This window comes from Hemibagrus wyckioides, linkage group LG02, assembly GCF_019097595.1.
Source record: "Hemibagrus wyckioides isolate EC202008001 linkage group LG02, SWU_Hwy_1.0, whole genome shotgun sequence".
NCBI classification, from domain to species: domain Eukaryota; kingdom Metazoa; phylum Chordata; class Actinopteri; order Siluriformes; family Bagridae; genus Hemibagrus; species Hemibagrus wyckioides.
Window position 1 is genome coordinate 13,010,962 of NC_080711.1, and position 54,620 is coordinate 13,065,581.

At 40.4% G+C, this 54,620-nt stretch overlaps 2 protein-coding genes across 3 annotated transcripts; both read left to right on the top strand.

Annotated features, from left to right (window-relative positions):
- The first annotated feature begins 3,919 nt into the window (after positions 1-3,919).
- kpna2 (karyopherin alpha 2 (RAG cohort 1, importin alpha 1)) lies at positions 3,920-9,168 on the top strand. Its single transcript, XM_058376626.1, has 11 exons — positions 3,920-3,965; positions 4,153-4,261; positions 4,401-4,541; positions 6,010-6,095; positions 6,181-6,449; positions 6,532-6,626; positions 7,027-7,290; positions 7,783-8,016; positions 8,180-8,362; positions 8,447-8,596; positions 8,940-9,168. Exons 2-11 carry the CDS (start codon positions 4,196-4,198, stop codon positions 9,027-9,029), a joined length of 1,578 nt encoding a protein of 525 aa, XP_058232609.1. The 5' UTR covers positions 3,920-3,965; positions 4,153-4,195; the 3' UTR covers positions 9,030-9,168.
- A 274-nt stretch (positions 9,169-9,442) lies between these two features.
- Positions 9,443-52,839, top strand: smurf2 (SMAD specific E3 ubiquitin protein ligase 2). 2 transcript variants are annotated; one of them, XM_058413090.1, is made up of 20 exons: positions 9,443-9,908; positions 29,146-29,184; positions 30,947-31,055; positions 34,179-34,312; positions 35,978-36,043; positions 36,895-36,979; positions 37,132-37,215; positions 38,084-38,286; positions 39,224-39,308; positions 39,970-40,128; positions 42,248-42,292; positions 45,064-45,262; positions 46,542-46,645; positions 47,007-47,121; positions 47,589-47,767; positions 48,664-48,801; positions 48,934-49,054; positions 49,201-49,402; positions 50,129-50,204; positions 50,336-52,839. In XM_058413090.1, the coding sequence occupies exons 1-20, from the start codon at positions 9,857-9,859 to the stop codon at positions 50,433-50,435; spliced, it is 2,295 nt and encodes a 764-aa protein (XP_058269073.1). In that variant the 5' UTR covers positions 9,443-9,856; the 3' UTR covers positions 50,436-52,839. The 2 variants fall into 2 exon arrangements, with proteins under 2 accessions (XP_058269073.1, XP_058269080.1); XM_058413097.1 differs by lacking the exons at positions 9,443-9,908; positions 29,146-29,184; positions 30,947-31,055; positions 34,179-34,312 and adding an exon at positions 35,715-35,781.
- Positions 52,840-54,620: the final 1,781 nt, after the last annotated feature.

Genomic DNA, 54,620 nt, shown 5'->3' on the forward strand with positions numbered 1-54,620 from the left:
TTTTGATAGATACTGACCACTGCAGACCGGGAACACTCCACAAGAGCTGCAGGTATGGACATGCGAAATCCCCGACAAATGCCCGAAATCGGAGCTCGTGCACGCGAGTGACAATCGCGCAGTGTAAATGACCAAGGACGCGACCTGAGAGAATCCCCGATGACATCTGGACCTGTCGGCGACTCAAACTCGTGCAGTGTGAAAGGAGTTCGAACTGAAAAATACCTCGGCGATGGACCTACAGCCAGTGAGAGAGTGGGATACAGGGCAGGGGTCAGTTCGCGGAGGAGTTATAGACCACAATATCAGCAGGCATGGCTTTGGTTGGAGCACAATATTATAGTTTAATAGAGTGTATAGGTTTTTATCAGGAAAAAATGTATTAAATATAGTTGAGAATAAATAAGCTTTACAATTGCATCAAACAGAAATAAAGCAGAAACATTTGCTTGATCAGCAGCATCACAAGGCAAAATTATTCACGTGTTCAGTTCTACAGAACACACAGTCCTTGTTTCCCCGCACTGACCATTTGGATCACAAACCTTTTGCGGGGGTCCATTTCCAGTCTCGCGCGACAACTCTCGTGATCTCACGTGTGATCTTTTGTTATTTCCTTATTATATCTCGCATAGGTTCGGTTGTGAAACGCAGTTTGTGGACCAGACAAAGTTGTCGGTGATTCTTCCTATTGTGAAGTCATGCAGTGTGAAAGCTCCTGTCACCGATCCATCGTGCAGTGTGAACACAACAGATACTGAATGCTCCCCTAGATACTCGTGCAGTGTGAAATTAACCGTGATCTGACCACTTTGATAATCCTGCAGCGTGGCATAAATCCAACTCGGCATAAAATGAGCCCTTCTATCAATCCCACCCCGGGCCGCAGAAAAATTGGTCTGGTATCACTATCAAACCGGTCCATGGTACAAAAAAGGTTGGGTTGGGTAAATATTAAATAAATGATTGTTTTATTGTTCAAACTTGTTTCAGCACACAAAGGGAAAACTATTCATGGGGAAATGTCCACTCTAGTACATTTCAGCACGAGCAGAGGCGACCTGGAAATACAAGTAGGTGGAGTAGTCTGGTTTTAGATGTGTACTCTGAAACCTTATTGTGTTGCCATAAAATATCAGATAAATATGGGATCAACATGTGTAGAAATAATAATAATAATAATAATAATAATAATAATGATAAGTAGCACATGGACAACGCTACTTATTCATCAGCCGTCACTCCCTTGTTAGTTTAAAAACTAAATAAATAATTAAATAATAAACAGTGACCCAAATCAGCCCCAATATTCATCTGAAATGATGAAAATGAAACAAATTAGAAACCGGATGTACGTGTATGGGATTTTATCGTGATGTGTCGTTCATGAACGATTCGTTCATTTTAAACGAATCCTTAATATGACTCATGAACCACGAGTCGTTTCAGAGAGCGAGTCGTTTAGTTTGTATTGACCGCGCATGCGCAACATCCTTCAGGTTCTTTACGGGAAACGTAAGATGAATTAAGTTGATGATTAAGTTAATCTCTCGAGTCGTTCGTTCGTCACGTGACAGCCTCGTAGGCTTAAAGGAGAAGTTCATTTTCAGAACAAAAATGTACAAATAATTGACTCACCCCCTTGTCATCCAGCATGTTCATGTCTTTCTTTCTTCAGTCGTAAAGAAATGATGTTTTTTGAGGAAAACGTTTTAGGATTTTTCTCCATGTAGTGGACTCCATTGGTGCCCGCGAGTTTGAACTTCCAAAAAGCAATTTAAATGCAGCTTCAAATGGCTCTAAACGATCCCAGACGAAGACGAAGGGTCTTATTTAGTGAAACCATCAGTCATTTTCTTAGAAAAATAAAAAATTGTATACTTTTTAACCACAAAAGCTCCTCTAGCACTAGCTCTGGGATGCACGTCCGCAACTCTATGTACTACGTGATCACGTCGAAAGGTCACGCATGACGTAGTGTTCACAAAGCGAACGTGCAAAGACCAAGGAAGTGCGAATAAGTCAAACGCTCTTTACTAACAAAAAGGTACAACGAGAATGTATGGGTGTGTTCATATCCAAGTGCAGAGCGAGCAACCACAGCTTCAATCGCTTAGGATTTTTAAAGGACATTTTTGAACAGTCACGTTATTTCCAAGTGGACGTAATCTTTTGCTTAAATGTTTAAGGTCCGATATAAAGTAGGGTCTACAATGCAGGCAGGTTACTCCTTTAAGCTATGCAGTCTGTGGCGGAAACAGAAACGATTAGCTCATCTCTCAAGTCTTCGGGTCCGAGTCGTTCGTTCGTTCGTTCGTTCATTCATCACGTGATCACTTCAAAAGACATGTGCTATGAATATTTTCTGAAATGTTCTGTTCTAGTTCCTGTCTGCTGGGGGGTACAATGTACAACATGCATCGGTGAACAGTTAAGTATGAACAGTGCTCCTATCTTTAAGATTGTCCAGATTAGGCAAGAAATGGAGGAGAATGAGATTTCTGATCTGTTAAAATGAGTCTCTTGTTCATAGCGAGCATCAAAAATTTCTGTAAGGCTTTAGGTAGATGCAGGGTTTATTCTCAACAACCAAAGATTGCTAATTCAGCATGTGGACTAATATCTCTCTTGCCATATGCTTTGGAAAACTAAGGAAACACGTAACACTACAATTATATTATGCTAAAAATGAACGAAATGCCTCTGGTCATCAATATTTGGAGACTTAAATTGGCATAAGGCTTGGAGAATGGTTGATAAATTCTTTGTTAATAATAAAGTAAAGGAAATTTCGTAGAAAATTTTTTGATCCAGTGAAACATGTATTCTGTAGTAATGAAAAATTATTCATTTATAAAAAAAAAATTTATTTATTTTTCCCATTGCATTTATACAAAGATATTTTGGGTTGATGTCGAGAATTTCATTACACAAGAAAACTTAATACAGTTGTTAAACTGGGTGGGTCTGATATAATGATATATGTTAATGATTATGGGATAGAAAAGAATAAACCGTATATTATTCAATTACTAGTTGTAATGGGGAAGTTTCATATACACTTGGTTGGGGAAGAGGTTGGGGGGTAAACCAAATTTCTTTCAAATTGCAATATAAAATGTAAATGTAAAGTAAAAAAAAAAGCTTTCGGGACTTAGAACTTTAGCATAAAAATGACCTAAATGTGAACGGCAAACCATGATAGTTGAATAACAGATATTCTCCTTTCAGAAATAGACAAGTAAACTGTAGTCTTTGTAACTGTTTATTTGTAATCTTGTCTACTGATGGCATTTCTATGAAACATTGTATTTAGTATCTCTATTTAGTATTTTTGTTATATTTATTTTATTATAGGTTATTTGTTACATTTTTTTGTTATATTTTTTGTTAGATTTGAATTCGGGTATTTAGTATATTTTGTTTTATTCCTATTTTATTTTATTTATTACCTTTGCTTGTGGATACTGCTGGAAGCTGTAAATTTCCCACTAATTTTCCCAATAATCTATCTATCTATCTATCTATCTATCTATCTATCTATCTATCTATCTATCTATCTATCTATCTATCTATCTATCTATCTATCTATCGCTCTTGTTGTTATATATGTGTTCATATGCAAATAAAAAATAATAATAAATAAAAAAAATGAACGAAATGACTCGGGAAAAAGAAGAAAGAAGATGAGTTGATTTTTCTGAACGAGAGATTCACAGATCCGAGTAAAAAAAATCCCAACTTCCCATCACTTAACGTGCAAGTCTGTTCAGTCAAACTCGGCGACATCTCGCGATAATAAACGTGAGTTGCTCTAACGCACCGCTCCTGCGCGACCTGTGATTTTTCAAACCAGTCCAATCGCGAGCTGCTTTTGCTCAAACTGACCAATCAGAGCGTCCAGCCCGGCAATTTAAAGGTCTGTACTGCTATTCGCCATAGCACATTTCCTCAGAAAGGCGACGGTAAGGACTGCTAATGCTTTAACTATAGTTAGTTATTATTATAAGTAATGTTTTAGTATTTTTTTTTTTTTTTAATATATAAATATATATATATATTTTAAATTAAACACTGGCCATTTTTTCCTCATAACCATAGCGTGTTTATTTCTTTTAAAAGTGCTAACTTTGTTTTATTTTTTCTCCACAGGTTTAAATCTTTCCTCGGTTATTTTGCGAAATTACAACTCAACATGTCTGCTGCTAACGAGAACAGCGCCCGTCTGAATCAGTTCAAGAATAAAGGGAAAGATGTGGCTGTAAGTTGAACTTGAAGATCTGACTGTATGTCTCAGTGTCGCGCTTTAAGATGACGCAATTCTTTTGTGCCACTTACCGGTTGGAATTATTGCTATTATTAACGTTAATATTTATTGTTATTCAATTCTTCACGATTAGGAATTGAGGCGAAGGAGAATTGAAGTGAACGTGGAGCTCCGGAAAGCTAAGAAAGATGATCAGATATTGAAGAGGAGGAATGTGAGCACACTGCCGGATGAAGCCACCTCTCCTCTTCAGGAGAAAAGTCAGAACTGCCAGGTGAAAAATATATATATTTCTACTTTTTAAATACATAGCCCGATTAAAAAATTAATTTTTAAAATGTTTAATTTTAATAAAAGGACGCGCTTCATTTGCTACTAATTTGCTAAGTCTCCCATGATGCTTTGCTGCTTTTCTCTTTTATGAGGGTTTGTCTACTCAGCGTTTTGAGTAAACTGAAGTAAATTCTTTCTCTTTTTTTTGGGAGGTTCTAATTGATTTAAAATCATTTTACTATTTAAAACTCCCTTTTTAAAAGCTACTTTTTAATGTAAACTGTTAAAATATATTACTAACCAAGAGACTGAAAACATAACGACTTCACATTTAACACAGTAGCTATAAGACACAGCCCAAGAATTACATTATTAAACCATTGTACATGTACATAAATGCATATAAATAAATAAAGGACCTGCCTGGAGGGTACAATAAATGTACAAATGATCAGTTAAGTATGAACAGTGCTCCTATCTTTGAGATTGTCCAGATTAGGCAAGAAATGGACCCCAAATATTGGGCGTGGGTGGGGGATCCATCAGGATAACAGACACCATTTCCAAAATCCACCTTTTGAAAAGATTTCCGATCTGTTAAAATGAGTCTCTTGGCAGTGTTCATAGCGAGAATCAAAGATTTCTGTAAGGTTTTAGGAAGATGCAGGGTTTATTCTCAACAACCAAAGCATGTGGACTAATCTCTTGCCATATGCTTTGGAAAACTAAGGAAACACGTAACACTACAATTATATTATGCTAAAAATGAACGAAATGCCTCTGGTCCTCAATATTTGGAGACTTAAATTGGCATAAGGCTTGGAGAATGGTTGATAAATTCTTTAATTCTTTGTTTGCTTTGGAAAACTAAGAAAAAATGTCCGGTATCCTGCAAGTGCATGACGATGCCAGAATGTGTGACGAGGTACCCTTTGAAATTTTACACCCGTCATAATTGAGCTAAAATGGATTGATAAATCTTGTGCAGTTTGGATTTGGAGTAGTGAAGACTGACATAAAAACTGAATCAAATGGTGTCTCTAGTTAATGGAACTAGAATGTATTCTGGCTATGATTTTAGTCCACAAGGGTTCAGACAGGTCAATGCCCAACTCGCTACTCCAGGCCTTTCGTAGATGATCAGTAGATATTTTAACTTGCAAAAGCATTTTAACAGGGAACTAAATGTTTTGTTTTTTTCCTCCAAGTCAGGGATTTCTTTTACTGTTTAAAATTCATGTTACTTTCCCAAGAACTAATACATAAACCAATAAGCTTTGATAATGGTAGAGTGAAATTTCCAGCATTGTAAGGAAATGCTTCACAGATCCCCCACTTCCCAAAATGCTTTTTAATCAGTGATCAAGTCAGCAGTAAGGTGACTGTCCAATCATGTAGTGTGACACTGTTTAAAACCTCAAATTAACAGCCATGGAGAGTTCTGTAATCTGATGCGTTTCTCATGACAGACTCAGCACTGGACGGTGGAGGAGATTGTTAATGGGGTTAACAGCAACAGCCTTGAAACTCAAGTGCAAGCAACCCAAGCTGCAAGGTGAACTAGCTTGTAATTTATGGAAATGGAGTCTCTCTCTCTCTCTCCTTTTCTGTCTCTGACTTGTATCTTTTCGTACATTTAGGAAGCTGCTGTCTAGGGAGAGGCATCCACCCATTGATCGAATCATTAGTGCAGGCCTGATCCCCAAGTTTGTAAGCTTCCTGGGCATGTCTCATTCCCCACCTATTCAGTTTGAGGCAGCCTGGGCCCTGACTAACATCGCATCTGGGACATCTGACCAGACCACAGCTGTGGTGGAAGGAGGGGCCATTCCAGCTTTTATTGGTCTCATCACATCCCCTCATTCTCATATTAGTGAACAGGCTGTCTGGGCCCTGGGGAATATTGCTGGTGAGTGAGGAATTGCAGATTTTTTTTTTTTTTCTCCCCCCAGCAGACTTGATGTGTCTAAATCTTTGTCTTCTCCATTAAGGTGATGGCTCTGGATATAGAGATAAGGTCATCAAGCATGGTGCCATTGCCCCACTTTTGAGTCTGCTTGCTGTGCCTGACCTTTCTGTGTTTGCTGTAAGTTAAATAATAAATGACCTTGCTGACCATTTGAAGTAGATGGAATGTTCAGTGTTGCTTGCCATTTTTAGTAGTGCTGGAATACCTAGACGATTATAAAGTTTTCTACATGGCTGCATGTTGTATCTACATTTTATGATCGAGTTTGGACTGAATAGTAATGGAATTTGTTTCTTGGTTATGAAGCCCCCTCTTGTATTGAATATTCAGTGCCTTAATTTACATGTTTAGTGCACTGAAGAAAGGGAGATTTAGTTCAGTAATGTGACTCCTCCCCACAGCCACAACTGTAGTGAAGGCTTCCAACCACTAGGTGGTGTTAATAGTTCAGTAATAGTTATCTAACTTTTTTTTTTTTTTTTTTTTTTTCTTCCTCCATTCTCTCCTCTCATTGCAGTCTGGATACCTGAGGAACGTCACCTGGACTTTATCTAACCTGTGTCGCAATAAGAATCCCGCACCACCCCTCGAGGCTGTCAAGCAGATCCTGCCCACCCTCATCCGCCTGCTACACTTTAATGATAAGGAGGTGCTGGCAGACACATGCTGGGCCATTTCATACCTGACAGACGGTCCTAATGAAAGGATTGAAGTGGTGGTCCAGACTGGCCTGGTTCCTCAACTGGTGCAGCTGCTTGCTTCTGGAGAGCTTTCTATTGTGGTAGGTGAACAGTTATTTAGTTTGCATTAGCTGCTCTGTAGTCCAGTGAGGAATGTGCTCGTTTCTGGTATACAGTTAAAAATCTTTCTACCCCTGTAGTTTAGAGGTTTTTTAACATGTTTTGCACTACAACTGCTGTTGAATTCTCTGTTCTTGTGCAGATAATGGTACTAGAGTAAGTGAAAGAGTATCTTAAGTTATTAGTGGGTCTAATAACCATAATCAGTAATATTTACTTGTATGGCCAGTGCTCCTTAGGTAAGGCTAATCATAAAGTGATTTTTTTTTTCAAAGGTCTATCTACTTCAGGTCAGCCCACATCCCACCTTTCTTCATCGATTATTTTCTATACATATTGACAGCCTTATTTGTATTGCAGATCAAAGGTGTTAGAATTTAACTGATAGACTACTGTAATGTGAGATGCATCCCAATCAGTTTCACCAGAAGTTAGTACAAAGGCTAATCCAAGTGCTTTCTCTCTGTCCACAGACTCCAGCCTTGCGCTCCATTGGTAACATTGTAACTGGCACAGATGAGCAGACCCAGGCTGTGCTGAACGCTGGGGCCCTGCCTTTGTTTGGAGACCTTTTGCGGCACCACAAGAACAACATTCAGAAAGAAACCGCCTGGACTCTGTCTAATATCACCGCCGGCAAGGACACCCAGATCCAGGAGGTCATCAACGCTGGCCTGGTCCCGTGCCTGGTGGACGTGCTCAGAAAGGTATGTTAAAGTGGTGAGCAAAAGTTTGACAAATTAGCAAAATGTCAGTTATGCTCTCTGTCTGAAGGATTATTTAGAATGTCAGGCAAAAAAAAAAAAACCTGAACCTTTTAAAGAAAAATTATTTACATTTTATTTGTAATGTTCATCTTGCCTTATGTAGGGAGACTACAAGACCCAGAAGGAGGCAGTTTGGGCTGTGACCAACTACACCAGTGGAGGCACCATAGAGCAAGTTATCTACCTTGTTCAGGCTAATATCCTTGAGCCACTGCTCAATTTACTTGCTGCCAAGGACAGCAAGACTATTCTGGTCATTTTGGATGCACTCAGCAACATCTTCCTGGTATGTCACTTTTTGAGCGCGAGTGTTTCATATGATTGGATTTGCGTGTGCATGCGTACACTAACCGCTCGCTCTAACCACTAGGCAGCCGAGAAGATTGGCGAGACCGATAAGCTATGTCTGATGATTGAAGAATGTGGTGGTTTGGATAAAATTGAAGCCCTGCAGACGCATGAGAATGAAATGGTGTACAAGGCTTCACTAAATATTATTGAGAAATACTTCTCTGGTGAGGTGAGTCCGTTAAAGTTGTCCGAGTCTTGGGTAGCCTTTTTGATCTCATTAAAGGAGAAGTCCATGTTGGAACTCAATGAATGTTTATGTATGCATATTGTGATGTCTGGTGATTCTGAGGCTGAATTTTGTTTGGGGAAGATGGTGGGTTGTGTGCAGTACTGTTAATTAGTGGCAGAATATAAGTGGCATTTAATAGATGAAACTCAAACCTTAAGGGATGCACTAAACCGCTGCTGCATTGGGGGGGGGGGTTCTCTCTCTGGCACAGAAATAGTATGTCTAATCTTTAATGAGACTTCAAACCAACATGCTCATGTGTTTATTTATTTAACTTTTCTAGGAGGAAGAAGATGAGTGTGTGGCCCCAGAAGCCACTGCTGATGGCTATGCATTCCAGATAAATGAAAACCAAGGCACTTTCAACTTCTAGATTTTTCTACTATTTTTTTTTTTCTTCCTGCACTACTGTTCTGTGTTCTGTCTTTTTTCCCAATCCAGTCTGTTCTATGAAACTGTACATATGGAACTGTCTGAATTTTATTACTTTGTAAATAAAGGAAGTGAAACCATTTTTAGAGTTTGTGCTGGATTCTTGGGGAGTGGGGGGTTGTGCTGGATTCGTGGGGAGTGTGTGGGGGTGTGTGTGCTGGATTCGTGGGGAGTGTGTGGGGGGGGGGTGTGCTGGATTCGTGGGGGGGGGGTTGTGCTGGATTCGTGGGGATTAATGGAGTGTGGAGTTTGTGTTTAAATTCTTGTGCTTGTGGGGAGACGTTGGGGAAGGACTACGCGCGCGCGCACACCAGATGGGAGGGGCCTGGTGACGTCACGGCGGAGCGGAACATCTGCCAGCTAAGAGGACGAGCTCCATCAAAGCAGTGCAACTTTCCACACGCTCGCTCACTCCTGCACTGCGGAAGAGAGAGACCGCGGCGTGACTCTTCATTCACAGACTCTCTTTAGAGCAAAACGGCTTTCCTCTGTGTGCTGTAGATTTTTTATTTATTTTTTTAAGAAGAAACGGAATGCACGCTGGAGGCGAAACGCGTTGAGGAATTATCGTTAGGAGAGCTCGCGACTGTGGACATGGCAGATCTGCGCACATCCGGGCCACTGCGTCGGGACTCCATTATTCTCAATTAACTGTGAAAGTAACTGGCTAGCATAGCATCACAGAAAGAGGGACAGGGGGGTTTAAAAACTGGCACGGCTTTTCTTTTTACACGGAAATTCTGCACCCAAGCTGGAAAGCTAAAGGAGATGTCTAATCAAGGAGGAAGGAGAAATGGACCCGTTAAGTTGCGTTTAACAGGTAAGACGGTACTTTTTGGTCAGTACAAACACCGTAGCTAAGCTGGTTAGCATGCTAACCCAAACACTAAGACTTGACTACCTCCCCGTGGCGTTTCTTTTTTTTTTTAAATAACCATACGACTCCATATATGGTGTAGTTTATTATTTATTTTTAAGCCCAATATCCAGTTTGCATGCTTTGTCAGTTCAGTCGGTGAACTGCGGCTTGTGTGCAGTAATGAGCTAGCTCGCTCATCTGAGCTAGCCTACAAGAACTAGCTAGCTGTTTCAGAAGATGGACACAGTTCTAGTAAACATTCATGTTTCCGTAACGAATTCGACCGCAAGATATAGTTTTCTTTTATTTAAAATAATAATTGTATACAATTCGGTACACTTTAAGTTGGACTAACTTTAAGTGAGACTAAAAACTCTGCACCGTTTGCTTAGCTAACATGGTGTAGGGCTTAGCTTTTCTTTTAACAGTCGGCTACTTTGTTAAATAATCTGGAAATGGTTTTTATAATTCGATAACTTGAACCTCGTACACAGTTTGAGTCAATGCTGAAGAGAGCCTGTTGAAGTAATAGCTTGTAATCGTGGACATTTCCTCTCCTAAGCTTTTCAGATAACAGGACAAGCCTTTGGCTTTAAACAGATCTAATAGCCATGGTTATATACTGAAATCTTATCCATTCACAAGTGTTTTCGTAGTTTACAGTATATTGTTTGTATGACTTTTCCTTTAAAATTTCTTGTATCCAGTCAGATCTTGATTCTCTGAGCTCATTTCTCTCATCCCAGTCAAAACACTGGTTTCTCAGAGGACACAACCTGGGGTTTGCTTTTGCTTCGGTTTCCTTGTGTCCTCTGAGAGCCTGGTGTTTTGACTAGGAAAGGGAGACGAGAGCCGGCTGTGTTTGATATAATATCTCCACCATCAACTTTTCCCCTTCTCACACGCCCAAAGCAGCCGAATGAAATATTTAAGCTCGTGATGTTATTGATGAAACCAAGTAGAGGACAGGGGGTGGCTTGTTCTGAAGACACAAGTAAGCAAGCCTGAATTATGCTGAATGTATTCATTCACCTTAAATATTTCAGTTCAACTCGATTTTTTATTTGTGTAACGCTTTTAACAATGGATATTGTCTCAAAGCAGCTTTACAGCACTTAAGAAACATGGTACAAATGTCCTAGGTTAATGTTAGACAAAAAAATCATCCCTAGTGAGCAAGCCTGAGGTGACCATGGCAAGGGAAGAAAAACTCCCTGAGATAGTATGAGGAAGAAACCTTGAGCGGAACCAGACTCAAAAGGGAACCTCATCCTCATTTGGGTGACACCGGAGAGTGTGATTATAAATTATTATAAACACCGGAGAGTGTGATTATGAACAATGTCCTTTCTACAGTCATGTATGGTCAGTTGGAGTTTTGTGATGCAGATATGTAGAATGTTCTTGTGTGTATTATTTAGAAGGTTGTTGTCATCCTCAAAGTCCACATAGGGTTGGCATCTTCGCTTTGAATACCTGAAATCTTCACAAAACAGAAGTATTGGAATATTTAACTATTAGTTTATTCAGTGGACTCAAAGCCTATCCCTGGAACACTGGGTGTAAGGCAGGGATGGGACAACAGTCCATTACAGCAAATCACACACACACTTGTTCATGAGCAATGTAGCCAGGCGACATACATGCCTTTTTTTTTTTGTTGAGGAGAAACCCACAAGGATCCGAGGATGAAATCTGAAACTCGGTGCAGTCTGTAACCCAAACTCAGGATCAAACCCTGATCCTGGAGCTATAAGTCAGTGCTGCGCTGCGCTAACACAAATAATGAACCAAAATGCTGCTATTTGTTTTTAAATAAGATGCAAGACATTGATCAGAAACCGGATGAAACACGGTGAAAAATGTTTCAACTGAATTGATACTTTTATTCAGATCTTGTCTTGACTCTTGTTTGTGTCCTACATCCGGTCCTCTGATTGTGAGGATGTGTGATCAGTGCCGCATGAGAAAAAAGCGCGAGGTTTAACATGACCTATGTGCATGACCTTGAAATTGATTAATTGTAATAAAAAAAAAAACAAGGTTTTTCCTTAAGTTTGTACATTAGCCGTCTTTATTCCCTCACTCACTCTCTCTTATATTATACATGTGCATGTTTGTATCACCTTCGATAATGTGCCTTGGAGCACAGAGATCAGCGTGTGATCCTGCACAAAGAGTGAACATGAAGAAAAAACGCTGCCTACTAAATTTATCTCGGACACATTCATTCATCAGAGTTGTGTTGCAAATCTCAGCTCTTATGTAACATGACTCATTTCTAAGAATGGGGACATGACCTTTTTTTCCCCCTTTCCTGTGTAAAAATTAGGGATATGAAGAATAATCATGCTGAAACATTTTTCTATAAACTATTTTTTTTTATTTTTTGAAATTGGGTCGTCATCTATTCTTGCTTTTTTTTTATTTTGTTGTTGTTGAATGGATGGTTTACTGACATGTCATCAGTTTTTTTTCTGTGAACAGTTATCCTCTGTATTTAGACCAGTCCATAGATCATTGATTTCATGTTTAATGCACCAAAAACATAATTCTAACATACCAAGTAACCACCGAGGTGTTCGGCCCGCCTAGTTTCTTATGTAGAGTTTGAGTCTTTTTTTAAAGGAATATCAGATCACCGTTTTGCTAATGGCGTTCAAGTATGGAAGTGATTTTGGCCATGTCGGTGTTGACACAGTACGTGTAGTAAAAACACCCATTAACTGTGTTGAGCTGACTTGGCTGCCAAATTTCACAAGTGCATTTGACCAAACAGTTCCACGTTCTGTTTAAACAGCAGCGAAAGCAAAAAAAATGAAGCATGCAGAGAGAGGAAAAAGCACCATAATTGCACATCATTTGTAAACGTTTTTCTTTTCCAACCGAGGGCTCTTAAATGATTGAAATGGTTCCACAAATGAATGTAGTGAGACTGGATTTCCTGTTGGTTCAGCTGCTCTATGGGGAGGACAAAGGGCAAGACGCTTGCTTTCGAATTTCTGTGACGCGCCGTGAGGGCCAGATGTAGAGAGAGGAAACGGTGACCGAAATCTTCACACGCAGGCTTTCTGAACAACAATCTCAAGGAGAGGTCAGCGCTGGCAGGTGAACAGCAGGTTGAGCTGACCCGGAGGCCTGTTAGTGGCTTTGATACACAGATTTGGGTGAACACCAGGCCAGGCAGTTATGTAGCTATCGGAATAATAGCCAAACCCGTGTGAGGGTAAATTGTTGCTCACCTTTAACATCAGCCATGTAATACTTGACCGTAAGAGAGTTTTTGTTTTTCCTTCCTGCGTAAAAGTGGCCGAGGGGCATAAGGAGCGCCGATATTGTAAAGCCACAGCCTACATTGCTGTTTTGTACGTGTTTTTCAAGTGACAGATGTATGCTCTGTGTATTTGAAAATGTTTAGACCACATTTTTGGTCATACATCTGTATAGAAATGGTTCCGGTCAGTATCAAGCCGGGAATAGACAGAACAGATCAGATAGCTTAATATGATATTATAACATGAAGCTCTACTGAGACAGTTTGTTTATTTTCTACACTTTTTTTTTTAAACACACATGCTTAACATCTTTCTCTTTATATTTATCGGATGCTAGGTAGCTGCCAGTTAAGGGTTCAACACACACAACCAAAATAGTGAAACTAGAACTTTTCTGAAAAATATGCCAGCGGTATTAGATATGAATTGTGTATTTCACATGATCTAGGATCTAGCTCTTGGCCTGAGCACAGCTGTCAATAGTTATTGTGTGAAAAATATTAGTTTAGGCTGAATATGGAGGTTTTCCTCCCTCCGTACTCATTTCAAATTTTTCTCCTTGACGTCCCTGATTTGCTGGCTAAGCGAATTCTTCTACGCTCTTGCGCTGTATGGAAATGCACGTCACTTTGCATGCCTTTATTTTGCAAAGCTCTGTGAGTAAGAGGCGCTGTGCGTTTCTGCAGTTGCAGTGGTGCCATCACAAAGAGAGCCCTTTTCTCATTCATCTCTTCTCGGTCCAGTATAAAGCAGCCTTGTTCCTGAAGCCGTGTTGCGTTTAGGCAGACTGCGTGTCCTGGAATATGACGAGGGAACGCAGTCCCACATCAGCACTTTGGAGGCCCTTCATGAATGCAGCCTCATAACTGCACCGCAGTCCAGTACCAGCTGTGTCAAGTCTGTCTGCCTTTCCACCGCAAGTCTAGCCGAGAGCTATAACGTTCGTAGACGTTTACCGAGCACAGACTAATTCTCTCATTTTAGGAGCGAGGCCTTGAAGCCCTCGTTCTGTTTGAGTCTCGTCTCTGTAATGTTCTGCAGATGCCGAGGTAGATTTCCTGCCGCCAGCATCTGTGCTCGTAAACCCAAGGTGTTCAAAGTGCTGGAAGTGCACCGAAAATCTCTTGCCTGACATTCCCTTTGTCCTGTTATTTTTAATTATTTATTTATTTTTTTACTTAGATTACCCTTACCCATAACTTAATAAATTCAGTCGAGCGGGTTTATTGCCAGCTACTCGTCATCTTATTACGTCAGCCTGATTTTCCTAAGTTTATTTCCTCTTTCAGCCTAGAGCAAGACTTTAAATTTACATCATTATATTTCAGTGGACTATATTAGCAGAGCTTGTTAACTTCTGTGTTCAGAACAAATAAGGAGGTAGTGCTGGGGGATATTCACTATTAATTCAGTTTAATAGAATTAATGTTTTAACATGATTTTGGAAATGTTTTAATTGAGATTATACACACACAGCAATTTTAATAAATATATACAAATATATTAATATATAGATAAATATAATGAATGTATATATTGCTGAAATTCAGTTTTTGATCTTGGTGCGTTCGAGAGGTGCTGCAGGGAAATTGACGTTAGTTTTTTTAGCAGCAAGCTAGGCCGATAACTCAGATGAGTCGTGTATATTTTAGATTTAACAAGCAAATATATCTGTGCTGATTAATCTGAAGCTAATATGTGTAAATACACTGCAGTTTTCCTTTGATTATTTCTGATGCTGTGTGATCCAGTGATCACTGCACTGTCCCCTAAGGCTAAAGAACAGGCCTGGAAGAGCTGAGTAAGTGCTGTAGGTAATAATGTTGTTCTTTGTGGTTAAAGCGTATTTATTTCACAACACCTGAGTAAATTGTTAACGCGTTGAAAGTTTAAACAAGAAGAAAACACATCGCGTTTGTGGGAACAAAGGGGTTTGTGGTTAATCTGATGATGCCGGTCACATGACAGTGCCAACATGGTGGATGTAGTATGTCCGGATTATATTCATACTACACACATTACGGTCAGTACGTACTCTGTTAATGGCCGAGCAGAAGGTACCGAATCGAGTGCAGTAGATTCTGTCAGCATGCATGCTTTTCGATGCATGACCACTCCCCATTTCTTCTGCTGGGGAAAAAGGGTTCACTTAACTGTGCACAAATTGTAGCAGTACCATCAATAGCAAATAGCGTGAACAATAGTGTTTTCTCATATGCTTTCTTTAAATGTTCTTTATTTGAAAGAACCATCATTTGCAAGATATGCTGTAGATGGTGCACATCTCAATTGTAATAAAACGAAAAACTTTATTTATTGTTAAAAATCTAGGCAATTTATTTATAATTGCTATATATTATATAAGAACAAAAAATGTCACTGTAATCAAGAATCGTTGAAATTCAATCATTTTTTAACAGTATCGTTAAGAAACACATTTATTTAATGAATCTAGTGAATACTCCACATTTACCTGCAGGGTAAACCTCAGGCTTTGACGTGATATAGTATTATTTCGATTCGTAAGGCAGTGATGCACAGATTGCTGCTGTGGTACGTTTCACTGTGACCTACTTAGAGACTGATGAGACAGAGAAGGACTCTTAAAAGTATCTTAAAAGTTACGGATAAATCTTCTAGAGATTTACCCACCCGTTTTTTGTCCTTAATTAATAATAAACTATTTCTGCATGTTGCACTGATTCATTCCAGTCATTGAGTCTGAATCCTCAGCTTTTTACACCTCCGATACATACAGCGACGTTTCTGAAAACAGTCGGACATATTTCCGTTTATATTGTCTACTTGTTTTATTTATTTTATTGTTTATTATATATGTGTGGTGTTCTTGATTCATAGACCAAACAGACTTTACATGTGCTGGTATATAAGCACACACAGTCGTGTGTTTCCTGCAGCAGGTACAGAAGCACTCAGGTAGTGATCCCTGCTTCCTCTGGCTGGTATTGTTTAGTCTAACGCTAGCCAAGCAGAGCTCCATCAATCGGAGTCGAGCGGCTGGTACTATAGACCTCCTGTGTTCTCCTCTCACAGTGGGAAAGGCTCTGTTTCAGCCTGGACTTATCTCTCACATAGATATGTTCTGACACCCATTCAGTGTTGCTTATGGGGCTTTTTGTAATCAATGCGAAGAAGCCGAAGAAACATAAAACACGCAAAGCCCCCCATTGTGAAGACTTTCCTGTGTCAGTCCAGCTAAGATGAGGTCTGCATTCTCGCTCGCTTTTGCAACTTTATACTCCTGTGTTACACACGGCAACAACTCCACCTCAATGTCGGTCCATTTTAAAAAAACTCGGTGCTTTTCTTCGACATATTGCCGCGGCATTTCAGAGAGCCGGAAAGTAAATAAACGCCAGGCGGAAGTGACGCAGGTCATTTTACTCATGCACGGTACAGGGACGTAAGTGTTTTCAGATGTTTCGGTGTGGATGACCAACTTTTGGGAAACAACTGAAAACGATAATGTGGACACGGAGCAAATCCAGATTATTAATTCATTTATCGAGATTAGTGCAGACGTGTGATACGTGACACATATCATAGAAGTGTCTTTGATGATCACAATTAGATATTTCTGTCCTGTTTCCAGCTCAACATATGCACACAAGCACAAAGAATCTAGACTCGCTATCTAATTTAAGCTATTTAGCTACCTTTAGAAAATTGTCAGATTGAATTTTTATTTATTTTTATCTTAAGGAGAAAACCAAATGTCATGATTGTGTTAGGTCAGATCTTGCACCGTGCACGATGCCGAAGCATTGCATTCGCTCTCATGTAACTCATGCAGCTTGTGCCATGAGAATTTGTATGAGACGTATTACGAAATCGTGTCAGTCATCCAGCAGTGAAACAACACATCTCGTCCTTCACCTGATGCAATACATATAATCCCCTAATCTCCAAAAAATGAGTGATAGCCTAGGTGCAGCTCCATGGTAAATGACAGCCTGTTTTCATTGCCATGTGGTTTGTGTTGCTGCCATCTGTGCAACCATAGAGACGTTAGACAGCTTATGAAGTATTAAATGTTTCAAAATATGGGGAAAATGAGCACAGGCGATGCTATGAAATGTAGATGTTTGTGAAGCGGTACACCAAGGACGAGCACTGAATGTCTTTCCAAACTCCATCGACTTGCTTAATAAGCTGTTGTGATTGTTTATTATAATCTAATGTGTGTATATATAGATATTACAGCGCATCTTGTATAACACTGAGAATTATGACACGAGTACATTTCTAAGTCAAAGCCACCTTTATGCAGTGACTAGCAAGCAGTCACCTGATTCCAGTATTATTGACTGTAATGATGCAGCGTGTACACTACACAGGTTATTTTTCCCTCCTTGCCACAGGCCACATTGTTTATATATCAGCGATAGAGATAGGGGACAAAAGGACGATGGTATATTTCACATCATGTGCTTTCTGTCTGAATCCTAATGCTGTTTTTTACTTAGCCGTTAAAGAACTTTCAGAATTAGAACATGGCCGCCGCTCCTCTCCTCTCCTCTCCTCTATCCCCTGTTCTTTTCGACTTTCATCTCTTCTTCTGTCCTTTCCTCTTTTCTCCTCTACTCTGCTATCCTCTTCTTTGTTTTCCTCTCCTCTCTTCTCCTTTCCTCTCCTCTGCTCTGCCCTTTTTTGCAGGGGGAAAAAATCTGGGAATGATGGTATGAAATGTAAACTGTAAAAATCGTTCTCTTTGAGGGGAGGAATGTCTCTTGCCATTAACATCACTAGCCTCCCTAAAGATCGGGACTCTGGTAAAGACATTAGTGACCTCGTGTTTCTCTGCAGCTCTACTCCATTACGTCATATTAGACCGAAGAGCCAAGCTGGGATAAGACAACACAGGTCTATTCTAAAGCCTCTGTATGGCTATGGGTCAGTCTTATCCTTTTAATACGTTCAATGCATTTTAACGATTGCGCATACTTGTTTGGATTATTTCAAGTACAGCAAACAAATGTCAAGAGGTTATAGCTTAGATGCAGATATAAATGAATACATTAAAGCTACTTTATTGTACTGGCATCTAATGGATGGTAATAAAAAAAAATTTTCTGGAATAGCCTGCTTAGTGAAATGTTGATGCCAAGTTAGTGTCTGTGCTGGATCTCTCATGTTCTGCCCACATGCACACGAGTTTCCTCCAGGTTCTCCAGGTATCACCCATCACCTAAAAACGTCAGTAGGTGTTGGTTACTCTAAACTGCCTCAGGGTGCTCTATGATGGACTGGTGTCCTGTTCATGGTGTTATTCCTGTCTTACGTTCACCATGACCTGTGGGTTGCTTATGTTAGGTGACCAAATATTTAGTCCTCTCACACTGGAAAGAAAAGCTGGCATCCAGGTAGTGCTCGGCTTTTAAGCGAAGATGAGTGCAAATTTCTTCTCTCCTGCTGAAAATATGGGAACATGGGTGGATCAGAATATTTTTTCAATACAGTTTGTCCTTTTTTTCCTGTTTTCCTTCCATCCAAAGTACTCCCATACCCCTGAGTTTTTCATTTTTTACCAGGACTACAGTGGAAACAACTGACGTTCCTTGCATTATACAGTAATTCTTCTACACATACAGCACTTCTCATCTTATATCCCATGCTGCTTTTATATGTCTGGGTTTACATACTCCGATTTATTCATTTTAAGCTTATTACACATGCATTATCTTTGCAAACACACAAACTTCACCCAGTGAGAATTTCACTCCGACACAGCGGAGGCTGAATCATTGAGCTGAAAATCATTGAGCTTCTGTTATGTATTTAATATTTCTGGGGTTTTTTTCCTGTATGATACATAAGCACATGTGCAGCCACTGTCAGGAGGACAGTACAGTTATAACAGCAAAATGATGCTGACTAAACCTTGACAATAAAGATGTTTTCCCCTCTTTTAGTCAGCCAAATATTTGTTCATGAACTCTTTAAGATATTAAAATAAGGCTGAAGGTTTATCCCTGTTTCTGGAAATGACTAATACATGTAACTGTATATCTTAATATAATTTACCTGTATGATGTATAACCACATTAACTGTGAATATATTTGACTTTTAAAAACTTCTCTAATACTTAATTGGCTTGACGCTGCATGCACAAAGAGCCACGGCGCTGCACTGTTCAGCATTCTTACTCCTTCAACTCATCAGCTAAATAATTAAGGCCTTTCATGAGGTTTGGGAGGTCTGAAGGGAGAGGGCGGAATCCTTTAACCTTGTGCCAGCTTTTAGCTAACGAACCAAAATTACACAGCTCCGCTTTAATCAAGTAGCGTTTGCTGTGACTAAGAAGCACCTGCTGGAAACACAAATCAGCAAACGAGTGGAAGATGTCATGCACTAGGCTCCAAGTCGTCTGTGCACGTTTCCACTTGCGCCACTGGTACAGCTGTGAGATTCTTAACGTCGAGCAAGATAGTAGTGTTGTTTTTTTATTTAACCTTGCAAGAAAACACACCGAGGCCGGCCTAATTGCAACTCTACACCTACGACAGGGTGGCACTTCATTTTCATAAACAATCAAAACAATGAGAAGTAGCCAAGCGTGCAAATTCTTTATTGAGTTTCAGTCTGGCATATCTTTGTCTCTACGCCCGTATCAGATAAAATTGTTTGCCAGTTTCTCCGAAACCCTCCTTTGAAAGCTTGTTGGTTTTGACCATCCTCACAGATGCTGTGAAACCACTTCCTCTAGTTAATCTTTTTCTCTTGTGGGAATCGTGTTCAGCTGTGTGTTGTAGCTGGCCATCTCTTTGACTTTTTGTGCTTTCTGTCCATTGGTCGAGGGGCTTCCCTTCAGGGATGCTGGGAATGGAAGAGCAGGGGAAAGAGAAGATTCCTTCACTCCTTATTTTACTCAAGCTGGAGCTGAAAGGAAATGCTTCAAAATGCCAATTTTTAATGCGGTTTTAGCCCACAGAATGCCCATGGTGACTCACAGTCTGTTTCACCTTGTTTTTTTATTTTTATTTTTTTTATACTTAAAGTCTACCAGCATTCATTATAATAATCCCGCTGCAGGTAATGGATAAGCTTGCCCACACTGAGAAGTGGGGAAAAAAAAGTTTTCTGTGAGTCATGATTGTGGAGGTAGGCCATGTTTGGAAATTGAAAAGAGTGTTGATCAGGTGTATGTATCTCAAACACCCCTTCCACTTGAAAGGGCTCTGTATAGCACAAGGAAGTGCTCTGTGCTTCGTATATAAAGCACAGATATAGTATGTATATAAGAGGCACAGAATAAACACACCAGAGAATGTCCTCTCTTTAATCGCTGGTTTTTCTGGGCAGCATTTCGGTACTTCCCTGAGAACGTACTTCCACTTAGCCCTCGTGCCTTTCTGACGTAGCGGCAATCCGGTGCAGATAAGCGCCTGTCCTGAGTCACACATGACCACAGACATTCAGGATGTTCACCACAAAGCTAATGAATGACAGAGGGTGGGACCGAAGCACAGAAAAGCTTCAATCAGAAAGAACTGGAAGAGGAAGCAGATTTGAGATTAGGTACAGTGTTCTAATAACATTCGAGCTCTTTCTTTCTTTCTTTCTTTCTTTCTCTCTCTCTCTCTCTCTCTCTCTCTCTCTCTCTCTCTCTCAGGGGAGTTTTGTTTATAGTAGAACAATGCTGCCTGTGAGAGTGTAACATATATGAGTTGGAGTTAAAACACAGCCAGAAGCAGAAGCTATGCCAAACTGCGGATGAGGGGAGTAAGAAAGAGAGAAGGGGAAGGAGGGGCGCATTCCAGTGAGATACCTCAGTCTGTTTGAAGTTCCTGGAATGGACAATACCAGAGCAGTGGCTAATCACAATGTAAACAGTCCATTTCAGCAAGGTTGTGCATGCTTTCGGCTTGTACAGATTGGAACAGGATTGGGTCAAATATTAAAAATCCTACTCCATTGGTGGTTCATTTGTCGTAGAGACACATTCTGGGCAAGGGAAGTGTGTGCTAATTACACACACTTTGTCATGTCTAAGCTACCAACTATCACCTGCAGAGGACAGGGAAAATCTCAGAACCAACTTGGTTATGATTGAATCAACAGTTTTAATGTGCTGGGAAAGTTTAGGCCTTCCTGGGTCAGCGCTCTCACACCCCCACATTCTTACTTATGTTGCACAGCCTGAAGTGGACAGCAAAATCACTAACCCCACAGCATGTACCCCCACAAAACCCCATTCCCCACGAGAACCCCATTCCCACGCCATTATACTCATGAGAGAAACAGAACAATATCAACGATATTTTCCCCTCTTCTCAGACCCCTGAGATTTTGTGTGTCAGTGATGACATGTTGGATGATTGGTAATACATAAGTGCTGCAAACAATGTCTGTAAATAGTAGTAATACAGTATAGTGTCCTCTCCATAAAAATATCTTACTGAACGATTTTATTTTCTCTAGCAATATATATATATATGTATATATATATATAATATATATACTTTTTGCCTCCAGTAGGAAACAAGTGTCCTCTATGTTGTGTCCTCAGTACTTGACTAGTAGCATAATGCCTCTGTCTTCCTCTCAGCATCAGCCCTTGAATAAAAGTGTCTGGATGACTGTCATTGCTTCACTGGCAGTGCAGAGCATTGCATGATGCAGTTGGCATGGATAAATGACTTTGCAGTGTTAAATCCATCAGTCCAAATCAGTATTCATGGCAGCAAGTTGCTAAGGAACTCCTGCACACAGTCACTCTATACCGCATAGTGTTTAAACAAGCAGGTGTCTCCATGAACAGATTATGAACAAAACTAGAGGCCACTTGGTTCCTGAAGGACAAGCACCAATCACCTCCTAAACCATCAGGGCTGTATATACACTAACATGAAGCAGTATGAAAAACAGAACACATAACTACAATGTCAAAATGACCAGTGGAAAGCTGTACTTTTTACTCCCAGCAGTGACATCCGTGTTTCATATGGCATCTCTTAGTTAGGAGAAATACAGATGTCCGAGTAATATAGGAACAAACAGCATGTGTCTTAATGAGGTCTTGGGCCACCAGACAATTTTTGGAGCGTCACGAGAGGGATGAAAACAGTTCCTCAAAAAGGACATTCCCACAATTAGTGTTTTTGATAAGGTGGTGGAGGTTGAGGCGACTGTGAGTACCATAGCTTATGTTGAAATTATGATTAAAGTACTTTTACAACGCAGTTAATACTTTGTCATCTTTGAAGAGACCACTCCAATCAGGTTAGAATTCTTTTATCAAAGTTTCTAGGTGATTAGTCAGAATAACTTTGTTTCCAAGGCAAAAGACACGTCTCTTCCTCGTTTCATTCGGCTCACATGAATCTTACAAACGATACTGCAGTAGCTACTACTCCACATTCTCAGAGTAACATATCTGAAAGCTTATCCACTGCCTAAATAAGTCAGACTCACATCTACAACTAATTTGGAAGTGTGTGATTCATTTATTTGACCGCCATCCAATGCAGACACCTACAACTATGATGGAAAAAGGAAAGTTGATGGAGTGCAAAGTGCAAAGTTCTTAAGTCTCTTTCTCACTGTTATATAAGCTCACTATTTGGAAAGCAGATTTAAGAACTACATAAGACATTGCACAACTATTAATTTTACTAGTTGAGCCATAGGCCTAATTCAAATAAATACTGGATTAATCAGTCTTTTCCATAGTTAAGGCAAAAAATTGAGTGCCTTACACTTAATAAAAAGTGATGTCAGTCTGGAGACTGTCCATTAAAGTGCAAGAAAATAAATACAATTTTCCATCATCGCCTTAAACGGTGTGCAGTTGTCTATGGGATTTGTTTTTATCTAGTTTGATATGATGTAGATGATGATTTACACTACGCTTGCATTTCCTTACTGTCTCCCCAGCTGTTGGAAAACCTCCCTGACAGTTGTCAGCATCCCCATAAGAACCACTAGTAAAGATATTTGTCTAACCTGCTAGCCCGTGCAACCCTTATTACATGTATGTAAAAAACTGTAATTGGTGCAATACATGTTATCATCTATAACAGGCCTCCTGGTGGTCCAGCGGCAGGATCCTGCGCTCTCATTGCCGCGGCCCGGGCTTGATTCCCTTGCAGGGCGCCACCCCAGCCAATGAGGAGTTAACTCTCAGTGCCAGTCCCAAGCCCGGATAAAAATGGGAGGGTTGCAACAGGAAGGGCATCCGGTGTAAAACCTGTGCCAAAATCATGCGGCTCGAATGATCCACTACAAACAGCGGACCCCGCAATTGTCCAGGACAAACGCTAGGACAAAAATTTTTTTGTCTATAACGGATAAATAGTTTCCGTTAGCCCTGTTCTTTATCCTATCGTCAGTCTTTCAGAGCCGAAGTTCCTGGTGTTAATCAGATTGTTTGTTTTAAAATATAGCTCTAGTTTATGGGTCACAAAAATACTGATGTGGCCTGGGCACAGTTTGACGCCTGCTCAAAGGGTACAAGGGGACCCAAAAATGATGTTGTGTGTCTATATCAGGAGCACAAAAATAGATATAAACCCTATATTAGCTAAAACACAACGTGTATACAATTCATACATTATATTGTCAGAAATATCTTTTTTTTGTAGCTTCTCTCATACAGGTGTGAATGAAAGAAGTTAATACAGATGTGTATTTGGGATCCTGTTGATAGGGGCAACCATCTTAAACGTAATTTATCGTACTTACTTTGCTTCACTTTTATTATTTCATCAGTCTTTTCCTCTTTCTTGTCACTCAATCCTAATGACATCACGGTCTTATGCACTTACTCTGTGCTCACTTGGAGAAAGTCTCCTGTTTGTCAATTCATGCAGTTTTGGCATGGTGCATGGCTCATGCTCTCAGCGAGCAGCACGGAAACACACACACACACAGAGGCTTCTGTCTTCTTCCCCAGACACAACTCAAGTCTGCTGTTGCTATGACAACGCCGCACTTGGGACTGGCAATTTTTTTTGTTGTTGTTGGGAAATATGAAACTGACATATTGTCATTGTAGTCAGGTTGAAGACATTGGTCAGGCTGTTCATGTCTCAGACCCTTGAGCTAGCCCACGCCTCGGTCCATGCTAGCATCCGGTTATGATGTTTTCTTCACTCCTTTTCCAGCCTGATTACCAAATGAGTGTTACCACAATTCTCCCAGAACTGATCCAGTAAGAGCATGTGGTCGTGTGTGTGCTGTGTGTGGGCAAGCATACGCTTGTAGCAAGTATGTAGGCCGTTGTGCACTGCAGAGCAATGTGAGAACGAACTCCCCCCATGGCCAATAAAATCAGATTTACGGCACAGCCCAGCAGGTTCAAGCCATCGTATTTCCTTTTCTCTGGGAAGGTTTTTGTCATCGCCAGCCCCTTCTTATAAGCCCACGATCATTCATAGACTGTTCTGTCCAGTGATTGGAGAGCTTTGATGCCATCTTTTTAACTTTATTTGTATGCATGTAAGAAGAAGAACATGTAATGGCTGACTTCTCATTCTGCAAGGATGCACTTTGCAGAGAAGGGGTTTGTGGGGAATGTGTAGCTTGCAAAGGAGCCATTATACACAGAGCGAATCTCCAGTTCTATGCGTTAAACTGAACGCTGACTGGCTATGCTGGTTTAGAGATGACCACCACCATTGTGAAGGTCTTGTTGGATGCATGCACTATTGCATCTGGAGTGGAGGTGTAGCGCCGAATGAAATCCCTCATGCTGTGAAAGGATAGAGGTTTCACCCGCATGTTTCTGGACTTTCATTCTGTCTCCTGCTGGTCTCGCCATTCTTCCACATACACACATCCTCTTCCCTCCTCCGCCTCACAGGCTCCCTCCCTGTGACTTTGCTCCTCCTTCATTCTTGTACTGTTCATCTTTATTCTCTCGGTGATGAGACAGCATGAGGAAGCTCATGGGGGAGCAGCACAGTGTGAGACATGCAGGGATTCCCTAATCCCAGGCTCAACCACAGTTTCTTTGTGAAATCAAGCAGGGTGTGGACTCTCGCTTGGTACCAACACAACACTAATGTGCTGGTGTCGCATTTTTAGGTGTGCCAGTGTGTGTGTGATTCATCGGAAGGAAGTAACAAACATTTAGAAATAAGCTTTTTCCTCTCTTAATGCAACCTCTTGTGCCAGTTTGGCGGGTGTGGTACTTCCCTGGGATTTAACAGCTCATGCAGATAAACAAAAAGGCCTAGTAGTGTTTGTGTCAGTTAGACGGGTCATACTCTCTGAAATGCATTCACACACACACACACACATGCATACCAATTTCTGTCCAGCTCAAGGTACCAGTCATGATTGTGGCTTGTGGTTGTCTGCGACTGGCTTTCGCCTCTGTGCGCTTCCCTTCCCAGCGTTAAATTGCTCACTTACACCCGCATACATTCATACAGTCTGTCTGAGTCGCCTGCTCTCGGACTCCAGGTCTTAATTTAGCACTTAGAGGTGAAGAAAAAAAAGTATCCAAAGTTTGGACTAGCCACAAAAACCAAAATATGCATTTCTGAACTGCTTTTTTAGGTATTCTTCTATCAAATTAAAGTACTCGCCTTGGACAAAACTAGTTATACTGGCACTGAATTAGGTGTTGGATGGGCTTTTCCCTGTTTTGACCAATTGAAAGATACATCTCAAGGAAACCAGCCAATGAGCAAGCCCACCCACAATCTCAGTACATATGGAATCATCAGATGGTGCGAGTGTATTGCCAGACTGGCTAGTGAGAGCGTAGTGCCCAGTCTCACACCGAGAGGACTGACAGACTGCAAGTCGAGTGTTTTGGGATTTGAGCATGTGAGAAACGGCACAGCAGACGGAGCTCATTCAGAACTGACATGAATGCTTAGCAATCACACTTAATCTGGATACAATGCTTAGCTTGCTGTCTTTTGCCAGCCAGAGGAAAAGCGACTAGGCTTGTTTCTGATTTATGAACCATTGTATTAAATGTGCTGTTGATTAGTTCAAGTCAGAAATGCTAATGAATAAAGCGAGGCAGTACGTTTTATTTGATTATTTGCACGGATAACTTGTATTCACATCTTAATTTTTCTGCTTTATACTGCACTAGTAAAGATTCCCCTGCAAAGAGAAAATAAAGTTTAATGTTGCCTTTTTTTTCTGATGTCATCTTGCCTGGATATTACAAAATCCTTCCCCCTTCCCAGATCCTGTCCCCAACAGTTAAAGCATGAAAATGATCTTAGCTCACTCTTGAAGTTTCAGAAAACACTCATCCTGTATGCCAGCAATCTGATTTACTCCCCACCCCAGGCTTCTTTTCCTTCTGTTTGTGTGTGAGGTGTTTTCTCTCAGGAAAGAGGGTAAAAAATTTGCATTGCATCTTTCTTACCTGTTCCTGCTCTCTCACAACACACACACACACACACACACACACAGAGTCTGTGAATAATTAATGGAAGAAACAAACTACAGAGCCATGCTGTTAAAGCCCCTCTCAGGGGCCATGTGTGTGGTGAAACTGGCATTTGCAGAGAGAGAGAGAGAGAGAGAGAGAGAGAGAGATGCCTTCCAGATGTTTAAGTGATGAGGTGGCTTTCACTGCAACGGTACACATTCCCATGGATGTTTGTGGAGACAAATTCTTCATGATCTGTGGAGCGAGTATGTACATCCCTACATACAGCTTCCTCTCATTTTTGTACTCCTCCTCCAGAGGATCCTTATATTCTTTCCTGCCACATGTCTTATATTGTATATCATTGCAGTGTGATGCAGCTCCTGGAAAGCCACAGGGAGGTGTGTAGGTGGGTAGTTCATGTGCTGATAGCATGATTGCATTTGCAGCTTTTGTTCCGAATCTGATTTTAGGCTGAACTTTTATCATTCCCATTCAGTTCCTCAGCACATTCATTGTGTGTTCCTCACCACCTGGTATGGTGAAGGACGACAGTCAGTGTATAGTGAACAGGATGATTGAAGGAGGATGCCATTTCTTCAACTGGGTGTGGCGCTAAGCCTCAATTTGCCAGTCAGTGACTGATTTTGGGGCTTGGTGGTTATTGCCCCATAACTCAGTAACTACTTGCCCAAGTGTGATCGGTTCCCCCCTCAGCCTGCACGTGATCACAGCAGCTCAGAATTTTCCAGGCATTTTGATTTTCTTAGATATGAATCATGTAGTGTGAATCCCTCTGCGCTAGAACAGTGAAGAGGAAATCATATTCATCTACTATCATAATAGCAGCAGATCCCTTAACCCAGGTTAATCCCTTAACCCATCCATTTATTTGTGTGGGTGAAACGTGAGCACTTTATTGCTTCAAATGTCATCCAAAAAATAAAGACTTGTGGCAGTGCACAATATAAAAATATCATATGGGATGGTGGTAGTTCAAGTGGGTAAGGATTTGGGTCGTTTACCATGAGATCGGGGTTCAAGCCCCAGCACCGACAAGCTGGCACAGTTGGGCCCTTGGGCAAGGCCCCCACCCTGCTTCAGGGGTGCTGCATCATTGCTGACCTGGCGCTCTGACTCCAACGTCCAGAGATGGGATATGCAAAGAAAGAATTTCACTGTGCAGTAATGTATATGTCAAATAAAGGCAACTTAAAAATATCAGCAGAGCAGTTCTCAGAGCTCCTCAACTTTATATTTACTTTTTCTTTTTCACTGTGGAAAAAAAACTCGTCTGAAATTACATATCCTATAATGCGCGACTTTCGTCTGCGAGTACTTGTGCCCCACCCGTACCTCCACCAAACCGACAACTACAGCGTGTGATGTGAACAGGACAGACGTCTGGGATTTTGTACTTGTAAATGTAGCATGCACTCAGCATTCTATACTGCATCTACTTTAAGCTTTCTTGCCTGGGGCCCAACCAACCTCTCTTCACTGAAGTCCTTCTCAAATGCTCCTGGGTGAATAGTAGGAAGTGTGTAGAGAACTCATTAAGGGTACTACACTAAGGGCTCTTAACCTCATATCTCATTTAGCACATTGTGGACTTCCAGAAAAAAAACAACAAACAAACCTACCAACCCTTTAATTGAGCTGTTAAGTGTTTCCCAGCACACTAATACTCAACAAGAAGCTCCTCTCAAGCAGCTTATGCACGACTTTCTACTCCTTTCTTCTGGTTTTGTAACACAGCTATACTTTCCTTAACAAGTAAGGATTTGAAAAAGGCAATTGAAATGACTCCGAACAGTCATGAAGAGAAATAAACTTCAACTTTAGGTTTGTTCATCAGTATTTTTTGCAGCGGCTATGTGTGTTATCTGACCTGCAATTCAGTCAACATCTGATTACCAATCAGTTCCAACATCAAGCCAAGGGGTCAGTAAAACAGATGGTCACTTTTTGTTTCAACACAAACTATTCCTGTTAGATTAACCGAATTAAATTCTATTCAGACATGGTATATTCTGTTTAGTTTTGTTTCTCTTGATTTTATGTTTCTTTTCTGACTAAAATAGCTGCCTAAACAAAATGGTGATTTTTTTTTTTTTTTTTTTTTTTAGCTTGATCCTGTTTGGTGGTCAGGGTTTTTTTTTTCTTCTCTTAAGTGCTTCTTCTTCCATTGAACGTCTTAGTCATAAACTGGACTGTATCGGGGAAACGTGTAACTGAAAGCTTTTCTAAAACGATGGCGTGCGGTAGATGTGTTTCAAGACTTTGCTTGAATGGAGACCAGCTGTAGCCTCTACATCTGCAGACTCTCAGTATGCCTTTGCGCTTGATCTGAGCACTTTGAGCTCAGTGTGAGTCTAAGCATAAATCTGAGCATCTCCTGACCCATTTCAGCACACACTGATCCTGTGACTACACCCCACTGACAGCCAGACTGAAGAATACTGACCGACCCTCTGTTTTGACTTTTATCATTGTTGTTAATAATGTTGCGGTGATCTGCAATTTAACGAAATGCTCTCTTTCTGTTTTGTTTTGCAGTGCTCTGTGCGAAGAACCTAGCAAAGAAAGACTTCTTTCGTAAGTAACCCTTCACAGAGAGAGAGCGTGCTCTATTTCTGTAGCTTTATATAAATCTACTGAGTGCTTGAGTCATTCTGTCTGTTTGATGTGCGGTGAGCGAGATAAGTATTCTTGCCTCACGAGACGACAGAAATGTGGGTCGGTTTATAGATAAAGCGACTCTGACTGCAGGGCACTACATACAAAAACATAATGCGTCTTTCTTCCTCGCGTCTCTGCCACGCTCCAACACACATCATCGTGCAAGACAGACGATAACGGGACAAAAAAATGATCCGATAAAGAGACAAAGAGGAAGCGCTAGGAGGAGTGAGGGAACGAGATGGAAAAACAGTAGTGTGAGGGCTGCAAGTCTGCAGATTACATGTATGTGCAATGTTAAAATAACACACAGACCAGCAAAGTAGAGGTGTGCCCCTCTACAGCTACCCAGCATAGGACAGGAGGGAAATTAAAGAGTGTGTGTGTGTGTGTCTGTGGGTGTGTGTTTGGAATTGTTTGGGTTCTGGGTGTCACAGTAACAGGTTGTCAGGTTCAGCCACCCAGGTGCCAGTTACTGTACACTGTCTCATAGCACTGCTGTCTATAACTGTGTGTGTGTGTTTAAGGCTTGTTGAATTTCACTTAATTTACGTTTCTAGTAGGTTTATTCACATTATTCTACAGCAGACATTAGTAGAGTAGAACTGCATTTTCCTTTTCAATCATGCTGTGTTTCTGTAAGCAAAAATGAAGAGGTAATATATTTTTTATACACTATTTTAAAAAAATACTTTTTTAACACATCTTTTATCTCAGCTCTGAGAGGTCTTTAGGTTCACATCAAATTGGCCTTCATTTTAACTTTAGGAATAATATGAATATTTTTACATAAACTGTAAAAATATGGAAATATTTTGTTTTATTTTCTGACTAAGCTGTGTATGCATGTGTAAGCTTTACATTGCTTTATTCAGCTTATTGCAGAAGTGGGCAGTTGCAATTTTGTCCTTCAAGCTGCAAAGTGGGGAAAAACATGGACGATCCCATTTTCTCAGGGTTGAGGACAACTAGAGGTTTTTTCTTTACCGGGACATAAAAAAATATGAGCTATAACCTTTAGTCAAATGCAGCACAAAAGTGTTACACGAGTGTATTTAGCAAACACAGTGAATATCACACTTGTTGGATAGCTGTGTATATTCCGTAGCAAAATGGACACAAGCCGAATCAATTCAGTTTGTAAACAGATATCGATTGCAAAATGTCTGGCATGTTCCAGCACCGCAGAATCTTTACATCTTTACAATTTTCTCCTTTTTCACTTTTTCGGGCAAAATCAGACTCGGATTAATAGGTGCAGCTGAGATACATGCAGGACAGAAACATTTCAGTCTAGGGCATCTGTAGGTTTCAAAATATGAACATGTAAAACTTTTGCCGTGTGAAGGGTTTTCCCCAGACCTCCACAAATAAAGTAAAGTGTGTTATACATATAACATTAGCATGATTTAGGCACATTTTAGTGACCGTGTCATTTAAACCAAAAGGGTTCGAAAAACATACTTCCAACTTTTTGTGATTTGACTTAAGTTGGAATAAAATAATTGGTATTTAATTTTTTTTTTTTAATTGAAAAAAATCAAAATAAAATTTTACATATTTAGTTTTAAAATTCTTAAAGGAATAAAAAATTTTTTTTTTTTTTTTTTAAAAAGAGCTTTACAGTAATTTAATTGTCTGTGTAAATGAATGTGTTTATGTATAATGTCTATGGCAGGCCTGCCTGACCCTTTTGCTAAGGTGGTGGTGGACGGTTCAGGGCAATGTCACTCCACAGACACTGTGAGAAACACTCTGGACCCCAAGTGGAACCAACACTATGACCTGTAAGTACAACGTTACACACACACACACACACACACACTGTTTTACCATCAGGCTGTGAACACGCACCATCCCTGTCACATTACCTCCCACTATCTCACTCATGGCTACTGTATCATGCACATCATCTCTTGTCGTCTCCCCCAAAAACATGTTCGGATGATTTTTTTATTTTCCCTTTCATTTACTCATCTTAAACTGTCATATTATTCCTATCTCATGGTGTGATTTCATTTGATTTAGATTAATTATATTGTTTGGGTTATTGCTCACACCTTTGCTTGTCTGTCTCCTAATATGAGTGCATGACTCAGCTGTAATTATCCGATGACATTTATCTTTATAGATACACTTCCGTGAGTACTTTATTAGGAACACTAAAACTGAAAGGAGTGGGGCCTCCCTTTGCTCTCAAAACAAGCTTCATGGCGGGTATTCCACAAGATGTTGGACATGTTCCTTTGAGATACTGGTCTGTGATGACATGATTGCATCATTCCTGCAGATTTTTTCAGCTGTAATTTATGGACAACTTCTGTTCTAGCACATCCTTAATGTGTTTTACCGGATTCTGTTCTAGTGAATGGGAAGGCCACTGAAGAGCACTGAACTCACGTCATGAAACCTGTTTAAGACGATATGTGTTTTGTGCCATGGCGCATTATCATGTAGAAGATAAATTGTGGCCATGAAGAGATGCGCATGGTCAGCAACAATACTCAAATAGGTTATGACATTCAAGATTGATTGGTATTATTGGACCCATAGTGTGCCAAAAATCTTTCCCCACACCATTACACCATCTCCACCAGACTGGACTGATGATATGAGACATGTTGGGTTCATGGATTCATGCTGTTCTTAGCCTACCATCTTTGTGCCTCAGCAGAAATTGAGACTGATCAGACCAGGCTGTGTTTTTCCAGTTCTCAGTTGTCCAGTTTGGGTGAGTCTGTGCTCGCTGCAGTGTCAGCTTGGTGTTCTTAGCTGACATGGAGTGGACGTGTTGTAGTCCATTTGTGTCAAGGTTCAACGTGTTGTGCATACTGATGCTTTTCTTCTCATCACAGCTGTACAGAGTGATTATCTGTAGCCTTATTGTCTCATCAACAATGCATTTCCTTTTTCCTCCCATTCTGCTCGTTGATGTGAATATTATCTGAACCTGCATGATTTTGTGCATCGCACTGCTGCCACACTATTGGCCTTTTATATAAATGCAGGTGTTCCTAATAAAGTGCTCTGCATGTAGGTAGGTTTACCTACAGTGATTTAGGTCACCCTTGTCTGGTGTAGATTAAGTTAACAGCAGTGTGCAGAAGTCATGGTATCTTAAATATTTTCCAGTCTTTCAAAAGAAGCTTAAAAGTTAGTAACTGTGTCACCAAAAGCACATTTAGCCCATACACACCTCTCTCTGTCTGCCGATGGTAAGCTGAGGTTTCAAATAAAAATAGCAACTTTCCGCCACTCAGTGTCACTTTACCCAGAGTCCTAATTGAGAGTGTATATGCAAGGGAAAGAACGAAGGAGAAAGTTTCCAGCGATTCCTCAAAGTGGGCCAACAGCAGGAGGAAGCCCATGTCTCCGTTTGTTTGGTTGCTGTGGTAACCAGATGCTTCCCCCATCCCCAGCCGGGGTGCAGAGGAATGTGTCACTGCCGAGTGTGTAAAACATGGCTGACATTAACGGCTCGAGAAATCTAGCGTGAGTGTTTGTGTCTGCTCAAGATTAACCTCGGGCATTTGAAACATGAGTGCAAATCAAATGAAAGCTAGGTGGAGAAATGGGGGTTTCATATAGATACAGGAGCACAAATTGCAATGACTATGGACTCTAATGGGTCATGGTGGTGTGGTTTCCATGCTTGAGTAGTACTGGAAGGAAAGGAATGCTAGCTCAATTCTGCTGGATAACTCTACCCGTACGAGATGTCGTTGGTAAGAATATAGCGCGTGATCAGAGGCCAAGCTGGTGTTATACGCACTTCTGTGACTTGATGAGTTTCTTCATTAACTTCAATGTCCTTTCTTCCTCAGTCTCTCTCTTGCTCTGTAACTGGGGGAAGCAGGTGGACTCTGTGTTCCCGGGGTGCAGCTGGACCTCTCATTGAGGATCTTTGGCTCAGTGAAAGTCATGCAGTTCATGCCAAACACTCGCGGGTTTCTCTTACTAGCCTCAGTGCACCAACCAAACGCTGAGCTCAGCTCTCACTGACCACCACCTGCTCACTCCAGCTGAGCCCAGATCAGCATGTGAAGAACTCCACAGACACGGGCTGTCTGCTTACTGTAAACACCAGCTTGTGATCACCCATTCGTTTCAGGGCCTTTCTTCAGTTTGCAGATTGCATTTTGTAAACAGTAAGACCATTAGAAATTTGTGTTGTTGGAGGAAAAACACTGCTTGGAATTTATCTGGAAAAATAGCTTTGCAAACTGGTAATAATTCTTCAAGGTTCTCATGAGTCATGCGCAGTAAAATGACCATTCAGGCAGGTTATCAGTTCTTTTTAAATGTCGGTCAGGCTTTGGCATGGATTCTGTTCATGGTTCTTTTACAAGCTGTTGTAATGTCTGGAAATAAGCATAGTTTGGCATGCACAAGCATTCCACATAATTTGGATCACTCCTGAGCTCAGGCCTTTATTAAATCCTCTGGTGCTGGAAAAGTGATAAATGTTTGTTTCTAGAGAAGCGGCGTATTGTTTGGGCTTCCTTGGCCCCTTCTCTGGCCTGTCTGACTTTCTGTCTGAATGTCTAGCCGTGCTATCCATCTCGCCTCAGTTTAGTCTCCTTTCATCCTCCTGCCGTTCTCCCTTCTCTCTTTCTTTCACACTCCCTGTGCCTAACAGAGGATTCGTTCACTTTGGCAGACTCTTACAAAACCTATGCCATTTCAGACATGCTTGGAACGCTTGCAGACCAGGGCTCGTGAGCTCTGAACGTCTTGTTAAACCGAATATCTAGGGTTTAATAACTGCATACAGTGAGTGTAACACAAAAAGAGATCTTTTCCTATGCTTCATAAATCCTGCAAATAGCAAACATTGTGTACTCCAGTACTAAAAAGGTACAACTCTAAGCATTGTTATTTATTGCCATGTTGTACTTGTGTCTGTACAGATATATCGGGAAATTGGACTCCATCACAATTAGCGTGTGGAACCATAAGAAAATCCACAAGAAGCAGGGCGCTGGCTTTCTGGGCTGTGTACGGCTTCTCTCCAACTCCATCAACCGCCTCAAAGACACAGGCTGTAAGTATGCATGCCTCTGTGTGTGTGTGTGTCTGTGTCTGTGTGTTGCTCCCATGTGAAATTTTTTGGAGAAGTAGAGCTAGTTGCTGTGTGTGCATGAGTGCGTGTCTAGATGACCTCAGCTCTCAGAAAGCATTTACTAAGAATAATATACATGTTGGAGCCTAGAAGACTATTATCAATGTCTGGATGTAAATGGCACTGTCTGTGCCTGTGTCCATTTCTGTTCCTCTTGATTTTGAAATTGGAGGTCACATTCTTTTTGTGTCGCAATTCAGACTGCACAAACAGAGCTATTTTCTGACGTCTAGCCCCATGCCCACCATCTCGGCCATGGTCGTGGAGGCTCAGTGGATTTTTTTTGTTGTGTGTTGGAGCCGGCATGGTTTAGGGTGCCAGAGTCTCACAGTTCAGTCTGGGGAGACTTTTAAAAGAACCTGTTTCCTAGAAAACCCTCAAGCTCATTTCCTGTAGAAGTACAGGAAACCACGGGCCTCTCCCACAGCTGGGAGGGATTCCTCTCTCTGCCCTGCATTTCCTGCTGTCTGTCTGCTTTTTTTTTTCTTTTTCTTTTGTCTGTTTTTTGTTTCTCTCAGTGCATTGTGTTTTATTCTCTTCATTTACATATCTCTTCACTTGTTTATTTCTTTAGTTCGCTCTGAGCTCTTTATTTTTTTAGTTTGAGAGAGATATTACTGCATGAGGATCTGTCGCATATGATCTGTCACAAGGTGGAGTTGATTTTTAATGTTATAGCACCTTGCATCCTATCTTGATACTTAAAGTATGTGTATGTATGTTTTACCCTCTTAGAATTACATTTAATGTCTAAGAAACAAGTTAGATCCTGTTATCAATTATGTTCTGTGTCTTAAGGTTACTAAGATGGAAAAAATGCACTTTGTCATAATGGCAATAAAGGACAGAGTGAAAACATGTCCTCTGTCTTGAAGACTTGCCCATGACGGACAACTTAAAGGAACAGCTTCACCTAACTAATATGGAGGTTTTTTTATGTTAAAGTTAAACGCCGTCTCATAGAAATCATCAGATATGTGTTACTTTATTTGGTTAATGTTGGACATGTATTGTATTATAGTGTTTGTCTCTTCCTGTCTTTTAGTTAGTATTAATTGGGATGAACGTTGTTGTTTTGTTAAAGCCATGCACCTAACTTCAACCACCTATTTAGTCTAGTCATAATTCTCGACTTGACTGTGTGTGTGTGTGTGTGTGTTCTGTCTGTCCTACTTGTTATTCCTGTCCCTCTCTTCCTGTCCTGCAGCACAGAAACAGAGAGATCTAGCATCTCTCTTTCTAGAGACTACAAAGAATAAAGCAGGCTTTGTGTACAAGCGCGCACACACACACACACACACACACACACACACACACACACACACACACACATACACGCATGGCTCCTCAGGCTGTCAGACTGGATGATAGTCAAGGGAAATACCACACAGGTATAAGTGAGGCACACACTCCTAGGTGACTCAGCTTTTATTGTGAAATAGCTTTAGTCTTATTATTGTTCTTCATTCTTTTTACGTTTTCCAGTATCTGCCAAATGCTGGGCCACAGCTGAATGTTTAATATTAAACAGCAGTATCAAAATGAAACGTTTCTCTCTGTCTTTCTCTCTTCCTCCTTGATTCTCAGATCAGAGATTGGACCTAAACAAGCTGGGACCCAATGACAGTGACACAGTGAGGGGTCAGATAGTAGGTGTGTACCAGTTCTGTTCTCTTTCTTACTATGACTGGTTCATGTGTTACATCTTTGTGAGTAGCAAATATAGCCGCTGCACTGCACTACACCACATGTATTAGCCAGAAGAGAATGGGGGAATTGTTTGAGCTTTGCTCCTCCTTACTCCTTTTCGGAAAAGATCAATGTTGCACAGCATTCCTGCCTTCCCGCTCAAATATGTCTTCCTGTGAGTCACCTCAGAACCTCTCTATAATGACAAATGCATGTGTGTCATGCACGTATCAGTATTTATAAATTTATCATTAATGCAAGATTCAGTTCAGTTCTGATCTTTACACCCCGTTAATCTGACAGTAATGCTAAGAGTGCACAACTCTAAGAAACACTGCAGCGAGTATTGTTTCTTTAGTTTAAGTGAGACCTAGGTCTCTGCCTGATGAAATGTTTGCATGACCCAGAGTCATGAGATCAGCACCCAGCTTAATGAGCAAGCTTTTCCTCAGTGCACGCACTCTTTTTTTTTTTTTTTTTTCCTGTGGCGGTGCAAATCCTCCCCATTATGTTGACTTTGGTAGTGCTCTTTAATTACATGGGTAAGGCATGTCTGTAAAGTAGATTGCAAATGCTCTCCTCACTTTCTTGGTATGTTGGCTTCATCCGTGTCCCTCAGCTGACAGTCTCAGTTCATATAAAAAAAAAAAACAACGCAGAATAGGCCACCCAGATTTTTATACACTCGTATAACACACCACATAAGCTTCTGCATGTATACCTAAAATGTGATTCTAAGCTGTTATTCATGTAAACGTGACAAAATGAGCATTTTGAATTCTATATGTGACTTTTTATCATCTGTATGCATGCAGTGAGTCTTCAATCCAGAGACAGGATTGGCACCGGCGGGCCTGTGGTGGACTGCAGCCGTCTATTTGACAACGATCTACCAGATGGGTAAGGTTACTGTAGTAGATTTATGGTGGATTTATGTCTAGCCTTAGCCCATTGCTGTGTTTTCACTGGAAATAGATATTCTGATCATAGTGCCAGGCTCCTAATAATTGCATGTTTAACTCTGTGTGTGTGTGTGTGTGTGTGTGGTACAGCTGGGAGGAGAGGAGAACCGCTTCTGGTCGGATTCAGTACCTGAACCACATCACACGCAGCACGCAGTGGGAGAGACCAACCAGGTGAGTGGACATGAACCTATTTTATTTTTTGAGTGGGTTAATTTGGCCACCAGTTCCTTCTTTAATAACTCAATGAATAACTTGATAATCATAATAAGAAGAAGAAGAAGTAGAAGAAGGACAGTAAATGCTGTAATTCTTTCTGCTATTAATTATGTGAAGCAGGCTAATGCTATTCTAGCTATTGCTTTTGCTTTCTCTACTATTGATTTCTAGCTTTTTTTTCCCCGTATTAGCTGGTGAAGCAGCAATTCAAAATATTAAGCAAACTGAACAACCCAGGTGAAAACATCATGCAATATATTGTCAGGGAAATCATGCACAACTGCAACGATTCGATATTTCAGGCCTAGTCTTTAAGTAAAGTCCTGTGCCTTTACCTGAAAAGTTAAACCACTCGAAGAAAAAAAGAATCTGCTATATGAAAGCCTGAAAGCCGAAATGAGATGTTATTTAGCAGTCGTGGAGACTCTAGATTAAAGCAGAGGAAGTCAGATTGCCAGTTTTTAAAATGCACTCATACCCAGCTGGATGACTTTTAAGACTATTGCTGCATTTTGCATATGGCAGAGATGAAAGACTCTTCAGTGATCCTTTGTATACACCAAATATGTCTGGTCTACAACACAGTCTGAGCATTTAAACCTTCGAATAAAGGGCCAAGCTGAAGTCTTTTTTAATTGTGTTTTATGTGATATGTGATTTTTAGGCTTTCTCTTTCAGCATAATTTAATTTCCTTTCCCCTTTTTATATCTTTGGGTTTTTTTTCATCCAAAACATTTACTGATCACAATTCAGAAATATTTTGAACACTTAGACTTACAGCTTTCTTTAATCTGTCTCTCTCTCTCTCTCTCTCTCTCTCAGGCCGGCGTCGGAGTACTCTAGTCCTGGTCGCCCCCTGAGTTGTTTGGTCGACGAGAACACACCCATCATGACACCCAATGGGGCAGCTGGTGCTCAGGCGGGCGAGCTGCGAGTGCAGGAGCGGCGTGTTCGATCCCAGAGACACAGAAATTACATGAGTCGAACTCACCTGCACACACCGCCAGATCTCCCCGAGGGCTACGGTCAGCTCACAAGACATGCACATGAACAACACAAATGTGAAATATCAGAGGGTTAGCAAGGTTAGTTTGTCGTTCACATAGACTTAGGAGAACATTCGTCATAGCTTCTGTTTGCCAAAGGAATGAAACAGCAGGTGGTGGTGTACATGCAGGTGTAATATGATGCATTATGCTTTGAGCTGCTTGGGAATTCAGCATTACTGTGGGAGTTAGAAATGTAGAGAAAGCCAAGCGTTTGAAATGTCTTCCTGACACTGACTGCTGTCATCACCACTACAGGTTAGACAAGTGTGTGTGTGTTTGTCAAATCCACATGTGATGTGTCCACAGAGACAGAACGGGGTGTGGACTATGTACACAGATGCAGTAGTCCGTGTGTTTGTGTGTACATGAGAGTAATATAGGGCACTATGTCATAAAAGGAGGATTGCTGTTAATTAATGTCGCAAATTCTGAACTTATTCACTACTGTCTAACCCATACCACAGGAAAGAGTATTTTAATCCCTGTTCACATACACTGAAACTACGCTTTTATCAAAGCAATCAAAAGCAAATGCTTTGCCATCACAGTCCTCCCAGTCCAAAACAGCCTATCCCTAATGCAAGCCATCTGGCAATAATAAAGGGTGGCAATAATTCTAAAGCTGACTGAATTATTCTTAAAAAAAATCAGATCAGACGCCCATAATTCATTAGTTCTGTGTCGAGGAAATAAAAGTAGAAAATTTTCAGATAGTGAGATATATTCTGATATATAGTGATGTAGCTAGTGATGCTAGCAAGCATATACTATATATATATATATATATATATATATATATATATATATATATATATATATATATATATATATATATATATTTCCAATCTCATTCATGCTCATAAATAATCACCCATGACTAATCCTGCATCCTTGTTCCCTGATTGGACCACAGAGCAGCGGACCACACAGCAGGGTCAGGTGTACTTCCTGCACACTCAGACGGGTGTCAGCACATGGCATGACCCCAGAGTTCCAAGGTAACTACTCATACAGATTCTTACTGTTACATACATCCTGATGCCATTTCATTCGAGCACTTCACATTGATTTAATGCAGCAGTGACTTCCAGTGCATTCTCGGTAGTAAAAAATAATGCCACTGAAAATGAGATTTTGGTCCATAAAATAGAAACTGGGCTCTTTAGAAACCTGTACATTGACATATAATAGTGTAGCAGAGCAGAATCACTGAGATCATGTACATCAATAAACAGTTTATATGCTGCTGTTTTGGTATTTCAATAAAATTCTCACACTTTGCTGTGCTTTTCCATTCTGTAGCACTAACATCTTAAATTGTACTAAACATGTGACACAATGAATATTTTCTTAGAAACACTTTATGCTTTAAGTCATTCCTGACTTGTGTGTGTTTGGGCAAGGAAGAGACTGGAAAGATGTACAGTGTTCCAGTAATGCCTTGAAAATTGCCAATTGTAATTTAGGCTTTAAAGTTTATTCACCGGATGAAGCCATCAGTACAGGATTTGGAAAGCCAGCACAGACTCATGGTTTTCACCCTCTGCAATTAAAACGACATACAGCATTATCCTTCTCTCTGATTGGCATGTCTTCAGAAGTGTCAGTCCTGTCTCTGCTCTCTTTTCATGTCTTCTCTCTCTCTCTCTCTCTCTTTAGGGATCTTAGTAATGTGAACTGTGAGGAGTTGGGGCCACTGCCTCCAGGATGGGAGATTCGGAACACAGCCACGGGTCGCGTCTACTTTGTTGACCACAACAACAGAACGACACAGTTCACGGACCCGCGGCTCTCCGCCAACCTGCACCTGGTCCTCAAGTGAGTGTTCATGTCCTGAAAACTGTCAGTATTTGAGCAGAAGTTTTCACCACAGCGCTATTAAGTATTCCAATCCCATTAGTCAGAGGGTATTCATTTAATACCAGCAAATCTGACAGCAGTTCAACTGCAAGTCAACTGGTAGGTTTATATTAATGTTCTCATTCTGTTACAGTTTCTGAACAGGGTCACCTAAAAGCCTCCTTACACTGGGGAGCTGGATTTACAAAACAGAACACATGATTGTGTGTTTACAAACAAAAGGCAGAGTCTTTGGAACTGTCCAAGACATTATTATATTCTACTTTGACATTTTACATTTCCCGTTCAGCTTCAATATAAAACGTATATAAAAATGGGAGTCTCATCCCTATCATGTTTTGGTTTTTGTAACATTTTGCAGTGTGAAACATTTTCATGTTGGGAAGACATCATGGGTACGTCTGAGTCACCACCCCCTTTTCCATGTTAATTATTCTAAGCTTATAGCTAATTAATGCATTGTGAATGATTTGAGTGTTTTAGCTTTGACCAGGGATGAACTTCCCCAAACCTCTGCTTCAACAATGCACCAATTCTCCCAGACTTCAGCTGCAGGTGTCCCACAGAACTAACACTGCCCTGTGCAGTCCATCTGACCTTGACTTTAACTTCAGCATTAGAGGAGTTACAGTGGATGCTGCACTGCAGACTCTGTCTGTTTCTGATAAGATTTGCAATACTAAGGAATGTTCCTGTTAATTCATTAGCTAGACAAAGACTATTCATGCTTAACAGATATACCTAAACAATGCACCCTTCTTGTCTTGTTATAACCTTACTTCATTAAACCATTAACAGAAATAGCATTCAAAACTACTCATGATCTCACCTCATCCTTTTACAATGACACAAAGTCATATAGGCCTAAAAATTATCCCGCAATAGATCCACTATTTTGGAAAAAAATTTTGGGACACCCCTTCAAATCATTGAATTCAGGGGTTGGACTTGTCCCCTTAGTTCCAGTGAAAAGAACTCTTAATGCTTCAGCATACCAAGGCATATTGGACAATTTCATGCTCCTAACTTTGTAGGAACAGTTTGGGGATGACCCCTTCCTGTTCCAACATGACTGCACACCAGTGCACAAAGCAAGGTCCATAAAGACATGGATGAGCGAGTTTGGTGTAGAGGAACTTGACTGACCTGCACAGAGTCCTGACCTCAACCAGATAGAACACCTTTGGGATGAATTAGAGCAGAGACTGCGAGCCAGGCGTTCGACCAACATCAGTGCTTGACTTCACCAATATGCTTCTAGAGCAGAGGTGTCCAATCTTATCCAGAAAGGGCCGGTGTGGGTGCAGGTTTTCATTCCAACCAAGCAGCAGCTACACCTGATTCCAACTGGCTAATCAACTGTTCTTGGCTTTCAGTAGACTCAGGTGTGGCTTCTGGTCAGTTGGAATGAAAACCTGCACCCACACTGGCCCTTTGCGCACCCCCTGTTCTAGAGGAATGGTCAAAAATTCCCATAAGCACACTCCTAAACCTTGTGGAACGCCTTCCCAGAAGTGTTGAAGCTGTTAGAGCCGCAAAGGACAGACCAACTCCATATTACATTCATGCACATGTGAAGGCAGACGTCCCAAAACTTTTGGCAATGTACTGTAGATAGATAAAAATTGGAGGACGTTTCCTTAAAAAAATGTATTAGTATTTCCTCTGGGTATAGAGACTTTTGGGACACACTGTAGTTACGGCATGTATGGTGGCTGTTATGTATGAGCAATAAGAAAGCATTTCAGATAAGGCAGAGGTTTCATCCACAGCATTGAGCGAAAACAATAAATGAATGTTGGCAAATTACTGTGATAAAAAAGCCATTAAACCTTTTGGCATGTGCTGAGTGGAAAATGTTCAACTTCAGGGTGGAAATGCATCATGATGTGCTGCCATTTCTTCTTTTCCTATAACAGCACACTCCATTGTGTTTTATTTCTTAGTGCACATTCCACTTGATTCCAAAGATAGAATAAACTAGTATTTGAATGGTATCTGTGTATAGTTAAATCAGACATGATAATCTGGATTGAACATTAATGTTGCTTATTAATTTATTGTTTTATACTTTCAGTCCCAGTCCTAACGGTTCACGAGGTGCTGGTGAAGCTGTGACCAGGTAAGGCGTCTTCCACAATAATATTTGTTTAAAAATATGGTTAGTTGATTAAGGTGTATGTCAGAATATTCTGTGTAAAAACAGCCGTGATGCACAGATGTGGAATGAATTAGAATGGACGTTTCTGCAGGATTTTCCCTCTCTTTGAAAGCTCCTCTACTGAAACCTCTGTTGTGTGTGCGTATGTTGCGTGTACGCACACGTGTGTCCGAAGAATGCAGTGATGAAGAGATCAGGTTTCCCTTTTCCTGTTCTGACAGATCAAAGAGTGCCCCTTTTCCTCCAAGTTAAGAGAGAATATTATAATGTCTTAATGCCACACTGCATACTGACAAGACCTCTGTACTTCATACACTTTTGAAATCAGCAGTATAGCTGGGATTTACTACATTACGAGCGGCTACAGCGTAGCACACAAAAATCCACTGAAGCACGATTGTACTGCATTATTGTATAACCGTCCACGCAAACTCCATTTTGTGATCTGAGGTAGGAAGAGAGAAAGACATGAGATGTTTCCATTTGAGTCCCTGACCATGCTGGCTATCTAAAAGCTCTCCAGCTGGACATTCCAAGTGACAGACACGCTCTGGTAAAAACATTAGAGGAATCTCACTCAGTGGGTGCACACCTCCCGCACAAAAGCACTTGTATAAAAGTGTTTTTCCAGAGGACAGTGCTGTACAGCACGATATGAAAAAAACAAATCCGCGATCCTAAGTTATTTCATTGCAGAGGGATCCATACCATAGCTGAATTTGGTTAGCAGTCATGCCGTGGTAAAAGAGTACCAAGCAAGGGATATATGGGTGGGACTGGAAAGAGTGTAGACTATTGATTGTTCCAGTGCAGTCCGAACAGAATTAGCATGAATCATGACTCGGGTTTCTACCAGACCACAAGGCACAGCAGCCTTCAGTATTATATTTTCAGTGTCTGATAACATTTTCATTGATTACAGTATAAAAAAAAGGGCCCCTAAATTTGGCATTCACATAAATCTCAGACCTTGAAGCTCCTCCATTGTTTCTACTGTCGTTGGTGTTTATAGTAGAGTTTTTAAGGAAATTGTCATGCTCTACGGTAATAGATATTCGTGTTAGTCACATTATTGTACTCTACAGCATTATCATAGGGGGAAAACTTAGCTGTGCTCCTTTCAGTCTGATTCTGTACACATGTTTAATGAAATGCATCAATAATCCAGAAAAGATTCAGTTTGCCATTTGTGATTTCTGTGCTTTTTTTCCCTTATGTCCTTACAGAAAATTAACCGGTCATGTTTGACTATTGCTGCTTGCTGTATTTCGAGTTGTAAAGAACATATCACTGACCCTCCACCAGATATTTAACACTTTCCAAATCGAGAAATATAAACTGGATGCTTTAGAAGAAACACTCTATTCTATGTGTTTGGTCTTCCAAACTCGAGGAAACTCGCCAGAAAAATGTATTACAGATGCCCCCCTTGATAAATTAATCCAATTTAAATAGGGCTTAATGTGAGCCATGTGTCTTAACTTGCATATAAGCTTTTTGAAGACATTGCCTTAATGTATAGTGATGCGTTGTATAAGATGTCTCATGAGACTAGTTCAAGAGTGCACTAAACATGCAATATATAGAAAGAGTTATGAGCTGGTTACTAACTGCTAAGTGGAATTGATCTTCTGCTCCTAAAGTAAAGTAATTTAGACGTCTCTCTCCCTCTCTCTAGCAGAGGCCCGGGACCCTCCGATTTCATCCTTCCTCTCTTTCTCTTGCTCTTCCCCTAACCTTGATTTTCTCACACAAAGCCTTTCACACAAGCATTTCCTTTTTCCCCTCTGTCTAAGCTCATCCTTCCATGTGCTGCTCCTTCTTTGCTATTTCTCCTTTTCTTTCACTCCATTTTCCTCTGCTTTCTTCCGCATTCTGTCTTTCACATCCCCTATCCTGCCTTTTCCCCGTGGTGTGTTGTCTGTATTTGAAGTGTGTGTGTGTTGTGTGTGTGTGTGTGTGTGTGTGTGTGTATATATAGCAGCTCAGCTCTCTGCTCAGCTGTGCAATGCTCTGCAGACACCACAGAGCAGCAGGCAGCCAGAGAGACAGAGACCAAGCTGCATACCACCACACACACACACACACACTGCTGCTGATTGACAAATGAAAGCTTTATATGTTCTAAATACATTCATTTTTTGTCCTTTGTTTTACAATGATTAAGTACAAAAACAGAACCAGTTTGTTGAAGGGCTGTACATTTAATCATATTTTTCAGAATATTCAGAGCTGGTTCTAGGTGGATTAGATCGGTAATGCATTGAAATGGACCTGTAAGACAAATAGAAGATACACCCACAGTTCAAGTTGTAAAAAATAGTAATGCAAGGTACCTAGTAAATATGGATGGGGCGCCTAAGCTAGCCAATGATCGATTCTAATGATTCAGCCAGATAGCACACATCTCTAAGTCTGGACAATAAAAAAGCATGCCAGATTTAATTGTCAGACCAGTTGTGGATCATTTTAGTCTCAGCTTAGAAACTAATGTGATGTTCTCTGTAGAAAGAATAGCTCCTACTTGCTCTGTGTAGATGGGATTACCTCTTACTAGCATTTGAAGTGATTTCCAGTTGTGCAGTTTGAGATATGTGTGTAAGATTTAGATCCAGAAGTTGTCAGATTATTGATTGTATATATGTTTGTGTGCATGATGTTTTACGCAGGTGCAAATACCTGTACCTCATAATTACTATTAACCAGGATGTTGTGCCTGTTTGTGTGTACAGTCGTGTAGGTCAGCTGAAAGAGCAGGCCCAGACAGTTCTATCTCCTGGAAATCTGCCCGACGATGCAGAGTGTCTCACCGTGCCCAAATACAAAAGAGACCTGGTGCAGAAGCTGAAGATCCTCCGGCAGGAGCTTTCTCAGCAGCAGCCTCAGGCAGGGCACTGCCGCATCGAGGTGTCCCGCGAGGAGATCTTTGAGGTAGGGCACCTCAAAACCATACAGACATAAAAATAATACAAATTTGAGCAATCTGCTTTTAATACCAACAACCTGGACAAGGCCACCATATGCAACTGTCATTTCTTTTCCAGAATCTATTATTATAAGAACCTATTAATGCATGGTCTTTGTAAAGAATTCTATACTCTTCTTTTTGGGAAGAGTATAATTAGAACTCAGTAATACACTATTGAGCAAGGGTGTAGAAATTAGGGGAGGGCTGTGAGGAGAAAGCTTGCATGCTCTTTTGCCACTCACTGATAAAGCCTAGCGGTGAGCCAAGAACTCTCACAAGAGTGTGATTTCTGCAGCACTGCCAGTCTGTCAGCTTTTTTCCTTTTTTCCACGTTTTGACAGCGAAGACAGACCAAGGTTGTGTCTTTGTTTTGTTTTGTGTAGTCCCTTCTAGAACGATTTGCTTTTATTTTCTCACCTGTCTGTGTTGTCTCGCACTCGAAACTCCAGATTCAGACAACAAATAGAAGTCTACCAGTTATTTTAAACACAGATAAACAAACCTAGACACTTGTTATTAAGCTTTTCATCCACTAATGAAAACGTCCTCAGTGCACCAGCTGCATTTATTTCGGCAGCCGAACTCCTGTGGCAGTGACACACTACTGTAGACTGGTGTCCGTCAGCTCTACCATTGTGATGCACAGTCATGGACATCTTGTCCCTAACCATGAAGCCTCTGTGGTATGCTTTTGAGCTTTGCAAGCGTCCGCTCACAGCTTGAAGTGATTTTGCCTGAGTTTGTGCTCATCCGTCTTTACGGGCGTGTACGGCTGTTTCTGTTGCAGCATTCCTGCATTCCTTTTGCGTTCCCTCCAGAGCTAGAAAGGCATGCAGGGCTGCAGGAGACAGATTATTGACCCCTTGAGCAAAATCTGTCTGTGTGCTTGAATTTGCATGTGCGTATGTCAGCGTGCACTTGTTCACTTGTAAAAATGTGCAAGTTTGTTTTTCATAGTGTCTTTAAACCAGAGGTAATTAATTACAGCCCTCTCACAGCATGTGGCGCATTGAGATTTTGCTACACCACCTCTCTCTGGTCACCATCTGTAGACATTTCTCTAACTTGTTTGTAGATTCCGCTTTGTGGTGAACACCCTTGTCTGATTCGGTAAACACAATGTGGCAGACTTTTGCATAAATACGAGGTTCAGTGAACTACTGTCTCTCCCAACAACAAAATAGATTCTGTAACAGTAAAATACTCTCAGATGTTTGCAATTCTGTCCGTTTGCTTCTCCAGGAGTCATATAGGCAGGTGATGAAAATGAGGCCAAAAGACCTGTGGAAGAGACTGATGGTGAAGTTCAGAGGAGAAGAAGGGCTGGATTATGGAGGCGTAGCAAGGTATCGTAACCTTACTTGGTTTATTTAACTCATCAGCTAATGCAATGACTTTTTTTCTTCCTTAAGGGCCTTATATGGTAAAGCCAGATGTACTGAATAAAAGTGCTCCAATTATCAAGGACAAGCAGAGTCATTTAATCCGTTCGATTCACCTGTTTCTGTATAGAATTCATTTGAGCTCAGTCCCTCTGCTGGCGACGCACTGATATTACACAGTGAGGTCACAGTGCTAGAAGAATTTCTATTGCGTACCTAACTCCAGAGCATTTCATCCTCTGTATTGTGGGAAGTGGAAAAACCGGTGCCAGTGTTCTGAATGGTGCATGTTTACGATGTCTGCTCTGTCTCTGTCTCTTCACAGAGAGTGGTTATACCTTCTGTCCCATGAGATGTTGAACCCATATTATGGACTCTTCCAGTATTCACGTGATGACATCTACACGCTACAGATCAACCCTGACTCTGCCGTGAATCCGGTAAATAGCACTGAAAATATGAACGTCAGGCTGAATTTAGGCTTGGTTTTCGATGACAAATACATCACAAATGCATAACTGAATACTTAAATTATCCAGAGAGTCTCAGAACACATTTTTGTCATTTAGGAAATTGCTCAGTGGGGACTGGTAAAATTTCAGTCAGTGTATTGTTTCAAAATTGTTTTCAGGAACTAATAATTTATTACTTATGGAAACGTTTTCTCTGTATGTTTTGTTGTAGGACTTTTTATTAAACATTGCATACTTTTCCTTTGATAATTTTTTTTCACCTCATTAATCAGAGTGAAATTGTCAAGGTGCCACTATAGGTTTTGACTGAAACTGGTTTGAAATGGAATATTATTGAAAGTTGTGGAATTCACATGACTGTAGGGTGATAGTGAATCTCGATCATTAAAAATCTTTCATATACATTCTTCTTCTTTTTTCTGTTTTCGTTGTAGGAGCACTTGTCCTATTTTCACTTTGTGGGCCGCATAATGGGCATGGCTGTGTTCCACGGTCACTACATTGACGGTGGCTTCACTCTGCCCTTCTACAAGCAGCTGCTGGGCAAACCCATCACTCTAGATGACATGGAGTCTGTGGATCCTGATCTCCACAATAGCCTTGTCTGGATCCTGTGAGTACCCCTTTAATCCTGTACAATTATATAAATAACTTTTTTTCTTCTTAGGCATTTGTAAGCCATTGTGTTAACATGAGGCTTCACACAGATTCTGTACGTCACTCTGGTGCATGTATAACCAGCTCCAAAATTATTTTAAATAATTAGATATTAATTTATTAATTGTTAAAAAAAAAAAAAACCTTTGTGATTAATTAGCTAGCTTATTTCTTTCTACAACCATTTCAACTATCTTTACTAAAGATGCCAGTAATTCTGGAGCTGGCTGTAATTCATTGGTGGGAAGCTTGGCAGACCATAGAGGCTGAAATGAATTCTTCAAAATATGGATCAAGAAAGAATTTGCTTTAATAAAACTGTCTGAACTGCTGTTGCATCTGACAGCTTTAGGAAAAGGAATTAGTGTTAAGTCTATAATCTCAGAAACTACACTGACCTAATAGTTCCTCAAGAGCTCTTGATCGCTGTTGTAGAAAGGACATTATTTACAGTTACAATATTTACTGTCCAGTGTCCCCCAAATGAGGATGAGGTTCCCTTCTGAGCCTGGTTCATCTTAAGGTTTCTTCCTCATATCATCTCAGGGAGTTTTTCTTTGCCACCGTCACCACAGGCTTGCTCATTAGGGATAAAATAGTAACTTAACTTTAAACTTCTTTTTAAAATCATTTCTGTTCTCTTTGTTCCTATATCACTGTAAAGCTGCTTTGAGACACTGACCGTTGTTACAAATAAATTGAATTGAATTAATAAAAGCTAACCGTCTCACATTTACATAACACATTGCACTTTGGCTGTTATTTATCGTTCAACATAAAACAAATCACATCCAAGTACTGAAAGTATTTATTTTTCCTTGTCTGATGAATGCCTTTTTACTTTGTCCTTAGTGACAATGACATCACAGGGGTGTTGGACCACACGTTCTGTGTAGAACACAATGCATATGGAGAGATCATTCAGCATGAGCTCAAACCCAACGGCAAGAGCATTCCAGTCACTCAGGATACCAAGAAGGAATATGTCCGGTAAGCTCACGCAGCTCCCGTACACAAACCGACCTCCACTAACCAAAATGAACGTGGATTATTCTCACACCTCATACACACTCACTCACACCACAGTGTGATGCTGATGTCATGTCTCTGGTCTCCATTCAGGCTTTATGTGAACTGGCGCTTCCTGAGAGGCATAGAGGCTCAGTTCCTAGCCCTGCAAAAAGGCTTTAATGAGGTCATACCACAACATCTGCTCAAAGCCTTTGACGAGAAGGAGCTAGAGGTACTGGAATGATAAATTAATTTCTTCCTTATTTTGTTTTATTCCCATGAAATGGAGTAATGTTATATATATAATTTAAGTTTTCTCTGCATGCCAGCCTTGCTCAGCTCCTACTTAACCATGATTTCATCCTTGCCCTCTCCCAGCTCATCGTGTGTGGCCTGGGAAAGATCGATGTTAATGACTGGAAGTCCAACACACGGTTGAAGCACTGCACCCCTGACAGCAACATTGTGAAATGGTTCTGGCGTGCTGTTGAGTCGTTCGATGAGGAACGCAGAGCTCGACTGTTGCAGTTTGTCACCGGCTCATCCAGAGTGCCACTGCAGGGTTTCAAAGCCCTTCAAGGTACATCAACTCCGTCTGTTTTATCCCCACAGGTATCTGAAGAACATGGCTGCATAATCTAACAGTAACACCACTGCACATTCTGAAGATAAATTCGATAATGCTAGTGGCTCTGCCTGAGCTGCTGTGCACAGATGAAATATGGTTGAACTATTAGGGTTGTGGTATTGTGCTTTCTTGATTGTCTTGATTTTTATATTCGCTATATAAAATGAAATATTCACACAGACCAACTACATGTCTCATGTGTAGGGAGTAAAGAATGACCATTATAGAATAATTTGATGCCCATATGTTTTTTTTATTCTTCTTGTAATCCAACAATTTGTCAGCAATTACAATTATTATTAATGAACATTTTATCTTATTGGGTGACGTTTTATTTATACGTTTCATTAAGTTTTGTGCATAAACTGGGCTACGCCTTTCTAACGTCGATTAGCAAATGGTGGCCATATCTTCTATAAACCTTCACTCTCGGCTGAGTAAATTGACATCAGTTTTGTGATGAAGTAGCAAAAATCCTAAGTCTAGTTTGCACAAGTAGGTTTCACATATGCAAATTATGTTCTAGACTATTTTGTGCTTTCAGGCTTGTGGCAATATTTTAGGGAAAGCCCACGTATGGGTGTGACAGTCACATAGTGTATTTGAGTTTCGCTATTCTCAGCGGTTTTAATAACGTTGCTGTGTGTTTTCTCTTGCTCACGTCTTTGGTGGTTTCAGGAGCTGCAGGTCCACGTCTGTTCACCATCCATCAGATTGATGCCAGCACTGATAACTTGCCCAAAGCTCACACATGGTGAGTTAAATTTTTAAAAAACCTTGACTTTCCACATTTTCTTGGCAAATTATTTATTTATTTATTTATTTATTTTTTTTTTTAAACCAGAGTAAGGTGTTTAATGTGTCCCATATCTCTTTTCTCTCCAGCTTCAACCGCATTGACATTCCTCCATACGAACACTACGACAAGCTCTATGACAAACTCCTGACAGCCATAGAAGAGACCTGTGGCTTTGCTGTCGAGTGATTTCTGCCACTAGATGGCATGAGAAGGCAGGAAAGCTGGTCTTGTGGAAGGAGTATACCGGTCACTCTACACCTCTAGGGTGTGGCGTCTGGGCCAGTAGCACTGCCCCTGTTATCAAAAGAAGGGACAGAACTCGGAATAGGTTGTTGAGGACGGAACATTTTGGTTTCTCTTCTTCCCTGCATATATTTTTTTTTAATTGTTATTGAAGAATGGACTTCATTTTTCAGCTGCTAGTAACTCTCTGACTTTATACAATTTTGAAACATGCGAACATTTTGGCTCTTCCTCTTTTTATTTTATTTTTTTTCCCTTTTAAAAGCATTAAGGGGGGACAAAAAAAAGACACAGACAGTATTTCATGTAGCGTCTGTACCAGTGACTAAGGAAAAGAGACACACCAGTGGGCTACCAACAGAACAGAGTACTGCAAGTTCTGGAGATAAACAGAAATATGCCAGTGGTTGCTACATCTATAGTTCAAGATGTTCAGAGTGCTCAAATATCTTTTTTCACCACAGACATTTGGGACCCTGCAATGGAGGCAGTCAGAATACGTGTCCTACTGACCGCTTTTAAGCCCTGTCCTCAGTTACCTGTGCTCCATTCCCTAAGACCGGTCTCAGCAGCAGTCTGACACAGACACTTCTTTAATGAATGATTTGTTTATGTTGGTAGTCCACTGTTCTTTTTATATGATGGAGGGTGGGAAAATGGAGCAGTTAAAAAAAATACAGCAAAAAGATATGCAGAGAGATGACGAAAGGAATAAACTACAGTGTCTTTGACTACATCATTCTGAAACTGGAGGAATGACTACCTTTTTTTTGTTTGTTTGTTTTTCCCCTCCATTGGTGTATTTGTGATGGAGAGGGAAGTCGAACACACTCTCATAGGTGTTAAAATGTGTCGATCACCAGCTATTACGAACGCCACTGCATATTATTGTCCTCTCATGCATTGTGGAGGGGGAGCAGAGGGTCATCCTGGAAGAGACCATTCCCATCAGGATAGAAATCCTTCATCAGAGGATACACGGTATCAGTCAGAATAACTTTAGTGATTTGTAGTAATTCTTCCCCTCACAATCCATGGCAGGAAAATATATCGCAGAATAACAGAGCCAGCGTTTCTTTTTCTTTTTTTTCTTTTCATTTCTTTGTCAGCCGCCTGTAGATGCGTCATTTATTACCGGTGTTGTTGCAAAAACTAAGTAGCCTTCGTCATCGACGACTACCAGGTGACTTTTATTGTGGCTATTTAAAAAAAAAAAAAGAAAAAAAAAAGCTGAATGTTTTTAAAGAACTTTTATTTTTTAGTGGCATTATGTTTTTGGTTTGTTTTTTTTTTACTCCATCAATCATGGATCTCTTAAGGCCTAACCAAATGTGTATGTATGCAGATGCATATGGAGGAGCATGCTGATGAGGTGGTAGATGTATTTCATTTTGTGTCCTTCAGTCATGGAGTCTTGGTTATGTACTGCTCTGTGTTTTGACAAAGCCCACAGAAAAAAAAGCCTCAAGCGTTCGGGTTAGACCAATCGTCTGGGTTTAAATACTAACACTAACTTTGCCTATTTTGACCCATGATCTTAATCAGGGTTTTATTAATAAATCAAAAGTTTTATCGATTTGAGCTGCAAGTGAACAATTAATGATCCTTAATGATGAGTAACGAAGTATTTTCCTGAATTAAAGCCTGTTATTAAAAAGTAAGGGGTCATTTTTTGAAGAAAAAAAACAAAAAAAAAACGTGTCAGTGATGAAATATAAAGGATAAATATTAACAGTATACCGGAATGCCTCACAAGCATGTCCCTTATACCATTTGTATTCTTTTTAAACTTGTAGCTTCAAATATAGTGCAACGCTTTTATTCCAGAGTCATTATAGGATTCCCAAGCTACATGATTTTTGATTGATTTTTTTTTTTTTAATCTTTAACAGAACATCCTATTTATTTTTATTTTATAAGCTCGTATAAACGGTTTTGAATGAAATGCTCCTTGTCTATAGCAATCCTCTATGACCATGGACTGTTGTTAAAAAATTTGCATATGCTGAAAATGAATTACACTTCTTCTTGTATTACATTTTTATAGACTGTGTGTGTGTGTGTTGGGGGAGAGTGAAAAAGAAAATAAACCTCTGGGTAAATCAATTGAAATATCCTGAGAAGGTGCTTTGTACAGTAATAGAATATTGTCCTTATACAGCTATGTGGATCACAAAAATGTCATATATCTTTAACTTAAATAGAAAGATGTAAAAGAAAAAAAAATACATTGGGGGAAAAAAAAATAAGTACATTTTGCACACATGCAGACTGTAATTGCTGTAAATAATAGGCAAAATCTATTTACCAAACTCTTTATGAATGGACTGATTTTTTTTTTTTTTTTTAAGAAAACTTTTACGTTTACTCTCAAGTCCAGTGCACACATACAGATTTCTCTCCTTGTAGTCTTTCTCTCTTTCTCCTTATATTTGTCACTCCTTTGTTGTACAGCTGCCTCCAGGATATCGGACTGGACATTGTATCGCTCTGTTAAAATGTGAGAGGAATCTCTGGTTTATTTCAGCATGACTTACTAGCAGGACTATATCTCATAGTTGACAGGTGCAATTTGTTTAATGTAACATCTTTTGTAAGAGTATTTTATTTTTGTGTGTAATTAGTTCTGATTAAAATCTGGCCTTTGGCACCAATAATGGTCTTCTATGTGTGGATGTTGCGTGTAGAATTTCAGTAACGGTCCAAAACGGTCACAATTCTTTTAGGTATCAGTCATAAGATTACATGAAATTGGGATGATCTCTGATCATGATGGCCTATTGTAATTTAGATCAGGTTTTTTAAATGTGCCGTATTTCAGTGGGCTGAGACAAAGAAAGCAATTGCCTTAGTTTGAATAATAAAGGATTTTTCTATTGTTTTGAGAGAGGAAGAGGGGTGAGAATAGCCCTTAGTGAATAGTTACATAGACAGGTGGCAGACAGTTTTCTGGGTTAATGGGTGAAATAAAGACTATACATTACACAGTTTGGCCTTGGTGCAAGAGCAATAAGAATGGAGAATCATGCAAAGACGCAGTAACCAGGGCAATAGATAGATGGATAAATTACAGACACAATTTAATAATCTTCAGTTGAAAATTTTGGGATTACAGCAACTGAAGAATGAGGATCAGAAATATTGATCATTGACTGCATAGAGACAGTGTGAAGACCTGAGTAATAAAACAAAGTACAGAGACACATTTATTATGGAGTCTAAGAAAAAGATGATATTCTGTCCCCAAAGACTGCAATATAACTTTAATGTTTGACAAAATGACCACTAATGTTAAAGACTATGATGTTCATATTAAACATTCTTTCAGCACACACAATACTGTTTGGCTTTTTAGTGTTCAGTTGTAGAAGAGTAATGATTACGTGTGTGTGTGTGTGTGTGTGTATATATATATATAACATAATCCCACTATCCGGAGTCACCCACAACAGTATATGTTCTGTTTTGAGTCTGGGTTTTCTCAAGGTTTCTTCCACATGTGCTCTGAGTTTTTCTTTGCCACTGTCGTCTCTGGTTTTCTGTAAAGTGCTTTTGTGACAGTGTCTGTATCTCAAATGTCAAATTTAAATGTCCATCTGTCCATTTCAGTGATGAAACAAAATGTGCAGTGTCCAAAAACACTCTCCGAACATCTTACCAGCATCACAGAAGTTAAAACTGGCATATGTCATGGTCTGATAGGGACACCCTATTTGAAGAACCTCTCAGATGGATAACTCAAAGAAGGGTTGTGGGGATTAATTGACTGAAACCAGGACTACATTTCTGGAAATATACTATATTGCCAAAAGTTTTGGGACACCCCTCCATATCATTGAATTCAGGTGTTGTTGGGGGAAGGACTCGCTCTTCCATGTCTTTATGGACCTTGCTTTGTGCACTGGTATGCAGTCATGTTGGAACAGGAAGGGGTCATCCCAAAAAACTGTTTCCACAAAGTTGGGGGCATGAAATTGTCCAAAATGTCTTGGTATGCTGAAGCATTGAGTTCTTTCACTGGAACTAAGGGTTCAAGTCCAACCCCTGAAAAACAACACCTGAATTCAAGGATTTGGCGGGGTGTCCCAAAACTTTTGGCAACATCGTGTATATCTAAAGAGATTATGA

Bases quoted from the DNA above. Each gene is read 5' to 3' on its own strand.
- smurf2 (XM_058413090.1), top strand. From the start codon at position 9,857: ATGTCTAATCAAGGAGGAAGGAGAAATGGACCCGTTAAGTTGCGTTTA. The intron at 38,287-39,223 runs GTCAGCTCACAA...ATTGGACCACAG, and splicing joins AGATCTCCCCGAGGGCTACG to AGCAGCGGACCACACAGCAG. The intron at 42,293-45,063 runs GTAAGGCGTCTT...TTGTGTGTACAG, and splicing joins GCTGGTGAAGCTGTGACCAG to TCGTGTAGGTCAGCTGAAAG.
- kpna2 (XM_058376626.1), top strand. From the start codon at position 4,196: ATGTCTGCTGCTAACGAGAACAGCGCCCGTCTGAATCAGTTCAAGAAT. The intron at 6,096-6,180 runs GTGAACTAGCTT...TCGTACATTTAG, and splicing joins CAAGCAACCCAAGCTGCAAG to GAAGCTGCTGTCTAGGGAGA. The intron at 6,627-7,026 runs GTAAGTTAAATA...CTCTCATTGCAG, and splicing joins CTGACCTTTCTGTGTTTGCT to TCTGGATACCTGAGGAACGT.